This window comes from Bufo bufo, chromosome 3 (assembly GCF_905171765.1).
Source record: "Bufo bufo chromosome 3, aBufBuf1.1, whole genome shotgun sequence".
NCBI lineage: Eukaryota > Metazoa > Chordata > Amphibia > Anura > Bufonidae > Bufo > Bufo bufo.
The window spans coordinates 56,423,539-56,495,627 of record NC_053391.1 but is presented as its reverse complement, the minus strand read 5'-3'; positions in this window follow the sequence as shown (position 1 = coordinate 56,495,627).

Genomic DNA, 72,089 nt, shown 5'->3' with positions numbered 1-72,089 from the left:
AAATTCGCCTGCCTATTGAAGTCTATGGCGGTTTGCCCGTATGCGAACATTTGCGGAAATTCGTGTTCGCCGCTTGCGAACAAAAATTTTTATGTTCGCAACATCTCTAATGTTACTATGTTACTAAATACAGTTGCAAGAAAAAGTATGTGAACCTTTTGAATGATATGGATTTCTGCACAAATTGGTCATAAAATGTGATCTGATCTTCATCTAAGTCACAACAATAGACAATCACAGTCTCCTTAAACTAATAACACACAAAGAATTAAATGTTACCATGTTTTTATTGAACACACCATGTAAACATACACAGTGCAGGTGGAAAAAGTATGTGAACCCCTAGACTAATGACATCTCCAAGAGCTAATTGGAGTGAGGTGTCAGCCAACTCGAGTCCAATCAATGAGATGAGATTGGAGGTGTTGGTTACAGCTTCCCTGCCCTTTAAAAAACACACACCAGTTCTGGGTTTATACAAGCATTGCCTGATGTGAATGATGCCTTGCACAAAAGAGCTCTCAGAAGACCTACGATTAAGAATTGTTGACTTGCATAAAGCTGGAAAGGGTTATAAAAGTATCTCCAAAAGCCTTGATGTTCATCAGTCCACGGTAAGACAAATTGTCTATAAATGGAGAAAGTTAAGCACTGCTGCTACTCTCCCTAGGAGTGGCCGTCCTGTAAAGATGACTGCAAGAGAACAGTGCAGACTGCTCAATGAGGTGAAGAAGAATCCTAGAGTGTCAGCTAAAGACTTACAATAGTCTCTGGCATATGCTAACAACCCTGTAAGCAAATCTACGAGATGTAAAACACTAAACAAGAATGGATTTTGTGGGAGGACACCACAGAGGAAGCCACTGCTGTCCAAAAAAAACATTGCTGCACGTTTACAGCTTGCATAAGAGCACCTGGATGTTCCACAGCAGTACTGGCAAAATATTCTGTGGACAGATGAAACCAAAGTTGAGTTGTTTGGAAGAAACACACAACACTATGTGTGGAGAAAAAGAGGCACAGCACACCAACATCAAAACCTCATCCCAACTGTGAAGTATGGTGGTTGGGGCATCATGGTTTGGGGCTGCTTTGCTGCATCAGGGCCTGGACGGATTGCTATCATCGAAGGAAAAATGAATTCCCAAGTTTATCAAGACATTTTGCAGGAGAACTTAAGGCCATCTGTCCACCAGCTGTAGCTCAACAGAAGATGGGTGTTGCAACAGGACAACGACCCAAAGCATAGAAGTAAATCAACAGAATGGCTTAAACAGAAGAAAATACGCCTTTTGGAGTGTCCCAGTCAGAGTCCTGACCTCAACCCGATTGAGATGCTGTAGCATGACCAGAAGAAAGCGATTCACACCAGACATCCCAAGAATATTGCTGAACTGAAACAGTTCTGTAAAGAGGAATGGTCAAGAATTACTCCTGACCGTTGTGCACGTCTGATCTGCAACTACAGGAAACGTTTGGTGGAAGTTATTGCTGCCAAAGGAGGTTCAACCAGTTATTAAATCCAAGGGTTCACATACTTTTTCCACCTGTACTGTGAATGTTCACATGGTGTGTTCAATAAAAACATGGTAACATTTAATTATTTGTGTGTTATTAGTTTAAGCAGACTGTGATTGTCTATTGTTGAGACTTAGATGAAGATCAGATCACATTTTATGACCAATTTGTGCAGAAATCCATATCATTCCAAAGGGTTCACATACTTTTTCTTGCAACTGTATGTATTCAATAACATATTGATGGTATTTTTAGCATAAAATGCTTTTGTTATATTGTAACATGTTTACTTACACTAATATAATACACTAAAGTAGCTTTTAGAAGAAAAAAAATGTGCAAATGCTCGGCAGAATGCTGTTGGGGTGCTATGAACTACAAAAACTTGAATTTTTTGGTTTCTGTTTTTTAAGCTGTCTTTCTTTTCATATACAGAAAAAAATAGTTTATTTTCTTGCAGGAAGTTTTGAAATGCAGAACTAGCTGACAGCAAGTAGTTGTATTAAACATGCAACTGGGTGACCTGCCTCTCACTCCCTCAAAGCTTTCCCTGAAAAAATTCCCTTAAATATACCCAATTATATTCCCCTATTCTCTCCTTATAGTGTCCCTATCACTATATTAGTGGCTTGTGTCTGTATTAGGTTTTTGTCAGACACAACCACAAAATAACCTTCCAGGTGAAAAGCTGAAGTCAAAATGGTGATTCTTCTGTCTCATTATAGTGCACTGCCTGCGCACTACCCCCTGACTGGCTGATACAGAATGTATGTCAACCTGTGAGCCAATCAGGGTAAGTCAGCCCCCCACTTCCATCCAGTGTCATTTGATTCTCCATCTTCTTCCCTCGTGGTTTTCCCTGCCAATATTCATAGCAAAATGGAGCTGGGTGCCTTTGTTATGCAATTAGTCCACAACGTACTGCAAAAGTTTTGGATTCATTTGACTGACAATTTTTTGTGAAATTTTAAAGAATCTAATTAGTTTAGAAACAATTTGCTCATCTCCTAAAGTCAACTATTTCAGGTAGGAATTTATGTTGTTTCTTCTCCACCATATTTACTTAGACTTGGATGGTTATGAATTTGTTAGTCCAGAATTTAAAAATAGCAGTATTTTAATAGGTAGTTAAAGGTGTTTAGATGCAACAGAGACTTACATTGACCTTTGTAATCCCATAAAGTAGAACTTGATTGGTACTGAACCTGTGGTTATATTACAGATTTGTTATAGAGTACATACATAACAATCTCTGGCATATACTTTTCACATGGACTTAAAAGTGTTAAAGTACAGCCAGTGCTAAAAAATCTTTCCATAAGATAATTACATTAAAAAAAAAAAAATCTGTGTCAAATTTTAGGCTACGGAAGTATTATTATACTAAAGTATCCTTTCACTCCTATAGGAAATAAGTCTTCTTTATTGTGTGATAAATTGTGCTATTTTTTTGGGTTTATTTAGTTTGATATGCTTTCAAGGCCTCATTATGCTTAAAGATGACATAGCCTCTGCTAACAGCAGCTGCAGTACATTAGTCTAATGGATTGAAATTATGGCTTGCCTTAGGAAGAGTCTATTACATGTCAAAACCCAACGTAAACCCTACTGTGAAATGTCTTGACACCATTATAAGTGATAAAATGCAATGTGTTAAAGGTAATTTGAAGTCCAGCTCCCTGCTTTACAATAGCCCTCCTTTTTAAGGTTTTTTGACTGAATATTATAAAATTAAAGTAAGTTAAACATGGCACCTCTAATTACCTTTAAATAAACCATTTTTTAGACACCATCCTAATAGTTGAGATAACTTTAAACTTTAATTATATGACAAAATTGAGCAATATTAATAGGTTTCACATGAAGATGCTGTCATCAGCATTTCATTTTTTTAACCCTTCCCTTAGCTTCCTGGCATGCTTACATTTAATAAAAACGTTACCTCTGGCATCAATCCTGAACCTATAGAACCATCAAAAACGATCTTTATAACTTATGCAAATGAAGGCTCGCAAGTGCCCAGGGGCGGCGTTACACTCGTAGGTGCCTTGCTTGCTCAGCCTTTTCATTGCGTCCCCCCGCCCCTTCCTACCCTCCACCCGCCCATCGTTTCCCTCTGACCGCCTTTCTACTAACTTGTTATTCCGCCGAGATCCCGCGCCTGCGCAGTCAGTCCGTCGGCCGGCGCATGCGCACTGCGATGCCCATTCCTTGTACGGCATCACAGTAACTATTGCGCATGCGCCAGCTAACGGTGCGAAGACGGTGCATGCGCATTAATTACTGTGATGCCATACAATGAATGTGCATCGCAGTGCGCATGCGCCGGCCGACGGACTGACTGCGCAGGCGCGAGATCTCGGCGGGCACTTGCGAGCCCTAATTTGCATAAGTTATAAAGATCGTTTTTGATGGTTCTATAAGTCCAGGATTGATGCCAGAGGTAACGTTTTTATTAAATGTAAGCATGCTAGGGAGCTATGGGAAGGGTTAACAAAGTGAAATGCTGATGACAGACTACCTTTAAGTTCTAGACTTATTACAATTTATCTTCCACAACTCTCTACACAACTTTTTTTTTTTCCAAATAGTTTTTATTGAAATTTAAACATAATACAAACATGCATTACATAGGTCAAAATACAAGTTGTAAGTTATCTTCCATCATCATTTTACAGCATGGTAATCCTATTGGAGTACAGTGTGTTGGATAACTTTTTTAAATAGGTACATGTTATCTTTCAGTAAGAAAAATGTGACCATATTAGTTATTTTAATTGAAATATGTAAGCCTAACAACTAGGGTTGAGCGAACCCGAACTGTAAAGTTCGGGTTCGTACCGAACTTTAGGATTTTTGGACCCCGGACCCGAACATTTCAGTAAAAGTTCGGGTTCAGTGTTCCGCGCTTTCTTGACGCTTTTTGAAAGGCTGCAGAGCAGCCAGTCAACAAGCGGCTAACTGTCTGACCTTAGAAGCCATCACAGCCATGCCTACTTATGGCATGGCTGTGATTGGCCAGTGTAGCATGTTACCCAGCCTCTAAATAAGCTGGAGATCCCCGAAACGCGTTTGGTGCTTTTCAAAGACATCCCCAACAAGTGACCCCCACTGGAAGTTCGGCTACTAATATCGGGAGATACACAAAGAAATTGGAGCGCTCCAAAGATAAAGACCCGGATTTTCAGCCATTCAAACTGGTCAGTACAAGTTTAAGTTCACCTCTTGCAATATTACACCCTGATCGTATAACCGGATCTGAGATTTGTGGATAACGATCGAGAGAGACCAGAGACAAACGAACCAGGTGGGACGCTAAACACTGAGAACCACGTGAATAAATACCGTGAGTAAAAATCAAAAGGATTGAATATTGGGACTGCAGGATAATCGACACTCACCTGTGAGTAACAACTTGGTGTCCGATTGGATACTTTATTGAATATTTATATCGGACAATTCAGAATATTTGAAAAGGTGCCTTGCATGGATTTTGCATGTTATATTGCATACAAGAAAGGAATGCCAATACTATTATAAGGAATAGACTGACACTTTTGGCTTGCGATATTTTTGCACATTCAGGACTTATGGTCCCCTTCTTTTTGGACCTTTTTTGAGTTTTTATTGAAGTTTTAGATTTTAAGTATTTTTAGGGACTGATATTGTCTCCGCTGCAGCGATTGTTATTTTACTATTGTATTGTGATGTTGTATTTTAATATATTTTGCCAATTAAATATTGTGTAACAACACTATTACTATTGCTCTATTTCCATGCGAGGGAGTGCCAGTCTCATACTACATAATAAAAGTGTGACAACTTTTCAAAATTTAAGCATTGAATGAAAGGATGTGGCGCGCATTAATTACTGAATAATTTATAAAATTTTATTCCCTGTCTCATATGCATAGCAGGTGTTTATTCACGTCTAAAATTGTATAATGTCAACCCAAGAATGTAACAGAAAAATTATTGAAATTTATTAAGCTGTCAACTAGGTAGAGGAGGGGTATATTACACCCAAAAATTGGTGAATTTCACCAAAAAATGTAACTGACAATTATTATTTTTTTTAAACCTGTCTACTAGGTTTAGCAGTGGTACATCACACCCAAAAATTAGTGAATTTCACTGGAAAATGTAACTGACTATTTATTTATTTTTTTAACCTGTCTAGGTATAGCAGTGGTACATCACACCCAAAAATGGGTGAATTTCACCAGAAAATGTAACTGACAGATTTTTTTTGTTTTTTCGGTCTACTAGGTATAGGAGTGGTACATCACACCAAAAAATTGGTGAATTTCACCAGAATATATAACTGACAATTTGTTTGTTTTTTTGTTTAACCTAGGTATAGCAGTGGTACTATACGCCCAAAAATTTGTTAATTTCACCAGAAAATGTAACTGACAATTTTTTTGATTTATTTTTTACCAGTCTACTGGGTATAGCGGTGGTACTATACACACCAAAATTTGCGAATTTCATCCGAAAATGTAAATAAAAATTTTTCTTTTTTTTTTTTAATCGGCCTACTAGGTATAGCAGTGGTACTATACCTCCAAAAATTGGTTAATTTTACCCGAAAATTTAACTGACAATTCTATTTTATTTTTTTACTGGTCTACTAGGTATAGCATTGGTACTATACACACCAAAATTGGTGAATTTCACCTGAAAATTTAAATGACAATATATATTTTTTTGTTTAACCTGTCTATTGGGTATAGCAGTGGTATTATATACCCAAAAATTTGTTTATTTCACCAGAAAATGTAACTGACTATTTTTTTTTTTTTTTTTTACTGGTATACTAGGTACAGCACTGGTACTATACACACCTAAATTGGTTAATTTCACTCGAAAATGTTAATGACAATTTATTTTTATTTTTAACCGGCGTACTAGGTATAGCAGTGGTACTATACACACAAAAAATGGTGAATTTTACCCTGAAAATTTAAATGACTTTGTTTTATTTTTTAAACCTGTCTACTTGGTACTATACACCTAAAAATTGGCTGAATTTCATTAGAAAATGTAACTGACAAAGTAGTAAAATTATATAAAATAAAATACGTACAAATAAAAAATAAAAAAATTGATTTATGAGGTGGAGTTCCATATGGAGTAGGAGTTTGAGGAGGCGGTGGACGTAGAGGTGTAGGTGGAAGCGGCGGTGGAGGAGGACGAGGTAGCCAACACAGGTTTTTGGTTTTAATTTTATTTTTTAAAATTAGGGTACACTCTAAAAGAGTGTGAAATATCCAAAATACAAGAATGAGCAATTGCGCTGCAGTATAACAATGACTGGTTAGTGCCGGTATACATGTCTATTCTGCACAAAGTACGGACGAGTCCTGAGGGATCCATGCCTGGTTCATTTTAATGAACGTGAGCTTGTCCACATTGTTTGCGGACAGGCGGCTGTGCTGATCTGTGATGACGCCCCCTGCTGTGCTAAACACATGTTCAGATATTACACTGGCCGCAGGGCAGGCCAGCACCTCCAAGCCGTAAAGGGCAAGCTCAGGCCATGTGCCCAATTTGGAGACCCAGAAGTGGAAGGGGGCAGACCCGTCATTCAGTACGTGTAGGCGTGTGCACACATACTGCTCCACCATGTTGGTGAAATGCTGCCTCCTGCTAAGACGTTCCATATCAGCTGGTGGTGCTGGCTGTTATTGTGTGCTGACAAAGCTTTTCCACTTTTCGGCCATGCTAACCCTGCCTTCTGAGGTGCTGGCGGTGCCCCAGCTGCGTTGGCGACCTCTTCCTTATCCTCTGCCTTCGCCTTGTGCTTCCACTGTGCGCCCGCTGTCAGGTGGGAATGCCACCAGCAGCGTGTCTACCAGCGTGCGCTTGTACTCGTGCATCTTACGATCGCGCTCCACTAATGAAATTAACGACGGTACGTTGTCCTTGTAACGGGGATCCAGCAGCATGGCCACCCAGTAATCAGCACAAGTTAGAATGTGGGCAACTTGGCGGTCGCTGCGGAGACACTGCAGCATGTAATCGTTCATGTGTGCCAGGCTGCCCAGAGGCAACGAAAAGCTGTCCTCTGTGGGAGGTGTATCGTCTGTGTCTTCTGTATCCCCCCAGCCACACACCAGTGATGGCCATGAGCTGGTTTCTGTGCCACCCTGCTGTGAACATGGTTCCTCCTCCTCCTCCATCTCCTCCTCCTCATCCTCCACCTCGTCATCCTCCAGAATTGTGCCCTGGCTGGACAATTGTGTACCTAGCTTTTGTGGGTGCAGGAACCCACCCTCGGAGCCACTTGGGAATGACTGGCCGGAAACCCTACGAAATGATCCCTCTTCCTCCTCCTCCTGTGCCACATCCTCTTCCATCATCGCCAGCAGCGTTTTTTCAAGGAGGCATAGAAGTGGGATAGTTACGCTGAGAACGGCGTTATCGGCACTGGCCATGTTGGTGGAGTACTCGAAACAGCGCAACAAGGAACGCAGGTCTCGAATGGAGGCCCAGTCATTGGTGGTGAAGTGGTGCTGTCCCGCAGAGCGACTCACCCGTGCATGCTGCAGCTGAAACTTCACCATCGCCTGCTGCTGCTCGGACAGTCTGGCCAGCATGTGCAAGATGGAGTTCCACCTTGTGGGCACGTCGCATATGAGGCGGTGAGCGGGAAGGCCGAAGTTGCGCTGCAGCACTGACAGGCGAGCAGCAGCAGGGGGAGAACGCCGAAAGCGCGCACAGACGGCCCGCACTTTATGCAGCAGCTCTGACATATCGGGGTAATTTTTAAGGAATTTCTGCACCACCAAATTCAGGCAAAAGATGTGCGTCAAACCGGCTAGTCCCAGAGCTGCTACGACATTTCGCCCATTATCGCACACTACCAGACCGGGCTTGAGGCTCACTGGTGCCAACCACTCATCGGTCTGTTGTTCAAGGCCCGTCCACAGCTCCTGCGCGGTGTGGGGTTTGTCCCCCAAACAGATAAGTTTTAAAACTGCCTGCTGTCGTTTACCCCTGGCTGTGCTGAAGTTGGTGGTGGAAGATGAGGAAGCAACAGGAGGCAAACTGAAGCACCCTGCAATCCTCGGTGGTGGAAGGACATGCGCCAAACTGTTATCCACCTCAGGCCCAGCCGCCACTGCATTTACCCAGTGTGCTGTTATGGAGATACAATGACCCTGACCGTGCTTACTGGTCCACGTATCCGTAGTCAGGTGCACCTTGCCACAGATGGCGTTGCGCAGTGCACACCTGATTTTTTACCCTACTTGGTTGTGCAGGGAAGGGATGGCTCGCCTTGAAAAGTAGTGGCGGCTGGGCATGATGTACTGTGGGACAGCCACTGCCATAAGGCCTTTAAAACTATCCGTCTCCACCAGACAGAATGACAGCATTTCAAAGGCCAGTAATTTAGAAATGCTGGCATTCAGGGCTAGGGATCGCTGGGAGGTAGGGGGGTACTTCCTCTACCTCTCCAGCGTTTGGGAGATGGAGAGCTGAACACTTCTGCGGGACATTGTGGAGATGCTTGGTGACCCAGATGTTGGTGTTGCTGGCAGATCCTCTGTTTGCGGGGTGGCAGGTGGAACTGTCCGTCCAGAGGTGGATGAAGAGGCCGAGACTGCAGCACAAGAGGAAGCAGGAGGAGCCAGAGATTTTCTTGGTTTTTGAGGTGTCTACTCCACTGCAGCTCGTGCTTTGCACTTAAATGCCTGGTCATGCAGGTTGTGCTCAGGTTGAGAACGTTTATGCCTCGCTTCAGGCTCTGATTGCACAGCGTGCAAACCGCTCGTGTCTTGTCGTCAGCACATTGTCTGAAGAACTGCCACGCCAGGGAACTCCTTGGAGCTGGCTTTGGTGTGCTTGGTCCCTTGCTGCGGTGGGCAGTAGCAGGCGTACTGTCTAGAGGACGGCCGCTCCGCTTTTGCACCCTGTTCCCTCTTCTGCTGTGCTGGTGGCTCTGTGCGACCACCGCCTCTTGCTCCGAACTACAGATATAGCATCGCTAACGCTCCCTTCAGACTCGCGTGAGCGAATAGCTATATCCAATTTCATTAACAAACCCGAAGCGCGTAAATAGAGTGAGAAAATTCAGGGTGCAATTTAGGTTTGTGAACACCAGATGGCGCATGGAACTACATGGCTAACCCTTCTCCCGCACCCTGCTGCTGGCATATAGATGAGATTATAAAAATATGTGTACCATTTATTAATATATAAACACAGACATAAAAATGTGTTATATAAAAAAAGACCATTACTAAAACAAAGATTTAAAAAGTTGTATACAATAATCCTTATTCAGTATAAGATCTACGGAGGATTGGTGCAGATACTAATATATTTTTGCTACACATTTGAGTTCCCTTCAAATATATATATAGTTATTTGATATATGTAATCACAGCCATATATCTTTATGTTCCGATTTATATCATCAATCCCTGTATATCTTAATGTTCCATATATAGTTGTGAATTTCTCCACTGAGCCAGAGTATGAGTCTCTCCGATCCTTAGTCCGGTAATATAGTCTCCCCAGCTTTAGTGTAGATACAGGGATGGACTGGGACAATAAAGTGGCCCTGGACTTCAGCCAGACCGGCCCACTTTATTTTTCCCAAACACACTCAAAAAAAAACATGTGAATGGCGCTGTTATGGAGGGGATCTGTGAATGGCACTGTTATGGAGGGGATCTGTGAATGGCACTGTTATGGAGGGGATCTGTGAATGGCACTTTTATGGAGGGGATCTGTGGATGGCACTGTTATGGAGGGGATCTGTGGATGGCACTGTTATGGAGGGGATCTGTGGATGGCACTGTTATGGAGGGGATCTGTGGATGGCACTGTTATGGAGAGGATCTGTGGATGGCACTGTTATGGAGGGGATCTGTGGATGGCACTGTTATGGGGGGATCTGTGGATGGCACTGTTATAGAGGGGGATCTGTGGATGACACATACCGTATATAGCATCTTATGCTATGTGTCATCCACAGATCCCCCTCCATAAGTGTCATCCACAGATCCCCCTCCATAACAGTGTCATCCACAGATCCCCCTCCATAACAGTGCCATCCACAGATCCCCCCCATAAGTGTCATCCACAGACCCCCCCCCCATAAGTGTCACCTACATGACAGACCCCCCCCCATAACAGTGCCATCCACGGATCCCCCTCCCTATAACAGTGCCGTCATCCATAGATCCCCCTCCCCGCCACTCACATCTCACAGTAGTATACATTAATAAATCGGTATCCGATCCGGCTGCAGTGCAGGCTGCAGACAGTAACTTTAATTTTAACACAGGCAGCGCTCATCTCATCTCTTTAGTCTTTACTACAGTACCTTACAGGCTTACATTCATTCAGCTCCCGCCTCCAGCCTGAGCCTCCAGTAACAAGTGCGGGCGGCAGCGCTCACTCACTGACGTCACGCGCCTGCGCCGCCTAGTGGGAGGAGCAGGCGTGTGACGTCAGTGAGTGAGCGCCGCGCCGCCGCCCCCACACTGCCCTGCTGTTACTGGAGCTTTACCCCCCTGCCCCTGATGGCGGCCCTGGCCGGCCCATAATTCGATCGGCCCACCGGGATTCTCCCGGTACTCCCGATGGCCAGTCCATCGCTGTGTAGATATCCCCGATATCTTAGTTATGTGATAGAGAGAAGATCTATATCTTAATTGCAGGGATATCTACACTAAATCTGCGGAGAGAAGGTGTACTATATATACATAGGCATGTATAGGTAACGAAAATATTTAACTTGTCTTTATTTCAATTATAGAAGAGCTGTATGCTGGCGGTATGCGTCGGTGACAAGCGCGATGTGGCAGCAGGAGGAGCGCGGTCCCGCTGTGTGCCTATAATAATATTAATAAACTGTTAAAGGAGTTAACATTGGGACTCTGGATCTTGGGAGATGGTGCTATGGTGGGTTCAGGCGGGGAGAGATTTAGATGGGGACTCCAGATGGTAATGCTGCCAGAGAGTTCAATCCTAACTACATAGCAGGATCGCACTGAGCGCCCCCTGTTGTATGTGTGCTGCGACAATGGTTAACAGAGGAAGGTGCGCTCATGCCATGAAAGAAAATGCTACATGTGGTAAGAAAGTGTCTAGTGTATGGGGGAAAAAGTTAATTAGTACATATTTTTGTACATATATATCCACTCTAATATTTTTATTAATTAATGATTAAATTTATACATCGATTTTTGTAATCAATAAAATATTGCTATAACAAGCAGGTGTGAACATGCCATGCTGGGGGCTCCAATGCTGCAGTGGAAGAGGGAGGGGACAACCCTATACAACCACATACACATTTCGGGATCGCGGACTCACTGAAAGTAAAGTATCCATCTTTTATTGTACAGTATGTTGGCACTATTACTAGGGACAAAACACATTAAACAAGAAAGTACCGTGTCTACCCTTTTGTATATATGTAAATATATGTAGTATAAATATTGTATATATAAAATAATATACAGTGCATAAAAACACAAAAATCCATGTTATTACTACCATAATATAGTACTGTAGCGAGCAGATAACCACTATACAAGATACACGATTGTTCACCACAAAAACGGCTATCTATGAAATTATATGAATGGCCGAACTTGAGACATTCTTACATATATATGCTGTAGATATGCGCATTATATTATATTGATAACTGCACAGAATTGTCCACTACAAAAAAGGCTACCTGCCAAATTAAATGAATGGCATATAACCCTTACAGTACTATTATATGGTAGTAATAAAATGTGCAATTGTATTTTTCTATTTTTTTGTTATCTTTTTCTATGTTTTTAAAAAAAAGGGATACAGGGATTTTTGTGATTTTATGCACAGAATATTATTTTAAAAAATAAATAGATTAATATTTTATATACAGAGCCAGCCATCGATCCTATATTTAAATATATGCAAAAGGGTAGGCACAGTACTTTCTTATTTAATCTGTTTTGGCCATAGTGATAGTGCCAACATTACAATAAAAGATGGACACTTTACTTTCAGTGAGTCCGCGATCCCGAGATAACACCTGGTGTTATCAAAATCCAATCCACTTGTACAGTCACAGATCTAAAGACATACTGTACATTAATTGAGCGGTATATTAAGTATTAAGGACCGCTTACAGTGTCTCCAAGAAGTCCTGAGAAAGTGTTAATAAGGAGACAAGACAAAGGCCAATCGTACTGTAAGCTCTGTACGTTTGTCAGAGCTCCAGAACACCCAGGGTTAATAAAATAAAATAAAAAAGGAGCGGCATCCCTTCTTCCCATCCAAAAAGAAGTGCCATTTTCTTTTGTGGCTGATCCTTTTATACCTGGAGGTTTGATTTCATTGGTTCCAGAAGTCACATGCCCTACCTTGCCCAATCAGATTAAAAACTATGTTTCATTCTGTGAATGAAACCTAATTTTTAATTTTTAATGTGAGTGGGCAAGGGTGGGCATGTGACTTGTGGAACCAATGAAATCAAACCTCCAGGTATTAAAGTATCAGCTTAAGAAGAAAAATGGCAGTCCATTTTTTTTTGTGGAGCAGAAACGCAGCTCCTTTTATATATATATATAAGATAGAGAATATAGCGCTATATTTTCTATCTTCGTTAATAAGAAGATATAATGTATATTATTATTTGTTTTTCTCTATATACATAAACGGAGAGCTCAGTGACATAATCTGTACCCAGTATGAATGACTATTTATTTAAATACTGTAGTAAGGTAGAAGGTAAAAAAAAAAAAAAAACTACAGTAATAAGGAGTACTAGAACTCCCCCTCATGTCCTTGCCACCAGAGCATGACCCTTTTTAGTACAATAAGTTCAACCTGTATCACTGTTCATCCTGCACCTCCTGGTTCATGAATAGAATGCCAGGTCTCTTGAGCTCTGCTAATCCTGATCTGCCTGTTTCATTAACCAGTATGATAACCACTGCAGGATGTTCTCTGAGTGAAGACTGGTATTCATTTGCATAATAAATCTGTATAATATATCTGTATACACCGCTCTATTATATACAGTACTGTATCCACCATTCTATTGTAGATCTGTATACACCGCTCAATTAGTGTACAGTATGTCTTTAGATCTGTGACTGTACAATTGGATTTTGATAACACCAGGTGTTATCTCGGGATCGCGGACTCACTGAAAGTAAAGTGTCCATCTTTTATTGTAATGTTGGCACTATCACTATGGCCAAAACAGATTAAAAGAGAAAGTACTGTGCCTTCCCTTTTGCATATATTTAAATATAGGATCGATGGTTGGCTCTGTATATAAAATATTAATCTATTTATTTTTAAAAAATAATTTACTGTGCATAAAATCGCAAAAATCACTATATCCTTATTTAAAAATAAACATAGAAAAAGATTAAAAAAAATAGAAAATACAATTGCACATTTTATTACTACCATATAATAGTACTGTAGTGAGCTGATAACCACTACACAAGATCCATGATTGCCAGCAATATACAGTATATATATATATATATATATATATATATATATTTATACATAAATACAGTAGATACACTGTACAGTATATACACTCTGAACCTATATAAAAATAATTTAACTCACCTTTATCCACTTGATTGCGCAGCCCAGCTTCTCTTCTGTCTTCTTCTTTGCTGTGTGCAGGAAAAGGACCTGTGGTGATGTCACTACGCTCATCACATGATCCATCACCATGGTAAAAGATCATGTGACGGACCATGTGATGAGCGTAGTGACGTCACCACAGGTCCTTTTCCTGTGCACAGCACAGAAAAAGACAGAAGAGAAGACGGGCTGCGCGAACAAGTGGATTAAGGTGAGCTAAATTATTTTTTATTTATTTTTAACCCCTCCAGCCCTATTTTTAACCCCTCCAGCCCCATTGTTAACCCCGCTAGGTGTTCACCAGAGTCAGGCGCAGGCAGTGTAGTCAGCGATACTGAGGTTAATACTGCAATGTACACCATCAGTCGATCCTTTTGTATGTACTTGCAACCTTAATGAAGGGCGGCATTAGCATATGAATCGCGATTTGCATCTAAATACTTTCAGAGTTTAGGGCATAAGAAAGTTATTAGAGAATGTCACAATTTCAAGTAATAGGATAGTTTGCTTCAAGTATGTCAGATACACAATCAATATTATTGCATTCATCTGTTTTTTTTATCCTTTAAGTGTATATTGTTTTGTATCTTGATGCAGTTTTCCATATTTATTTTTATTTATTATTTGTTTTTCTCTGAAGTAGTGGATACAGAGGGTATTTATTAGCTATGTTCCTATAGTGGGTGAATGTAAATACAGTATTTATATTATATATACATTTACATATAGTATAATTAGTGTAATATTGTATAATTATTTATTCCATGATCCATATGAAGTATGGTGATTTAGACATAGTGTATTGTACAGTATAATGGACATATATAGATATACAAACCGGATTCCAAAAAAGTTGGGACACTATACAAATCGTGAATAAAAACTGAATGCAATGATGTGGAGGTGCCAACTTCTAATATTTTATTCAGAATAGAACATAAATCACAGAACAAAAGTTTAAACTGAGAAAATGTACCATTTTAAAGGAAAAAATATGTTGAATAAGAATTTCATGGTGTCAACAAATCCCCAAAAAGTTGGGACAAGGCCATTTTCACCACTGTGTGGCATCTCCCCTTCTTCTTACAACACTCAACAGATGTCTGGGGACCGAGGAGACCAGTTTCTCAAGTTTAGAAATAGGAATGCTCTCCCATTCTTGTCTAATACAGGCCTCTAACTGTTCAATCATCTTGGGACTTCTTTGTTGCACCTTCCTCTTTATGATGCGCCAAATGTTCTCTATAGGTGAAAGATCTGGACTGCAGACTGGACATTTCAGTACCCGGATCCTTCTCCTACGCAGCCATGATGTTGTGACTGATGCAGAATGTGGTCTGGCATTATCTTGTTGAAAAATGCAGGGTCTTCCCTGAAAGAGATGACGTCTGGATGGGAGCATATGTTGTTCTAGAACCTGAATATATTTTTCTGCATTGATGGTGCCTTTCCAGACATGCAAGCTGCCCATGCCACACGCACTCATGCAACCCCATACCATCAGAGATGCAGGCTTCTGAACTGAGCGTTGATAACAACTTGGGTTGTCCTTGTCCTCTTTGGTCCGGGTGACATGGCGTCCCAGATTTCCAAAAAGAACTTTGAATCGTGACTCGTCTGACCACAGAACAGTCTTCCATTTTGCCACATTCCATTTTTATTTTTTTTAACAAATATCTGTTTATTGGTATTTCAGTATTGACATATGCAACAAATTACATCATGTATGTAAAGATAAGAGTCAATTTTACAGAGTTCATAGAACATAGCATGGGTTATATTACTGCCTGTGGCACCTAAGGGGTTAATTGTGCGGATCTCAGCCCCCTGATCGGGTGCTGCCAGGCAGCAGGGGGCAGTTATGTACACAGTTCTTAGTATATTCTAACTTGAAGCGTCCCCATCACTATGGGAACGCCTCTGTGTTAGAATATACTGTCGGATCTGAGTTTTCACGATCTAACTCAAATCCGATGGTATATTCTAACATTGAGGCGTTCCCATGGTGATGGGGACGCTTCAAGTTAAAATATACCATCGGATTGGAGAAAACTGCGATCAGATGGTATATTAATAGGGACTCCAGACTTTACATTTAAAGTCAATAGGGGACGGATCCGTTTACAATTGCACCAATATTGTGTCAATGTAAACGGATCCGTCCCCATTGACTTAACATCATATACAGTAATATATATTTGTACTGTATGTATTTTTTTTATTTAATTAGGCGATTAGGCTATCTTTCTATGCTTATTTTTTTATTTTATTTAAAAATTTTTAATCATTAGGAGTATGTTATCTCACAGTGCTATTTGTTAAATAAACTTAGATGCAAGATCAGCAGGTGTGCACACCAAAAAGTTTTACTTTTAGATCAATAAATTGATAGATAGCTTATTAATATCATACTTGGTTTGGATTGCACCAGTATGATATTAATAAGCGCTATAGCTGGGTTATATTACTGCCTGTTTAATTTTAACATATTCTATGTACTGAACATATTTTTACAAGACAGGGATACAGGACAGTACAGTCGGGTGCAGTGGGGCACAGGACAGTACAGTCGGGTGCAGTGGGGCACAGGATCATTTTTTTTTTTTTATGATTTAATGTTGAGGTGCCATCGCCCGGCTCCTGTATAGTGTCGGGATGACTACGGGCTGTATCAGTAGCCAGATAGCGATAATAACTTTAACTCAACACCGCCATCTACTGGCATTGGTGTGTATTGATAGACTGAAGGAGATAAAATCGCGTTTAGTTAGTAACGAATTGCGAAATAAGGGAGCGGTAGCGATGACACATCTGTACATAGGTCACTCGCATGACCTTGATTCCATGTGGGATCGAGGACCTCATCGTCCTCCACATCATCTTCTACCCAGTCTTCACCCCTGCCTTCCTTGTCGGGCTGCAAACTTTCGAAAGCCCCAGCAGTTGGCACCTGTGTTTCGTCATCATCCGAAACGAGCTCCGATGCTCCTTCCATGTACTCATCTTAAAAGATAAGTGGTTGGGCATCGGTGCACTCAATCTCATCCTCTTCTGGGGCAGGGCTAGGTGGATGGCCCTGGGAAACCCTGCTAACAGAGTCATCAAAAATCAGAAGAGACTGCTGCATGACTTGGGGCTCAGACTGCTAGGCTGATTTGCAATAGGGTGAGGGGAAAGACTGATGGACATCGGCTGCAGGTGCCAACTGTGGTCTTTCAGCAGGAGACTGGGTGGGAGACAATGTGAAGGAACTGGATCCACTGTCAGCAACCCAATCTACTATCGCCTTACCCACAGTAGGCCTGAATTAAAGATTTGTGCACCAAATGGCGGTATTTCAAATACCTCAAGATAACCCCTGTATTTAAAGGGTGTATCTCACACGGCCTGACCCACAGTAGGCCTCAATTAAAGATTTGTTTGCACAAAATGGCTGTATTTCAAATACCTGAATCAAACCATTGTATTTAAAGGGTGTATCTCACACGGCCTAAACCAGACTAGGCCTCAATTAAAGATTTGTTTGCCCAAAATGGCTGTATTTCAAATACCTGAATCAAACCCCTATATTTAAAGAGTGTATCTGACACGGCCTGACCCACAGTAGGCCTCAATTAAAGATTTGTTTGCCCAAAATGGCTGTATTTTAAATACCTGAATCAAACCCCTGTATTTAAATGGTGTATCTCACACGGCCTGACCCACAGTAGGCCTGAATTAAAGATTTGTACACCAAATGGCAGTATTTCAAATATCTGAATATAACCCCTGTATTTAAAGGGTGTATCTCACACGACCTGACCCACAGAAGACCTGAATTAAAGATTTGTGCACAAAATGGCGGTATTTCAAATATCTGAATATAACCCAAATGTATAAAGGGTGTATCTCACAATGACATATGCAGCAAAGGCTGCCAAATAAACTTTTTTTGCCCAAACGGGTGTTTGTTTAATAACTGAATATGGCAGCAGTATATAACCCAGGAACTTCAAACGTCAAGATGCTGCAAGGCCTGAAATATTGTGTATTTTGCCCCAAAAAGGGTGTTTTATTAATAGAAGAATATAAGCCCTGTATATACAGGGTGTATCTCACACAGCCTGAACCACAGTAGGCCTGAATTAAAGATTTGTGCACGAAATGGCGGTATTTCAAATATCTGATTAAATTTATAACCCAGATGTATAAAGGGTGTATCTCACAATGACATATGCAGCAAAGGCTGCCAATTTTTTTTTTTTTGCCCAAACAGGTGTTTGTTTAATAACTAAATATGGCAGCAGTATATAACCCTGGAATTTCAAACCTCAAGATGCTGCAATGCCTAAAATAATGTGTATTTTGCACCAAAAAGGGTGTTTTATTAATGAAAGAATATAAGCCCTGTATATTCAGGCCTGACCCACAGTAGGTCTCAATTAAAGATTTGTGCACCAAATGGCGGTATTTCAAATATCTGAATATAACCCCTGTATATATAGGGTGTATCTCACACGCCCTGATCCACACTAGGCCGCAATTAAATTTGTTGGCCCAAAATGGCTGTATTTCAAATACCTGAATAGAACCACTGTATTTAAAGGGTGTATCTCACATGCCCTGATCCACACTAGGACGCTATCAAAGAATTGTGCCCAAAATGGCTTTATTTCAAATAACTGAATAGAAAGACAGTATGTAAAGGCTGTATTTCACAATGACATCTGTAGCAAAGGCTGCCAACAAATTTATTTTTGCCCAAACGGGTGTTTGATTAATAACTGAATTTGACAGCAGTATATAAACCCTGTAATTTCACACGTGCTGATGCTGCAAGGCCTGAAAATAGTGTTTTTTGGGGGGAAAAAGTGTTTTTTTTAAAACCCCAGAAAATTATGGCTGTATTTCTAGCTTAAATTGCACACTGACTAATCCAGATGTATATTGGTGTTTTTTTCGTAACAGAATATGAATAGGGTTGAGCGAACCCGAACTGTAAAGTACCGAACTTTATGATTTTTGGACCCCGGACTCAAACCCTTCAGTAAAAGTTCGGGTTCGGTGTTCGGCGCTTTCTTAGCGCTTTTTGAAAGGCTGCAGAGCAGCCAATCAACAAGAGTTTAACTGTCTGACCTTAGAAGCCATCACAGCCATGCCTACTAATGGCATGGCTGTGATTTGCAAGAGCAGCATGTGACCCAGGGTCTATATAAGCTTGAGTCACGTAGCGCTGCACGTCACTCTGCTGTTACAAGTTTAGGGAGAGGATGCTGCTGGACTGGTGATTTCAGGGAGAAAATAGGGGAGAATCTAACTCAGCGATCTACATAGAAATAGTTGTGTGGGAGCAGGGCACAATCTTTTTACCCTGCCCTGAGCCCATTGACCAAAAAACAACAACTTTTATCCGTCTGTTAGTTAGGTGGGCGGCGGCGGCCATTTTATGAAGCTCAGTGCACCAGCACTGCATCTGAGCTTTTGGGACATTGAAAATCACCATTTTTTGGCAATATACAACATCTGAATTAGTCAGTGTGCAATTTAAGCTAGAAATACAGCCATCGTTTTCTGGGGTTTTAAAAACACCCTTTTTTTTGCCAAAAAACACTATTTTCCTGATCTGCAAGTGTTAAATTCAAGTTTTATATATACAGCTTTCATATTCTGTTACCAAAAAAACACTTTTTCGGCAATATACAACATCTGGATTAGTCAGTGTGCAATTTAAGCTAGAAATACAGCCATCATTTTCTGGGGTTTTAAAAACACACTTTTTTTGCCAAAAAACAGTATTTTCCTGATCTGCAAGTGTTACATTCAAGTTTAATATATACAGCTTTCATATTCTGTTACCAAAAAAACACTTTTTTGGCAATATACAACATCTGGATTAGTCCGTGTGCAATTTAAAGAGGACCTTTCACCTGGAAAAACATTGTTAACGAAGTATGCTGACATGGAGAGCGGTGCCCGGGGATCTCACTGCACTTACTATTATCCCCGGGCGCCGCTCCGTTCTCCCGTTATCCCCTCCGGTATCTTTACTCACTAAGTTATAGTAGGCGGTGTCTGCCCTTGTCCTGTGGGCGTCTCCTTCTCCTAGGCTGTAGCGCTGGCCAATCGCAGCGCACAGCTCACAGCCTGGAAGTTTTTTTTTCTCCCAGGCTGTGAGCTGTGCGCTGCGATTGGCCAGCGCTACAGCCTAGGAGAAGGAGACGCCCACAGGACAAGGGCAGACACCGCCTACTATAACTTAGTGAGAGAAGATACCGGAGGGCATAACGGGAGAACGGAGCGGCGCCCAGGGATAATAGTAAGTGCAGTGAGATCCCCGGGCGCCGCTCTCCATGTCAGCATACTTCGTTCCCAATGTTTTTCCAGGTGAAAGGTCCTCTTTAAGCTAAAAATACACCCATCATTTTCTGGGGTTTTAAAAACACACTTTTTTGCCAAAAAACACAATTTTCAGGCCTTGCAGCATCAGCACGTGTGAAATTACAGGCTTATATACTGCTGTCAAATTCAGTTGTTAAACAAACACTCGTTTGGGATTTATTTTTTTTGTTGGCAGCCTTTGATGCAGATGTCATTGTGAGATACACCCTTAATACATTTGGGTTAGATTCAGAGATTTGAAATACCGCCATTTGGTGCACCAGTATTAAATTCAGGCCTACAGTGGTTCAGGCCGTGTGAGATATACCCTTTACATACAGGGGTTTGATTCAGGCATTTGAAATACAGCCATTTTGGGCAAAAAAATCTTTAATTCAGGCCTACAGTGGGTCAGGCCATGTGAGATACACCCTGTATATACAGGGCTTATATTCTTTCATTAATAAAACACCCTTTTTGGGGCAAAATACATAATATTTCAGGCCTTGCAGAATATGAACGTTTGAAATTCCTGGGTTATATACCGCTGTCATATTGAGTTATTAAACAAACACCCGTATGGGCAAAAAAAGTTTATTTGGCAGCCTTTGCTGCATATGTAATTGTGAGATACACCCTTAATGCATTTGGGCTAGATTCAGAGATTTGAAATACCGCCATTTGGTGCACCAATATTGAATTCAGGCCTACAGTGGGTCAGGCCATGTGAGATACACCCTGTATATACAGGGCTTATATTATTTTATTAATAAAACACCCTGTTTGGGGCAAAATACACAATATTTCAGGCCTTGCAGCAAAAGCACGTTTGAAATAACTGGGTTATATACCGCTGCCATATTGAGTTATTAAGCAAACAACCATTTGGGCAAAAAAAGTTTATTTGGCAGCCTTTGCTGCATATGTCATTGTGAGATACACCCTTAATACATTTGGGTTAGATTCAGAGATTTGAAATACCGCCATTTGGTGCTCCAATATTGAATTCAGGCCTACAGTGGGTCAAACCGTGTGAGATACACCCTCTACATACAGGGGTTTGATTCAGGCATTTGAAATACAGCCATTTTGGGCAAAGAAATCTTTAATTCAGGCCTACACTGGTTTAGGCTGTGTGAGATACACCCTCTACATACAGGGGCTTGATTCAGAGATTTGAAATACAGCCATTTTGGGCAAAAAATTTTTTAATTTAAGCCTACACTGGTTCAGGCCGTGTGAGATATACCCTCTACATACAGGGGTTTGATTCGGGCATTTGAAATACAGCCATTTTGGGCAAAGAAATCTTTAATTCAGGCCTACACTGGTTTAGGCCGTGTGAGATACACCCTCTACATACAGGGGCTTGATTCAGGCATTTGAAATACAGCCATTTTGGGCAATTAAATCTTTAATTCAGGCCTACACTGGTTCAGGCCGTGTAAGATACACCCTCTACTTACAGGGTTTTGATTTAGGCATTTGAAATACAGGGGTTTGATTCAGGCATTTAAAATACATCCATTTTGGGCAAAGAAATCCTTAATTTAGGCCTACACTGGTTTAGGCCATGTGAGATACACCCTCTACATACAGGGGTTTTATTCAGGCATTTGAAATACAGCCATTTTGGGCAAATACATTTTTAATTCAGGCCTACACTGGTTCCGGCCGTGTGAGATACACCCTCTACATACAGGGGTTTGAGTTAGGTATTTGAAATTCAGCCATTTTGGGCAAAGAAATCTTTAATTCAGGCCTACACTGGTTTAGGCCGTGTGAGATACACCCTCTACATACATGGGTTTGATTCAGGCATTAGAAATACAGCCATTTTGGGCAAAGAAATCTTTAATTCAGGCCTACACTGGTTCAGGCCGTGTGAGATACACCCTCTACATACAGGGGCTTGATTCAGGCATTTGAAATACAGCCATTTTGGGCAAATAAATCTTTAATTCAGGCCTACACTGGTTCAGGCCGTGTGAGATACACCCTCTACATACAGGGGTTTGATTCAGACATTTGAAATACAGCAATTTTGGGCAAAGAAATATTTAATTCAGGCCTATAGTGGGTCAGGCCGTGTGAGATACACCCTCTACATACAGGGGCTTGATTCAGGCATTTGAAATACAGCCATTTTGGGCAAAGAAATCTTTAATTCAGGCCTACAGTGGGTCAGGCCGTGTGATATACACCCTCTACATACAGGGGTTTGAATCAGGATTTTGAATCAGGATTTTGAAATACAGCCATTTTGGGCAAATAAATCTTAAATTCAGGCCTACACTGGTTCAGGCCGTGTGAGATACACCATTTACATACAGGGGTTTGATTCAGGTATTTGAAATACAGCCATTTTGGGCAAAGAAATCTTTAATTCAGGCCTACATTGGTTCAGCCGTGTGAGATACACCCTCTACATACAGGGATTTGATTCAGGCTTTTGAAATACAGCCATTTTGGGCAAATAAATCTTTATTTGAGGCCTAGTCTGGTTCAGGCCGTGTGAGATACACCCTATAAATACAGGGGTTTGATTCTGATTTTTGAAATACAGCTATTTTGGGCAAACAAATCTTTAATTGAGGCCTTGTCTGGTTCAGGCTGCGTGAAATACACCCTTTACATACTGTCGTTCTATTCTAATTAAACACCCATTTAGGGCAAGATCATAAATTCGAGACATTTGAGGAGAGCGTCAAATAAGGGACGTGGCCCAAGTTGTGGTGCTGCTGGTGGAGCTCCTGTTGCAGGCAGAGGATGTGGTCGATCTGTGCCAGCTACACGCACAATAAAACCCCTTCAGGTGCGAGTAGGCGACAGAACCTGCAGCGGTGAGTACATGGGAGAACCATCGCAGCACGTCTCGGATGATGACTAAACTCAGGTGCCAACTGCTGGGCTTTCGAAAGTATGCAGACTGACAAAGAAGGCAGGGGTGAAGACTGGGTAGAAGATGATGTGGAGGACGATGAGGTCCTCGACCCCACATGGAATCAAGGTCATGCGAGTGACCTATGTAGTTCGGAGGAAGAGGCGGTGGTCGCACAGAGCCACCAGCACAGCAGAAGAGGGAGCAGAGTGCAAAAGCGGAGCGGCCGTCCTCTAGACAATACGCCTGCTACTGCCCAACTCAGCAAGGGACCAAGCACACCAAAGCCAGCTCCAAGGAGTTCCCTGGCATGGCAGTTCTTCAGACAATGTTCTGACGACAAGATACGAGTGGTTTGCACGCTGTGCAATCAGAGCCTGAAGCGAGGCATAAACGTTCTCAACCTGAGCACAACCTGCATGACCAGGCATTTAAGTGCAAAGAACGAGCTGCAGTGGAGTAGGCACCTCAAAAATCAAGAAAGGAATGACAGTGCCACCTGCCACCCCGCAAATAGAGGATCTGCCAGCAACACCAACACCTGTGTCATCAAGCATCTCCACAATGTCCCACGGAAGCGTTCAGCTCTCCATCTCCCAAACGCTGGAGAGGAAGTACCCCCCTACCCACCCGCGATTCTTAGCCCTGAATGCCAGCATTTCTAAATTACTGGCCTTTGAAATGCTGTCATTCCGTCTGGTGGAGACGGATAGTTTTAAAGGCCTTATGGCGGTGGCTGTCCCACGGTACGTCATGCCCAGCCGCCACTACTTTTCCAGCAGAGCCATCCCTTCCCTGCACAACCAAGTAGGGGACAAAATTAGGTGTGCACTGCGCAACGCCATCTGTGGCAAGGTGCACCTCACTACGGATACGTGGACCAGTAAGCACAGTCAGGGACGTAATATCTCCCTAACAGCACACTGGGTAAATGCAGTGGCAGTTGAGCCTGAGGCGGATAGCAGTTTGGCCTTCCTTCCACCACCGAGGATTGCAGGGCTCTTCAGTTTGCCTCCTGTTGCTTCCTCCTCCTACTCCGCTTCCTCATCCTCTAACAACTCCTCAACCGGTCAGCTTAACACCTTCACCACAAACTTCAGCACAGCCAGGGTTAAATGACAGCAAGCTTATCTGTTTGGGGGACAAACCCCACACCGCGCAGGAGCTGTGGAGGGGCCTTGAACAACAGACTAAAGTGTGGTTGGTGCCAGTGAGCCTCAAGCCCGGCCTGGTGGTGTGCGATAATGGGCAAAATCTCATAGCAGCTTTCGGACTAGCCGGTTTGACGCACATCCTTTGCCCGGCGCATGTGCTGAATTTGGTGGTGCAGAGATGCCTTAAAAATTACCCCGATGTGTCAGAGCTGCTGCATAAAGTGTGGGCCGTCTGTGCGCGCTTTCGGCGTTCTCACCCTGCTGCTCCTCGCTTGTCAGCGCTGCAGTGTAACTTCGGCCTTCCGGCTCACCGCCTCATATGCAACGTGCCCACAAGGTGGAACTCCACCTTGCACATGCTGGCCAGACTGTGTGAGCAGCAGCAGGCGATAGCGGAGTTTCAGCTGCAGCACGTACGGGTGAGTCGCTCGGCGGTACAGCACCACTTCACCACCAATGACTGGGCCTCCATGCGAGACCTGTGTTCCTTGTTTCGAGTACTCCACCAACATGGCCAGTGCCGATAACGCTGTTCTCAGCATAACAATCCCACTTCTATGCCTCCTTGAAAAAACGCTGCTGGCGATGATGGAAGAGGATGTGGCAGAGGAGGAGGAGGAGGAAGAGGGATCATTTCATAGGGTTTCCGGCCAGTCATTCACAAGTTGCTCCGAGGGTGGGTTCCTGTACCCACCAACGCCAGGTCCACAATTGTCCAGCCAGGGCACAGTTCTGGAGGATGATGAGGTGGAGGATGAAGAGGAGGAGATGGAGGAGGAGGAACCATGTTCACAGCAAGGTGGCACCCAGACCAGCTCATGGCCATCACTGTTGCGTGGCTGGGGGGATTCAGAGGACACAGACGATACACCTCCCACAGAGGACAGCTTTTCGTTGCCTCTGGGCAGCCTGGCACACATGAGCGATTACATGCTGCAGTGTCTCCGCAACGACCGCCGAGTTGCCCACATTCTAACTTGTGCTGATTACTGGGTGGCCACGCTGCTGGATCCCCATTAAAAGGACAACATACCATCCTTAATTCCCTCACTGGAGCATGATCGTAAGATGCGCGAGTACAAGCGCACGCTGGTAGACGCGCTGCTGGTGGCACAGTGGAAGCATAAGGCCAATGCAGAGGAGGAGGAAGAGGTCACCAACGCAGCTGGGGCACCGCCAGCACCTCAGAAGGCAAGGTTAGCATGGCCAAAATGTGGAAAAGCTTTGTCAGCACGCAACAACAACCAGCACCACCAGCTGATATGGAACGTCTTAGCAGGAGGCAGCATTTCACCAACATGGTGGAGCAGTATGTGTGCACACGCCTACACGTACTGAATGACGGGTCTGCCCCCTTCAACTTCTGGGTTTCCAAATTGGGCACATGGCCTGAGCTTGCCCTTTACGCCTTGGAGGTGCTGGCCTGCCCTGCGGCCAGTGTATTATCTGAACGTGTGTTTAGCACGGCAGGGTGCGTCATCACAGACAAGCGCAGCCGCCTGTCCACAGCCAATGTGGACAAGCTCATGTTTATTAAAAAAACCAGGCATGGATCCCACAGGACTTGTCCGTACCTTGTGCAGAATAGACATGTATACTGGTCTTAACCAGCCATTGTTATACTGCAGCGCAATTGCTCATTCTTGTATTGTGGATATTTCACACTCTTTTGGAGTGTACCCTAATTTAAAAAATATATAACTAAAAACAAAAAACAGTGTTGGCTACCTCGTCCTTCTCCACCGCCGCTTCCACCTACACCGCTACGTCCACCGCCTCCTTAAACTCCTATTCCATATGGAATATGTCCACCTCATAAATCTAATTTTTTTATTTTTATTTGTACGTATTTTATTTTATGTCAATTCACTACTTTGTCAGTTACATTTTTGGTTGAAATTCACCAATTTTTGGGTGTGCAGTACCACTGCTATACCTAGTAGACAGGTTAAAAAAAAAAAATGTCAGTTACATTTTCTGGTGAAATTTACCAATTTTTGGGTGTGATGTACCTCTGCTATACCTATTTGACCGGTAAAAAAAGAAAAAAAAAATTCTCAGTTACATTTTCTGGTGAAATTCACAAATTTTTGGGTGTGATGTTCCACTGTTATAAATATTAGACCGCTAAAAAAAATAAAAAATTGTCAGTTACATCTTCTGGTGAAATTCAGCAATTTTTGGGTGTGATGTACCAATGCTATACCGATTAGACAGGTAAAAATAATAAAAATTGTCAGTTACATTTTTGGGTGACATTCACAAATGTTTGGGTGTAATATACCCCTCATCTACCTAGTTGACACCTTAATAAATTTCAATAATTTTTCTTTTACATTTTCGGGTGACAATAAACAATTTTTTTCAGTCATAGACCCCTACTCTACCAAGTAGACAGGTTAATACATTTCTGTAATTTTTCTGTTACATTCTTGGGTTGACATTTTACAATTTTAGACGTGAATAAACTCCTGCTCTGCATAGGTTACAGGGAATAAAATTTCAGAAATTCTTCTTTAATTGATGCGTGCCACCTCCTTTCATTCAATGCTTAAACTTTAACAAGTTGTACCACATTTGCGCTTCAATAATTTGTCCCACATTTCCGCTTTACTCATTTGTCCAACATTTGCGTTTCAATAATTTGTCCCACATTTCCGCTTTACTCATTTGGCCCACATTTGCGCTTCAATAATTTGTCCCACATTTCCGCTTTACTAATTTGTAAAACATTTGCGCTTCAATAACTTTTCCCACATTTGCGCTTCTGTAATTTGTCCCACATTTGCGCCTCAATAGCTTTTCCCATATTTCCGCTCCCTCTCCGGCGTGGAACCATGATTCGCTGATAACCGTGATCAACATGATAGGCTCAGAAAAGAACATCGAAAGTTGATAGAGAAGATATCCAAATGGATGGTGGATGTCACTGGGGCACCTCTACATAGGTGACAGGAACATATATTTAAAAAAATCGTCAATTACATTGTCAGGTGACATTTTTCTAATTTTGCCGGATAGAAACCCCTGCTCTGCATAGTTGACAGGGAATACAATTTAAGAAATTCTTCATTAATTGATGCGCGACACATCCTTTCATTCAATGCTTAACCCCTTCCCGACTGCAATCCGTTTATATACGTGATATTTGCACATTCCCCGTGCAGCTATCACGTCTATAAACGTCAAACCAGCTCTTTAATCCAAGCGCTGCAAAGCGCTTGGATTAAAGCTTCTGCCCCTGTCCTGCTGCTGTCACGGACAGCATACAGTGCAGTAATGCCGGCAAGGGACCAATCAGAGTGGCCCCTTGCCGACAATCGATCCGATTGGTTAGTCTGTCCAGACTAACCAATCGGATAAGCGGCAGTGGAAAAATGCCTGTTCCAGGCTCTGATCTGCTCTCTGCAGATCAGAGCCTGAAATCAGATAGTGTCCTCGTAATACCCCTTCCCCCCGATCTGTGCCCCCCATCTGTGCCCCTCCAAGCCCCACTTGTGTCCGCCTGCAGCTCATCTGCTCCTGCGCTCATCTCCTAGAGGCAGCTGCCCTGATGCGGTCCGCCCCCTCCCCGCCCCAAGCATTATCACCCGCCCCTCCTGCCCCAGCCTCCCTCAATGTTGGCGGCCGTACTTCCCCTGATACCCCCCCTCCCCCTTTCCAGCGCTGCCCCCGATCCCCCTGCTGTGTGTGATGGCGGCGGCTCCATTCCTGAGCCGCCGCCATCAGCAGTGAGTGTCAGCTCTATGCTGACACTCTCCTGTAACCCCATAGATGCCGCGGTTGCGGCATCCATGGGGTTAGTAGAGGGAGGGAGCTCCCTCTTTCAACCATCGGGGCTGCAGCACTGTGATTGCAGCACCTGATGGTTGCCATGGCAACCAGACGCTTTGCAAAAGCGTCCGCTGTTGCCACCTACAGGGCATTACAGGGCATCTAATAGTATTATACTTTGCAATGCAAGAGCATTGCAAAGTATAGTACAGCCATCAGCCCCACTGGATCTTCATGATCCAAGAGGGACCTGATAAAAAAAGAAAGTGAAAATAATAAAAATGAAAAATTAAAAAAAGAAATAAAAATGTAAATTAAAAAAAGAAATTGCCTTTTCCTATAAAAAAATGAAAAAATAAAATAAAATACACATATTGGGTGTCACCGCGTCCGTAACGACTGTCTCTATAAATATATCACATGATAGACCCCGTCCGATAAACACCATAAAATTTTTAAAAAAAACAGTGCCAAAAAAGCTATTTTTGTGACCTTACATCACAAAAAATGCAACAGCAAGCAATCAAAAAGGCTTATGACCCCCAAAATAGTACCAATCAAACCGTCACCTCATCCCGCAAAAAATTATACCCTATTTAAGACAATCGCCCAAAAAATCTAAAAGCTATGGCTCTCAGACTATAGAGACACTAAAACATCATTTTTTTGGTTTCAGAAATGCTATTATTGTGTAAAACTTAAATAAATAAGAAAAAGTATGCACATTAGGTATTGCCACGTCCGTAACGATCTGCTCTATAAAACTATCACTAACTCCTCAGATGAACGCGGTAAAAATAAATAAATGAAAACTGTTCCAAAACAGCCAATTTTTGGGTCACCTTGCCCCATAAAGTGTAATAATGAATGATCAAAAAATCCTATGTACCCAAAAACGGTACCAATAAAAACTTCAACACTTTCTGCAAAAAACGAGCCCCTGCACAAGACGATCGGCAGAAAAATTAAAAACATATGGCGTTCAGAAAACCAATCCAGCAAAATCTGCCTTCCAAAAACCGTATAGCATTCCTTTCCTTCTGCGCCCTGCCGTGTGCCCGTACAGCTGTTTACGACCACATGTGGGGTGTTTCTATAAACCGCGGAATCAGGGTAATAAATATTATGTTTTGTTTGGCTGTTAACCCTCAACGTGTTAAAGAATTTTTTTTTATAAAATGGAAAATCTGCCAAAAAAGTGAAATTTAGAAATTTCATCTCCATTTTCCTTTAATTCTTGTGGAACGCCTAAAGGGTTAACAAAGTTTGTAAAATCAGTTTTGAGTAACTTGAGGGGTGTAGTTTTTTACAATGGGGTAATTTATGGGGGTATCCACTATATAGGCCCCACAAAGTGACTTCAGACCTAAACTGGTCCTTAAAAAGTGGGTTTTGGAAATTTTCTTAAAAATTTTAAGAATTGCTTCTAAACTTCTAAGCCTTCTAACGTCCTAAAAAAATAAAATGACATTTCCAAAATGATGCCAACATAAAGTAGACATATGGGGAATGTTAAGTAATAAATATTTTATTTGGTATGACTTTCTGTTTTAGAAGCAGAGAAATAGAAATTTGGAAATTGTGAATTTTTCTAAATTTTTGGTAAATTTGGGATTTTTTCATAAATAAAGGTGAAATATTTTGACTCAAATAAATGACTATCATGAAGTACAATGTGTCACGAGAAAACAATCTCAGAATGGCTTGGATAAGTAAAAGTGTTCCAAAGCTATTACCACATAAACTGACGCATGTCAGATTTGTAAATTTTGACCTGGACACTAGGGCATCAATGACCCTTGGTCATGAAAGTGTTAAACTTTAAAATGTTGTCCCACTTTTACGCTTTAATACTTTGTCCCATATTTCCGCTCTATAATTTGAAATTTGAAAAAAATAAATCCTCCCTTGGATGTGGTCTCTATTTCTAACGCTCTCTCTCCGGCCTGGAACCCTGATTCCCCGCCACCCGTGATCACCATGGTAGGCGCATAAAAGAACATCGAAAGTTGATAGAGCAGATATCAAATTGGATCGTGAACATCACCGGGACATGCGACATGGTGGGGCAGTAAGTATGCACACGCCCCTTGGAGACCCAGCCCCTGCAACTTCTGGGTCTCCAAATTGGGCACATGGCCTGAGCTTGCCCTTTACCCCTTGGAGGTGCTGGCCTGCCCTGCAGCCAGTGTATTGTCTGAACGTGTGTTTAGCACGACTGGAGGGGGTTATCACAGGTTATATTTCCCAATGTTTTGGAGTGTACCCTAATTTAAAAAAATAAAAATAAATTTTAAACCAAAAAGCAGTGTAGGCTACCTCCTCCTCCTCCACCGCCGCTTCCACCTACACAGCCACATCCACCGCCTCCTCAACCTCATACTCCATATGGACCTCGTCCTCCTAGATCAAGATTCTTTTTTTTTTGTTTTACGTATTTTATGTTATTTAAAGTAATTTCCCTATCCACATTTGTTTGCAGAGCACTTGCCATGCTCTTAACCACATTTTGATGCCATTTGCAGCCATCTAGCCCTTTCCATGACATTTTTACAGCCATTTTAGTGCTCAAAAGTTCGGGTCCCCATTGACTTCAATAGGGTTCGGGTTCGGGGTCAAGTTCGGGTCTTTTTCTGAAGTTCGCCCGAACTCTACCCAGAATATAGACCGCAAATGTAGTGTCTTGCACAAAATGGGTGTACTTTTAAACCCAGAACATAACAGCAGTATTTAACACTTGTATTGGACTTTTAGAAATGCAGCAAAGGCTGCAAATGTAGTGTATTGCACAAAATGGGTGTTTTTTTTAACCCAGAATATAACTGCAGTATTTAAAGCTTGTATTGGACTCTCAGAAATGCAGCAAAGGCCGCAAATGTACAAACCGAATTCCAAAAAAGTTGAGACACTAAACAAATTGTGAATAAAAACTGAATGCAATGATGTGGAGATGGCAAATGTAAATATTTTATTTGTAATAGAACATAGATGACAGATCAAACGTTTAATCCGAGTAAATGTATAATTTTAAAGGAAAAATACGTTGATTCCAATTTTCACGGTGTCAACAAATCCCAAAAAAGTTGGGACAAGTAGCAATAAGAGGCTGGAAAAAGTAAATTTGAGCATAACGAAGAGCTGGAAGACCAATTAACACTAATTAGGTCAATTTGCAACATGATTGGGTATAAAAAGAGCTTCTCAGAGTGGCAGTGTCTCTCAGAAGCCAAGATGGGTAGAGGATCACCAATTCCCACAATGTTGCGCAGAAAAATAGTGGAGCAATATCAGAAAGGTGTTACCCAGCGAAAAATTGCAAAGACTTTGCATCTATCATCATCAACTGTGCATAACATCATCCGAAGATTCAGAAAATCTGGAACAATCTCTGTGCGTAAGGGTCAAGGCCGTAAAACCATACTGGATGCCCGTGATCTCCGGGCCCTTAAACGACACTGCACCACAAACAGGAATGCTACTGTAAAGGAAATCACAGAATGGGCTCAGGAATACTTCCAGAAACCATTGTCAGTGAACACAATCCACCAGCTGAAACTCTACAGTGCAAAGAAGAAGCCATTTCTAAGCAAGATCCACAAGCTCAGGCGTTTTCACTGGGCCAGGGATCATTTAAAATGGAGTGTGGCAAAATGGAAGACTGTTCTGTGGTCAGATGAGTCACGATTCGAAGTTCTTTTTGGAAATCTGGGACGCCATGTCATCCGGACCAAAGAGGACAAGGACAACCCAAGTTGTTATCAACGCTCAGTTCAGAAGCCTGCATCTCTGATGGTATGGGGTTGCATGAGTGCGTGTGGCATGGGCAGCATGCATGTTTGGAAAGGCACCATGCAGAAAAATATATTCAGGTTCTAGAACAACATATGCTCCCATCCAGACGTCATCTCTTTCAGGGAAGACCCTGCATTTTTCAACAAGATAATGCCAGACCACATTCTGCATCAATCACAACATCATGGCTGCGTAGGAGAAGGATCCGTGTACTGAAATGGCCAGTCTGCAGTCCAGATCTTACACCTATAGAGAACATTTGGCGCATCATAAAGAGGAAGGTGCAATAAAGAAGGCCCAAGACGATTGAATAGTTAGAGGCCTGTATTAGACAAGAATGGGAGAGCATTCCTATTTCTAAACTTGAGAAACTGGTCTCCTCGGTCCCCAGACGTCTGTTGAGTGTTGTAAGAAGAAGGGGAGATGCCACGTGAAATTCTTATTCAACATATTTTTCCCTTAAAATGGTCATTTATGTTCTATTCTGAATAAAATATTAGAAGTTGGCACCTCCACATCATTGCATTCAGTTTTTATTCACGATTTGTATAGTGTCCCAACTTTTTTGGAATCCGGTTTGTAGTATCTAGCACAAAATGGGTGTTTTTTTTTAAAACCAGAATATAACAGCAGTATCTAACGCTTGTATTGGACTGTCACAAATGCAGTGCAGGGCGCAAATGTACTTTTTAGCAAAAAAATAATAATTTGTCCACACAGAATCTAACAGATGGATTTACTTTGATTGTACTTTACAGAAAAAAATGTGAATATGTCACCCCCTGGGTCCCTGAACTCACAGAACGATTCCCTATATTATTTTGCCTCCCCTGGCACATATTCAGTGCAGGTGCACTTAAAAAATGGGTCTATGGGGGGGCGGAGCCAGCGCTGGTCAGAGATGGCTGCATGCTTCTGAGCTCCGTGACTTAGTCCGTCTTCAGCACCTGCTAACTGCAGCTATCAACTTCAAAATGGTCAAGATCGGGAGCCCCAAAGCAGGAGAACACCCGAGCGCCAACAAAAGTCACATTGCGGGGGGAGAAATGGACAAATTTATTAAAAAAGCGGCCTCCTCATTTGCAGCCCGCGAATCCAAGATGGCGCCGACTCAGCCGCACAAAGCCAGCGCGCCGGATAGATCTGAAGATGAAAGCGATGCAGAGGAGCCACAAGGTAGGGGGACCTTACCGATTATAAGGAATTACCTGAAACATACACTCTGCAAGGCCTTGGAGCCCCTACTTAGTGAAATTGCTGCCCTGCGCCAAGACATGAGGCAGGTGGGCGATCGTGTGGAGTCTCTTGAAAACCACCAGACCCTGATTCTGGACCATCAGAGGGCTACCACAAGTAAACTCCGAAAGTGTAGCACTTACCTCAATGAGCTTCACGATGCTCTTGAAGATCAAGAAAACAGGGGACGCCGGAACAATCTGCGCCTTAGAGGGATCCCTGAATCCATATCCCCCGGAGATATCCCTGCGGCAGTCATATCCCTTTGTACCTCACTGCTCGGTCCAGATTTTGCTCTTGAAATAATCATAGAAAGAGTTCACAGGGCACTACGACCGAAACCCAAGCCTGATGATCCCCCTAGGGATGTGATCTGTAAGTTCCTTAATTTTCAAGTAAAAACTGCAGTTCATGAAGCTGCTAGGAACCGATCAGACATCCTATTTGAGGGCGCTCCAGTGTCTATATACTAAGATCTGGCCCCCTCCACATTGAGAAAACGCAAAACCCGCAAACCACTAACAGAGTGGCTGCGGGCCAATAGAATCCAGTACAAATGGAACTTTCTATTTGGCCTTTCCTTTTCTCAAGGAGGGCGACGCTTTAATATCTCAGCACATTTCGATTTGGAGGCCATTTATGATCACCTGCAAATTCCCCCTTTACAGATCGACAACTGGGACATATTTCAAGACCTAACCACCCTACCGGAGGTCCCAACTGTCGCCCCCTTCGCCCTGCAACACACCCCTAAAGCACACAAAGTGGGTAAAAGGAGCTGACAGCTGACACCAAAGAGACTCACTCAAGACCCTTAGCTTCCAGCTAGCTGTCTCGTCTCATCATCGTTGCGACCAACCGTGTGGACGTCTTCGATACAATATCAACAGTCAGACGTACCTGTGGAAAAAGACTTTCTACTTACCTCCAGACAGCAGCCGTACAATATAACTAGAAGATTTCACAATGGCTGTTACGTGTTGTAGGATGTCTGTCACTTACTGTGTTTTCTACACCTCTCATTTACTCGTCTAGCAATCTCTTCTAAACGACCCTTAGGTTGCTCCTCTCTCCTGCCTTTTTCTGAACCCCTCTCAACCCTACTCTGCCAATAGCCCCGTTTTCCTTCCTACCCTTCCCCTTGTCTTGTGGTTCTCTTCAGGATTCCCACTGTCCTCTACTAATGTTAATAACCCATTTCACTATCTTACCATTTTGTTGTTACTTACAGTAGGTGTTTGTGATATTGTGCTTTTAGCACGACAGCGTCGCGCTGATACTCGGCGACATGGTGCCGAGATCTCGCACTCACTGGAATAGTGACAGCACATCCCAGCAAGCGCGTCATAGAAGCGACGCGAGATCCGACTTGGATTCCCGCCAATTCTACACGTGTGCGGCGTTTGTTATGAATCCTGAGGGGGAAGTCCCCGCCGGATTTTAAATAAAAATCCAGCATGGGTCCCCCCCTCAGGAGCATACCGGGCCCTTAGGTCTGTTATGGGTTGTAAGGAGAGCCCCCCCTACGCCGAAAAAAACGGCGTAGGGGGTCCCCCTACAATCCATACCAGACCCGTATCCAAAGCACGCTACCCCGGCCAGCCAGGAAGGGAGTGGGGACGAGCGAGCGCCCCCCCCCCCCCCCCCCTCCTGAGCCGTACCAGGCTGCATGCCCTCAACATGGGGGGGTTGGGTGCTCTGGGGCAGGGGGCGCACTGCGGCCCCCCCACCTCAGAGCACCCTGTCCCCATGTTGATGAGGACAGGGCCCCTTCCCGACAACCCTGGCCGTTGGTTGTCGGGGTATGCGGGCGGGAGGCTTATCGGAATCTGGGAGCCCCCTTTAATAAGGGGGCCCCCAGATACCGGCCCCCCACCCTAAGTGAATGAGTATGGGGTACATCGTACCCCTACCCATTCACCTGCAAGAAAAGTGGTAAAAACACAAATAAACCACACAGTGTATTAAAATATTTTATTTTTCTGCTCCGGAGGCCGCCCCCTGTCTTCTTTATTAGCTCTTTTACCAGGGGGGGCTCTTCTTCTTCCGCTATCCAGACGGGTCTTCTTCGCTATCCGGGGGGTCTTCTCAACTCTCCGGGGTTCTCCTTCTGTCTTCGCCGCTCTCCGTTGTTGACTCGGCGCACCCCGAGATCTCCGTTGTTGACTCGGCGCACCCCGAGATCTCCGTTGTTGACTCGGCGCACCCCGAGATCTCGCACTGGAGTGCGAGATCTCGGATTTTAAATAAAAATTTAGCGAGACGAAGAACCGGGGTGCGCCGAGTCAACAACGGAGAGCGGCGAAGACAGAAGGAGAACCCCGGAGAGTTGAGAAGACCCCCCGGATAGCGGAGAAGACCCGTCGGGATAGCGGAAGAAGAAGAGCCCCCCCTGGTAAAAGAGCTAATAAAGAAGACAGGGGGCGGCCTCCGGAGCAGAAAAATAAAATATTTTAATACACTGTGTGGTTTATTTGTGTTTTTACCACTTTTCTTGCAGGTGAATGGGTAGGGGTACGATGTACCCCATACTCATTCACTTAGGGTGGGGGGCCGGTATCTGGGGGCCCCCTTATTAAAGGGGGCTCCCAGATTCCGATAAGCCTCCCGCCCGCATACCCCGACAACCAACGGCCAGGGTTGTCGGGAAGGGGCCCTGTCCTCATCAACATGGGGACAGGGTGCTCTGAGGTGGGGGGGCCGCAGTGCGCCCCCTGCCCCAGAGCACCCAACCCCCCCATGTTGAGGGCATACAGCCTGGTACGGCTCAGGAGGGGGGGGGGGGGGGGGGCGCTCGCTCGTCCCCACTCGCTTCCTGGCTGGCCGGGTAGCGTGCTTTGGATACGGGTCTGGTATGGATTGTAGGGGGACCCCCTACGCCGTTTTTTTCGGCGTAGGGGGGGCTCTCCTTACAACCCATAACAGACCTAAGGGCCCGGTATGCTCCTGAGGGGGGGACCCATGCCGGATTTTTATTTAAAATCCGGCGGGGACTTCCCCCTCAGGATTCATAACAAACGCCGCACACGTGTAGAATTGGCGGGAATCCAAGTCGGATCTCGCGTCGCTTCTATGACGGCTCTGTCTCCATCGCGGCAAGCCAGCTCGGCGCTGGCTCCCGCGATGGGGCTCGTAGGTGCTCAATCTCGCCGAGAAAGAGAGCGAGATTGACACAAAATCGGGTTCACCTACTGTAATGTGCTGGACGGCATGTTTACTGGTCTAGTGACCAAAATCCCTCCATGCTCATTGATTGTGTGTCATTCCACACAAAATGTTATTTTTTGATTATGTTTTCTGTTCTCATAGTTTTCCCCTTTCCCGTGTTTGGTTCCAGGTACTCGATACTTTCACCCAAGTATTCTGGGATGGGACAACCTGACCTCTGGACCTTGGCTCCTCCTCCGGATCGGACGGACCCTATCCATCTTGTGAGTGTCCTCTCCTGGGAGAACAGCACACTGCTCCGCTATTTTTCCACCCTGACCCTTGAATATGGCTGATATACATATAAAGTCCTATAACGTAAAGGGTTTCAACTCCCCTTCCAAACGGAGTCAAATTTTCCCTATTCTACGTAAAGCTGGTTCTGATGTGCTGCTCCTTCAGGAGACACATTTCAAGTTTAACCGTTACCCCAATCTGGAATTTTCACATTATCCCCTGTGGTTCCACTGTGGGGGCAGTTCCGCCGCATCCGGAGGAGTAAGTATAGGGTTTAGGAGGAAAGTACCCTTCAAATATACTAACCATATACAAGATCCAGAGAGGAGATATCGCCTGGTGAAAGGGCATATAGGGCCTCAAATGTACACCTTTATAAATTTGTACGCTCCTAACACTAAACAGGCCCTGTGGCTCTCAGATATCTCGCAGATCGTTGCCTCTTTTAAGGAAGGCATAGTTATTGTGGGAGGAGATCTCAACATCGCTATCAACCCCCAAATCGACTCTTCTTCACATAAGTCGACCCAATCAGTACGTTCCTTGAAGTTCATTAGAGACTTCTTCTGGGACCTTCATCTGGTGGATGTTTGGCGTACTTTATACCCAGATACACCAGATTATACTTTCTTCTCACATGTTCATAATACTTATCACCGCATTGATTATATCTTCATCTCCAAAGAGCATCTCCAGCTCTGTCCTGAAGATAAAATAGGTTCCATCCACATCTCAGACCACGCCCCAGTATTTCTCACGGTACTCTCCCCTACACATAAACCTACCTGTTTTAATTGGCGTCTTAATGAATCCATTTTAGGTGACCCCGAAACCATTTAAAAAGTTGCTTTATTATTGGATGAATATTTTGTATTGAATGCCCTCCCATCTCTCTCACCCCAGACACTCTGGGACGCACACAAACCCTTCATAAGGGGTGAATTTATCAGTATCGGATCACACTTGAAAAAACTCAGAGAGAGAAACATTGAAATTCTCCTCTCCAAGATAAAAAAGTTGGAGTCACTCCACAAACGCTTCTTATCCGAACCCCAACTCCAAGAACTTTCTAAAGCGAGAGCTGAACTAAAAGCCCTTCTGCAAACTAAATCTGCCAAATACTACCTTAACTCGCAACATAAGTTATTTGCGCATGGGGACAAAGCAACAAAATTTCTGATGAACAGAATTAAAACCAGAAGGGCGGAAAATTACATACACCAACTTTCTTCTCCCAATGGTACCCCCATTTTTGCATCTTCTCAAATTGCCAAACAATTTAGGGACTTTTATGACTCGCTATATAATCTCCCCTCCCCCCTCCCCTGAATCTCATTCCTCCCTTGTCTCTGCGTTCCTTGAATCGACTAACCCGCCCAAAAAAAACGCTCGCTAGCGGTTCCTTTCACTATAGACGAGCTTTCCACAGCCTTATCCCAGATGCCCCAAGGAAAAAGCCCTGGACCTGACGGTCTTCCAGCCTCGTATTACAAAACCTTTAGAAAGCAACTATTACCCCATCTTCTTGATGTTTGTAATCTTTCCCTTCAAGGTAGCCCTCTCTCTAGTGATATGACGATAGCTCATATAGCTTTGATACCCAAAGAGGGAAAGGACCCTAAGTTATGCTCAAACTACAGGCCCATTTCACTTCTAAACATCGACCTCAAACTCTTAGCTAAATTACTAGCCAATCAGCTGGCAAATCTCCTCCCTCTCTTGGTACATGTGGACCAGGTGGCTTTTGTTCGGAATAGAGAGGGCAGAGACAACACGTCTAGAGTCATTAATGTGTTGTGTCATGCTAAACATACCTCCTCCCCACTATTACTTTTTAGGACAGATGCTGAGAAAGCTTTCGACCGTATCAACTGGGACTATTTAAAACATGTCTTGGCGAACTTCGGCCTACCTGGTCCATATGTCAAAGCTGTTTTTGCTATGTACACTCATGCTACAGCTCGTGTCATGGTGAACGGAGACCTATCCACTCCTTTCCAAATTCAAAATGGATCCCGTCAGGGCTGTCCTTTATCCCCCCTCCTTTTTATCTTAGCAATGGAACCCCTCCTGGCCATGCTACGGGCAGATTCTGACATTAGAGGCCTGAATCTAGGTGGCCATGATAATAAGATAGCGGCTTTCGCTGACGATGTTATGATAATGACAACCAACCCCAAAGAATCCCTTCCCAAGATACAGAAATAAACCACTACAGTATATTATCCAATTTTAACATTAATGCGAGTAAATCCCTTATACTTAGTACTGGCCTATCCCCCCGACTTAAACACTCTCTAATGGGAAACTCTCCATTTAATTGGTCTTCTCCAACTATTACATACCTAGGAGTCAATATTAGTCCCAATATCTCAGACCTTTTTTCACTCAACTATATCCCTCTAAAGGCTTCAATATTCAAAACAATTGACAAACTTACCAATTCTGCACCGACCCTCTCCTGGTTCGGCAGAAAAAACCTCCTCACTTCTCTTATCATCCCCCGCCTCACATATCTTCAGCAAGTCCTTCCAATTCCCATACCCAAGACCTATTATACCTCTCTTAAACAGAGATTTAGGGCCTTCATCTGGAATGGGAGGAAAGCAAGACTTTCCTACTCTCTTCTGTCTCAATCCCGCCTTTCAGGTGGTATTGTGCTCCCAGACCCAGAACTATATGGGAAAGCCGTACTACTGTCTAGAATTGTAGATTGGCTATGAAACACAAAGAATAAATCCTGGGTTGCGCTGGAACAAAGCATCTTAGGGATGCCTACCCGAGCTCTCTGTTTAGGTCACCGTACCCCACCTCAAACCAAGTTATCCGCCTACCCAATTATAAAAGCTACTTTGGAAGTAGGGAAATGGTTTGGCTCCTCCCATTGCTCAGTGCCCTTTCCCTCCCCACTTGTTACAGTTAGTGATGTTTTGTGCTCCTCTTCCACAGTCTTGTGCGAATCTTCCTCAAAAACAGTTAGATCATCTTCCCTCCCAATTTCCCATCTCCTTGAATCTCAGGGAACCCTAGTCTCCTCAGACAGCCTCCGAGACTTGCTCAACCCCCAACCTTGTGACTTCACCCTTTTATCACTCATCAAATCCTTTGTTATTAGAAATAACACAAAGGGAGAACTCCTTCGCCCCTAGTGTGGTATGAATCCTTAATCCTAAATCCTAACCCCCTTAAAAAAATTATCTCACAAATTTACAATACACTACGCTCTCCTCCCCTCAATATCAAACCTGCGTTCATACGCACCTGGGAAAAAGATACTGGGATAGATCTGCCCCTCTCAATATTGCCCACTCTATTTGAATTGCCCCATAAATCATCGCGCTGTGTACGCATTCAGGAAAATGGATACAAAATCCTAACACAGTGGTACATCACCCCAGTTAGATCCTCATACTTTGCTGGTTCCTCTTCGGACAGATGCTGGAGATGCTTAAGGGAGAGAGGAACATTCCTCCATATCTGGTGGCACTGCCCAATTATAAGTAAATGGTGGTCAGATATCCTACAGATAAGTAACCAAATTTGCTTAACCTCAGTTAAGTTATCCCCCTATGAAGCCCTTTTCTCATACTTCGAAAAGGGTTTAACCCCCTCTCCTCCTTTCCTCTTCAAACAACTATTGGTTGCGGCTCACCTTCTGATCACCAAATATTGGCTCCAGACTTCTCTTCCCTCTGTGGAGCAGTGGAAACTCAAGGTGGACCAACTCTACCGTTTTGAGGAACTTTCCTCTTGGGAATCTCGCACCCATCCTGCTTTTCTTAAGCGTTGGGCCTTATGGGCAAAATACAGGTTTCTCAGACTTCCATGATTACGGACCCAACCCTTTTTTAGGCTTTACCTTTGGTAGGCCACTGCAACATTGAGTGAAGATTTAATGACAGCCTTTTATCTAACCAATTGTCTTGAATGTAGGATTGCCCTAACCGACCCCTAGCATTACATACGCTTTCTTGTGCTAAAAATATCAACCCTACGAGAAATGCTTGGTTTTATTTTTCTTGCCAACCTAGGAAAAGTGTTGATTACTTATATTGTGATAGACTTCTCCTGGCCCCTCAAACTACAAACTGATTGCTTGTCTAATAACCATTTGATATCAGCTGTTTTGTGTCACCATCCTTTATACAAATTGATGACTCTTTTTGCCTTTTGTATCCGGTACCTTGTTACACCATTGTTGGTGTCTTGTTACTATGTCTTCACCTGAAAATGAAAATAAACTATTTTTAAAACTTAAGAAAAAAATAAAAAATAAAAAAAATGGGGTATATGTTGCCCACTGAACTAAAAAAAACAGGGTTAAATTATTGTCCCTGGCACATATGCTGTGCTGGTGCACTGAACTTGCACAAAATGGCCGCCGACGCCCACCTAACTAATAGAAGTATAAAAGTTATTTTTCTGTTTCACTGGGCTCAGGGCAGGGTAAAAACAATGTTTCACTGCACGCTGAAAACACAATCGCTGTAGATCGCAGTGTTAACAAGTTCTGATAACAGATAGATTCTTTCCTATTCTCTCCCTCACAGCAGCAGCATCCTATCCCTACAATAGTAAGAGCTGAGTGACGTGCACCGCTACGTGCCTCCAGCTTATATAGAGGCTGGGTCACATGCTGCATTGGCCAATCACAGCCATGCCATTAGTAGGCACAAGATTTAAACGCTTGTTGATTGGCTGCTCTGCAGCCTTTCAAAAAGCGACAATAAATCCCCAAACATCAAACTCGAACTTTTACTGAAAAGTTTGGGTTCGGGTCCGGGGTCCAAAAATCCTAAAGTTCAGTACGAACCCGAACTTTACCATTCAGGTTCACTCAACCCTAGTGTGTTGAGTTTTTTTATTTTATTTGTTCTGAACATAGGGTTCTTATCTGAGGTCTTGGGGTCATTTACATTGGGGGTCTGAACTGAGATCTGGGGGTCAATCACATTGTGGGTGTGATCTGAGGTCTGAATAGGGGGATTGTATTCATATTGGAGCTCTTATCTGAGGTCTGGGAGTCATTCAAATTGAGAGTCTGATCTGAGGTTTGAATGAGGGTGTGTTAATCATATTGGGGATCTGATCTGAGGTCTGGGGGAGTCATTCACATTGGGGTCTGATCTGAGGTCTGAATTGGGGGTCTTATTAATATTTGGGCCCTGATCTGACGTCTGATTGGGGGTCATTCACATAGAGTTATGAGCTGAGATCTGATTGGGGGTCTGATCTGAAGTCTTTTTGGGATCTTATTATAATTGGAGGTCTGATTGGAGGACTTCTTAATATTTGGGTCTCAGATAAGGTCTGATTGAGGGTCTTACTAACATTGGGGGTCTGATTGGGGATCTGAGCTGAGGTCTGATTAACATTGAGGGTCAGATTGGTAGTTTGATCTCAGGTCTAATGAAAAATATTTTTTTCTTATTCTCCTCCTCTAAAACCTCGATTCATCTTATGGGGTGGAAAATACGGTAGATTGACACTGACTTTAGTGTATCTTGTACATTAAAGCCATGTATTTGTATATGGCTATACATGATATGGACATCCAGTTTACTGGTATGATTCTGCACTGCAGTATAACAACTTTCCACATCCAATGCCCCGAACTCTGATGATCTGCAGTATGATTGAATGGCTTGGAAATACTGTCAATCAGCATGGACATTTCACTGGTAAACCACTTGTATTGCTGAAGTGCATAATGAAAGGATTTGCTGTCTAGTACTGCTCCTCTACAGTAGAGTCCAGTACTATGTATTCTATACTGCTCTCTACACATGCCAGGATTTTACTCTTTTGGACACCAGGTGAGGATCACTCCATGTTATTTTTCTGGCAGTGTATGTACTGTACAGAATTCTGAATACATTATTTACACCTTTCAGTAGCTGTTTCTGACTTTTATAACAAATGATTTGTTTTATATGTATTTGTTTAGGGATGATTGAACATTTTAAGATTATGTTCAATTCAGGTTAGCTGAGTTATTTTTTAAAATTAGATTTTACTTGATATCGGAGAAAAATGTATGCAGATTATAATTTCTAAAATCTGCTGGCATCAGATAGGTTCAGGAAAGCTAATTTGAATATTTTCTCAAGAAACCCAGAGAGGCATTGTCTGGCCTACAATACTGTGCAAACATACTCTGCATATTAGGCAGTCTCTATAATGAAAAAGAGTTACCCCCCTCCCCAGACATCTCTCTCTCTCTGCCTCTCGACTTTGTGTTACCGGTAATATGATATTTATTTTTTTATTCAAAAAACGGGTACAATTGATTTGCTCATTCTTATGTTAGTTATGTGCTGCTTTTTTCTTTACTCTTAATTGTTTCACATTTTTGATGATATTCTGGAGCTTCTGAACTAATTACTAGTTAGGCATACAATTTTGGTCTCGTTATAATAATTTTAACTTTCAATGGATGTCCCAAATTAATATCCTAATTTGAGAAACCAGCGTGCTTCACTTATAAGAGTCCTAATTATGTGAAATATGCTAAAAAATGTTCTAATTGGTTAGATTAGTTATTGAGGATTCATACACAGCATATCAGTTTGGTGTTTGATGTTTTAGGTCAAAAACACTGTGGTCAAATGTTTACTTACTTTAATGTCTGTTGGAAAACATTGAAAAATCTATACACACAGTGTTTTGGTTTTGGTGTTGTGTCATTTTTTGGCATTTGTGGTGTTTTTTTTTTAAGACATGTTATGTTCTAGGGGTGATATTTAGGTGCCATTTTTTTTTCCGTAGGCTTCTATGGGCTAAAATAGCTTTAGATGTTAGAAAATTTTAAAAACACCCAAACACATAAAAAAGTCAATTGAATTTCTTATTTTTTTTAACAAGCATTTAAAATGCTGAATGCTTTAGGTTTCTTCAGCCACACTATCCGTCAGCTATCCAGATTATATTTACAGATTACAATAAAACTTTCTGCCAAAGAGCAAATTTCCTATGATAGAATCATATTTTCCCCATAGATGATACTGAATGAGGGTATTTTATTAAAGATTTAGAGATTATTGCATATGTAGGAAACATGGCTCTGTTAAAGGAAATTAGCTTCTCAGCAAAATGACGCAAGCCAAATTTCCATGGGTCTGTACCAGGGACCTAATTAAAATACTTTGCACTGTTCAAGTCAATAGTCTGTTGATATTTTATTTAGCTCAGTGAATTTTCCTAATTAGCAAAGAAAATACAAAGGCACTATTGCTCCTGGATTATTTGCAAAGTACCAACTCCTGCCCCATCTGATGTTTACACAACGGTAAGATATAATAACAGCGTGCAAGCTGAGAACTCACCATATAGCAATTTATCATCTTTATTTCGCTTTTCTCTTGCAATGACACAATTGCCTTACTTAGTCACAAAATGATATTGGAAGAAAGATACAAAATTCTGATTAAATGTCAAAAAGCTAAGAGGTCTGCTGCAGATGGACTAGCAAACCGCAGGCACCAGAGAGCTCCTGAGGGCAAGATGGAGGAATATATTGTGTGATGATATGAACTGCACTTAATGAGCCATTCATACAACAACTTATAAAACTCTATGCTGCAAGACAGTTCATATAGCAAAGCTGCCCTTGTGGATGAACTGAATAAATCTTCAAAGACTTTGTAACCATTATCAATTTTTTTTTTCTAGATTTAGATTTCATTTCCCTGTGTACTGTGAACATAATAGTTATTTTCTATAGTTTACAAGTATTATGTCAATATGGTTCTGACAGATATATTTCACAATTGTGAGAACATTACAGTATTTTGGTAATATTCCCAAAAAGGATTTTCACTTAAGGAAAGTTGTCCAGTCACCACATAAATTAAAATAATAAAAAAAAAAACCGTTAGAATGTAATAAACAATAAAATGAATAGTCCACTATATCTCTCTTTATGAAGCTCTGTAGGTCTTCCATTATTCCCTCTTCTTTCCGCTCCAGCAATAATATAACTGCATGGACATGTGGCCAGTGATTGGCTGCAGTAGTGACATCTCAACACCACTGTGGCCAATCATTAACTGTACCAGTCACATGTCTGTGTCAATATTTATTGCTAAAGAAGAAAGAGAGTGACGGGGGACTCCGGAGGCATCGGTATGGGACAAATAAGAAATCAATAAGGTTAGTATCACTTCTATTATAGAATTTTTCAGTTTAGACCTTTAGAGGAATTTTATCATTAAATTGGTATATAATCCAATTTAAACTGCTTGTCCTCACCCCCAAAGCTCTCCACAGTGCTGGCCCCCCCTACATCTCTTCCTTTATCTCTGTCTACTGCCATACCCATGCTTTATGCTCTGAAAATGACTTACGTCTCACAACCACTATAATCTGAACCTCTCACTCCAATCTCCAAGACTTCTCCCGAGCTGCACCAGTTCTCCTGAACGCCCTACCCCAAGAAATGAGGTTAAATCACAATATACACAGCTTTAGGAGCTCCCTAAAAACACATCTTTTTAGGGTGGCCTATACCATTTCCTGATGTAAATCCTCTCCATATATAGCCCATTTATCATCAGTTCCTGAACCTGATCCTCAATCATACTCTCCACCACACCCATGCACCCAAAAGCACTAGAGATATCAGCTGATGACTGGCTCATGCAGCTTTATATCTGCTACCCTATCTACCCAAGATGGCAGAACCATTGTACAAAACAAGCACTTTTGCCTTTGTTTCACCCCATCTTCTCATACGGTAGATTGTAAGCTCTTGCAAGCAGGTCCCTCATTCCTCTTGTTCTAATTAAGGACTTCTCTGTTGCTATGTTATTTATGATTGTTTGTACATGAATCCCTGAACTGTAAAGCACTGCAGAATATTTTGGTGCTATAAAAATAAAGATTATTATTTATTATTATTATTATTATTATTATTATTATCATCTTATTATATTTATTTATTTATTTTTGGGCGGTGGGGAAGGATCTTGCCTCAGTTGCTGCCTCAGATATTTGCTTTCAGCAGGCACATATGGAAAAATCAGAAACGGGACAGTGTTGTCAGCATGCTCTGTGTTAAATCCATTAGTCAATGTAAGGGTCCATTCACACGTCCGCAATTTCGTTCCGTATTTAGCGGAACGGAATTGCGGACCCATTCATTTCCGTTCCCGAAAAAAATAGAACATGTCCTATTCTTGTCTGCAATTGCAGACAAGAATAGGCATATTCTATTAGTGCTGGCAATGTGCGGTCCGCAAAATGCGGAATGCACATTGCCGCTGTCCGTGTTTTGCAGATCCGCAGATCCGTGGATCCGCAAAACACGTTACGGACGTGTGAATGGAGCCTAAAAGAGAGCTGTCCAAGTAAACTATTGTCTGTGTGATTTCCTCTGCCTTAAAATTTGAGAACATTTTATCTTAAATATGATTCAAACAGTATCAAATTTTCTGACAATAGATTTTTTTTAAGAAGAAGTAGAATGAATAGTACTAGTGTTGATCGAGCACCAAAGTACTCGGGTGCTCGAGTAGAACACCTCGGGATGCTCGGGTGCTCTACCGAGCACCCGAGCACAATGGAAGTCAATGGAAGGACCTGAGCATTAAACCAGGCATCCCCTGCTCTGAAGAGGGGAGGGTGTCTTGTTCACATGAAAAGGTCAGAAATTGATAGAAACACCACTGAAATGGTTCGGGAACAGCATGGGCAGGATTTCAGGATGCATCTTGGACTGTCAGGTCGCTGCTGGGAGCTATGTTGTCCGAGTAGTACGCCACTTTTACAGACTGACAATAATACGCACAAAACCGAAAATAAAATTGATTTAGAGGAAACATGGTTAGGAAAAATTCTTTCCTGTATATTTACTTGTATATAAAGTGCAAGTGCTGCCAAACATTACAAGGAAGAGGCACTCCGATACAACCTGTATATCACATAAAGGAGGGCCTCATTCACATTGTGGTACAATTGTTCAGGTAGTGGGACTCCTACACTCATAAAGCCTATGCACTAAGTGAAAGGGTTGTCAATAATTACAAGGAACCGGCACTCCAATACACCCTTGAAAAATTATGATTGATGGCCTGCTGGTGACCCTCAAAAACATTAGGAGCAATAGCCTGCTGGTGACCCTCTAAAACATTAGGGGTGAGAGCCTGCTGCTGATCTGACCATCAAAAACATTAGGGGTGAGGGTCTGCTGCTGAGCTGACAATCTAAAACATTAGGGGTGAGGGTCTGCTGCTGATCTGACCATCTAAAATATTATGGGCGAGGGCCTGCTGCCTCTTCTGACCATCTAAAACATTATGGGTGAGGTCCTGCTGCTGAGCTGACCATCTAAAACAATATGGGCGAGGGCCTGCTGCTGATCTGACCATCTAAAACATTATGGGCGAGGGCCTGCTGCTGATCTGACCGTCTAAAACATTAGGGGTGAGGGCCTGTTGCTAAGCTGACAATCTAAAACATTATGGGCGAGGGCCTGCTGCTGATCTGACCGTAGAAAAAATTATGGGCGAGGGCCTGCTGCTGAGCTGACCATCTAAAACATTAGGGGCGAGGGCCTGCTGCCGAGCTGACCATCTAAAACATTATGGGCGAGGACCTGCTGCTGAGCTGACCATCAAAAACTTTATGGGCGAGGGCCTGCTGCTGATCTAACCATCTAAAACATTAGGGGTGAGGGTCTGCTGCTGAGCTGACTCTCTAAAACATTATGAGCGAGGGCCTGCTGCTGATCTGACCGTAGAAAAAATTATGGGCGAGTGCCTGCTGCTGATCTGACCATCGAAAAAGTTATAGGTGAGAGCCTGCTGCTGAGCTGACTCTCTAAAACATTAGGGGCGAGTGCGTGCTGCTGAGATGAACATGGAAAAAATTATGGGTGAGGGCCTGCTGCTGAGCTGACCATCTAAAACATTATTGGTGAGGGTCTGCTGCTGAGCTGACTCTCTAAAACATTATGAGCAAGGGCCTGCTGCTGATCTGACTATGGAAAAAATTATGGGCGAGGGCCTGCTGCTGAGCTGACCATCTAAAACATTAGGGGTGAGGGTCTGCTGCTGATCAGACCATGGAAAAAATTATATGCAAGGGCCTGCTGCTGAGCTGACCATCAAAAAAATTTATGGTTGAGGGCCTGCTGCTGAGCTGCTGACCTGCTGACCCCCTCAAAACATTAGGAGCGAGGGCAGCCTAATCAGCATGTTGATATGATGGAGGAGGAGGATGAGAAAAGGAAGATTGAAACATATACCATTTTTTGTGGTGGAAGGGGTGCATGGGAATACAGTGTATTTAACACACCATTTATGTTCAGACGCTTTCCTCTGAGAACTTTGCCAATATCTTCCAGTCAGAAACATATTGGAGCCCCTCGTGCATGAGGGGCTCCGATATGTTCCTGACTGGAAGATATTGGCAAAGTTCTCAGCTTTTAACATCGGCTTGAGGAATTATCTAGTATTGTCAGTTGCGTATCATTTTGGTGCATTTTCTGCAGTGATTTGTGTGTATATATATATATATATTTTCATCTGCACAATGTATAGGGGCTTGTGATGTGCCCCTTATTATCTGTGCCCCCTTATATATATATATATGAATGTGGCCCCTTATATAATCCCCCTTAAAATGTATGATTAATGTATACATGTGTATGGATGTGCCCCAAGCATCAATACACATGTATATTCATATAATGCCCCCTTGTCATATCCCCATACCATATAAACCCCCCCCCCCCCTTACATGGACACAGATGCATCAATGTAAATGTGCCCCAAGCATTTACATTGATGTAATCTGGGTGAAGGCGCCAGGATGCCTGGACAAGGTCCGGTCATTCTGGTGAACTCAAAAGGATTCAAATTCAATAGAATTTGAATCCTTTTGTTCTAATTATCTGCAGTCCTGCTGGAGATAATTAAGCATAATAGAGAGAGAGGAGATACCTCCGCTCACTCTATTATGTGCATTCTGGCATCGCAATTACCAGTGCGATGTCCGGAATGCTGGGAACTACAGGCGGGAGATCAAAGGATCTCCCGCCTGTCAGCAAGTGCACGCGGCCCTGCGGCGCGCGTGCAGGGGCGCGCGGGCAGGCGCGGTGACGTCATCTCACCGCACCGGCCTACGTGTCCTGCACTGTGGTGCGCGCGCGCGTGCGCGCCCCCTGGTGGCACAGGAGTGCGGGCCGCCGGGGGGATAAATATCCGGCGGCCCCGGCACTCAGTAAGTCTTCATCTGGGCCCCCACCTGGAAGAGGAGCGCGTCCTGCGCTCCGGGAGTCAGGGCCTCGCACGTGGCAGCTGACCGGACCCCCCCCTTCATCTAGGAGAGCGCGATCGGCGGTCAAGGCCGCAGTTAGGATCGGGGCCCCCACCTGGAGAGTGCATCGGCGCTCAGGATCGGGACCCCCCCACCACCTGAAAGGGCAGCGCATCCTGCGCTCCACCGGACCCGACCCCTGCAGCCTTTCCTGCGCTCAGAGCAGAGCGCCCGACCAGGCCCCCCCCCCCCCTGGACGAATGAGCAGACCCCTGGACGAACGAGCAACAAAACCTTAAGTATCACCCCCTTATAACCCCCCCCACTATCCCACCAACGTACCCAACCCCCCACTATCCCACCAACGAACCCCCACTCCTCCCCATAACCCCTGGTACCCTCACCCCTGGTTATCCTGCTCATCCCCTGGTTCCCTGTGTGCCTGCTCTCCCCTGATTAACCCTTTCCCTGCCAGGCATGACCCCTGGTATCTCTCCCCTGGTCCCCCCCCGGACACTTTGTACCCCTGATGTCCGTGCCCTGTTCCCCTGTCCGGCCTGCATTAACCCCTTTACCCTGGTGGCCCTGATTAACCCCTGGTGGTTACCCTGGTCCTGTAGAGCATGCTTATGCTCTGCAAACAAATCCTCTGTAGAGCATGCCTCTGCTCTGCAAACAAATCCTTTTAACCCTTCGTCATACCCCGTAGGGACAGTGAATAGTCAGGTGGGGTGGGTTCATATACTTGTATGTGTGAACTGTGTAGTTAGTTTATGGGTGGAATTGGGAATGTGTAGTGTAGTTTAGGATTGTATATTTAGTGCTGTATTGTAGTGTACAGCGTGCGTAGTGTATTGTTAGTGTATTGCGTGGTGTAATAAATACCGTTATATTTGTACCCTTTTGTGTAGCGTGTACTTGTTAGCGGTAGCGAGTTAGTAAGGCGCATGCAGCTAGCATAGCGATCAGTGTAGAGCATAGCGAAAGTATTGTTGGTATATAAAGGCATAAATAGGCGGAGTTATCACTAGATGGCTCCTCCCATTTATGAATATTAATTACTGATATTTGCATAAATATTGGTGATTAATATTCCCCCTTTACATTGGCGAGCCAGGCCCACTGCTTAGATTTTGAAATCTGTGTTTGGTTTTGAGACTAGAGGTCCGTTACACTGTCAATTATCAGGCAAGAGAGACGCGGTCAGTGGTCTGAGCGTCTAGGACCTGATAATTCGGACAGGTAGCGCGACTCTTCCTCACAGCACCAGGCGCAGATCAAAAATCTTTAGCAGAGAATCTATAATTGTTCTGTTATTAATATTTTTGTATTTGCTTTACACGGTCACCGTCGCTGGGGTAAGAGAAGAAGGCACGGAAAGAGATCCATCTTCGTTGGCGGTACATAGAAGTCCAGCTGGTCGGGAAGAAGCTATCCGGAAGAAAAGGACTTCTTTCAAGCAGCTGCAAGGGATGGGAAAGTACAGCACCAACAAGAAGATGGAGGCTCAGAAAAATGTCACTGCATCGCTCAAGTGATTGCAAGGGAGAAGAAGACACGTCACTGAAAGAGATCCATCTTCGTGGGAGCGGCGTACAAGTCAGGCTGGTCGGGAAGAGGCGATCCGGGAAAATGGACTTCTTCCAAGCAGCTGCGAGGTACGGCGCCAAGGAGAAGATGGACACTCATCAAACGGTGAGTATGGACTTCCCCACACTGCAACACTTGAGCAAACACAGCACATTTAACCCCATCCTCCCCACTACATACAAGTCAGCAGAAATGCTGTGGTTCGATTTGTTAGCACAGGCTTGTAGTTACGACAAGCTTTGTGTTAACAAACGGACAGTTTTGAACAAGGCCACCAAACGGCTTCGGATGCTGGCCAAACTCGTTCATACGTTTGAGGCTAGCATCTGTAAGCCAAAGGAAGTTGCGCTGGTGTCTCAGTCAACGGAGACAATTCCTCCGGCCATTCACTGCCAGTGCTGTGCCAGTAATTCGGACCAGGTTTCGGCATTGCGGGCACAGCTGGCAGAGAATGTGCAGTCTACTGTTGACCGAGATGCGCAGGTGGCTAGGATAGAGTCACAGTTAGTAGAGCTGCAGAGGCAGAAGGAGGAAATTGAGGCTAAGTTGACTCAGTCTTATACTGAGGTCAAGGCCTTCAAGGAGCGGACTGCCTCTACTGACGTGACGGTAGCCAAATTGAAGGCTGAGGTTGCTGTAAGGTCCCAGCTAATGTCTGGCATGCAACAGGTTATCACCAAGTTGGTGCCGGCCCTTTCTTTTTCCGTAAAGCCAGGGTCGGAATCTCCCAAAATGTTGCCCTGTGCAGGGCCACAAGGGGGGAGAGTAGTCTGTGACCGGTCTAATCATCAGGTCAAGCCGGTCCAGACTAACAGAGATTTTTCCCTGACTTTGGGAAAAAGAACTGTGGTGGAGAGTGCGTCCCTGAGGATGGAACAATTCAGGAGAAGGGAGCACGGCTGCAGTGTAGATGGACCTGGGTCATGCAGAGCAAACATCAGATGTTTTGCATGTGGTGGCCTAGGTCACATAGCGAGACACTGCAAAACACACAGGACAGGAAACCAAGTCACGTGTTTCAGGTGTGGGAACAAAGGACACATTGCAAGGAATTGCCCTTGTGCAAGTAATTGCAATGTGTCCAACAGTATCAGCCAGGTAACAAATTGTGCAGTGGGGTCTAGTCAGCCTGGCCATAACGGGGTTACCTCTCGGCAGCATCACCAGCTGCTGAGGGGTCAGAGTGGCCAAGCTAGTCTAGGCAACATTTGACACCCCTGTACTATTTGTTACACCGTTTGTTTCCTGTGTATGTCCATGTTGTGTGTTTTTGTTATCTGTTTGTAAGTTTTTCTTGATGTTGATGGTGGTAGTCCTTGTCTGCGGATGTGTTCCACCATGCTGATTTATGTAGTGTTGTAAGTCCCGTCTGCTGTCTTGTTTCATTCTGTGTCCCCTTGGAGTGGAACAGTGTTATACTGTGGATCGAGAACGTATAGGTTCGCGAGCAGATAATATCACACGGGAAATCCTGCTGGTCGGGAGAAGGCATAAGGACCTCCTCCATGCAGCACACAAAGGATGATGTGATATTATTCTGGGCAACCAGGGTCTCAGATCGATACAGATAACACTGTTGTGCTCCAGGTTTTCTTTAGGGCTGTGTTGCGCTGGGGACTGGGGCGGACAGACAACATTGGTGTAATGTTGTGCTGCGCACTTAATTCTAGTCCGAGCAGGCAGCACAGCTCTGATAGGGATTGGACGCAGAGTGTTTGGCAGCAGAGGGTGGACTGTGTTCTTGTGTTGTGGGGTCCTGGGGAGCCAGGCCATGACTATGCCATTGGTTCTGCGGGCCTCCACAAGATGGGATCACAGGGGGAAATCGGCCTGGGTGCACATGGCAGGGGGAAATCGGCCTGGGTGCACATGGGTGGACAGGGATGTGGTGCCATCAATAACAAGATGGTGCTTTGTCCACAGAACTCCAGTTATCCTAACCTAGTAGGGTGGCCATCCTTATCTGTTGGTGCAGAGGGATGTGCAACAGAGGACACGCTCCTCTGAAGGTAGGGTGTTCAGACACCAGTGTTAGGATAACGAGGGGTCCTGTGAGATAAAGGGCAGCCCAATACCTTTCTCTACCCATGGGTCAAAGGTATTGGTGCTGGGAATTTTCACATTTAATTGCACTGTTAGGGGAGAAATTCCCCTGGGAGCGCCTGGTGTTTTCTTCTGCCATAGGTGTGATTTTATATGGAGCGGAAGAAAAACCTAGGAGATGCCACAGAAGAGGCCAGCTATTCCCCCTGACACTGTTGTGAAGCTCCAGAGGATCCCACTGGATTTTGGCAACAAAGCGACCTCTACCTAGAGGTGTTATAGCAATGAAGACTGTGCCACAATCCAGCGGGAGCATTATTTAAGGCTCTGGAGGAAGACTTGGGAGACGTTCGGGTGGAAGAACTTATTCAATTGTTTCACCCAGTGAAACTTCTTCTGGTTCTGGTCATCGTAATCTGAGGGTCAAGGGACTTACTGACCAAATACACCAGAACCAGACAGAACTTTACAGAACTATCCGGAGGAGGAGGCTCAGGACATAACTCAAACATTGTTCCTGTAGCCAAATATTGTATGGACACACTTTGTTTCCTATGAGGGTTTGGGACGTATAACTTGTACTACCCCGAAACCCCATAGCACATTGTATTTATTGATTGATTGTGTTTGTTGTTCGATGGTGTACCCATAGACACTCTAGGTACAAATGTGTGACAGCCTATATTCGGCTGTACACATTTGCATCCTATAGTCGTTTCCCACTGACACAGGGGTCTGCGACCTACCTGTGTCTTTGGAGGTGTAGAGATATGCCAGGTTGCATGAGTCTCTATGGGTACACACATTTCATGATTTTGGTGGTGTTGGGAGGGATGTGACCTGTATTTTGTGTGAATGGGGATAAGGTTAGTTCACGATAGGGACAGGCATCATTCATTTGCCATCTTGAACCCTGGAACGGTGAGGTTCTTAAGGGAAGGACTGGAGGTGTAGTGTGGCGGAGGTGTTCTCCGCAGTAGAATTTAGGTACCATGACATCACCGCTTAAGAGTTTGACCTGCCTTGTAAAGACCTATTAATCTGTCCACGGGAGAACCGCACCCATCAAGATGGAAACAGACATTGGATAGAAGAAAGTTAGGACTGAGGTTGTGAGGGTGAACCCGCTCCAGATGCCTTGGAGGCGGACCATACCTGAAGATCGGCAGAACTACCGAGAGACTGTGGGGGTGTGGCCACTCCAAAGTGGGGGTGGCCGACACCAAGAGACTGTTATAGAAAGGCCAGTTAAAGACTGTAAGGGTGAACCCACTCCAGAATTGGGGGGGGCAAAGATACCTGAAGATCGGCAGAATAACCGAGAGACTGTGGGTGTGTGGTATCCTAAAGATGTCAAGAAGAAGACGGTGTATCCTGTGGACGGATGAGTAGGTTACGGTGAAGGGCAGGTCGGAGGAAGCTGGATTGGGGATGTCTAAGTACCTAAAGATCAGTGTGCACTACAGTTCTTCCTGAACTTCCACCAAAGATGGGGTTGAAGGGGGGCAAATATATCTCAACCCGTTCCCCCATTATATTGTCGTATTATATTCCGACAACAGGGGGATTGTTGAGGAACGGTTGAGACGTATGCATATATATCCATGCATGCCTACAAACACGTGCGGGCATGTATGGTATATATGTGAATACATTAGACATAGCATCATGGGATGATGTGCGCAGATGTGCCCAGCATCTGCGCACGTCTGCCCATGGTGATCCCCAGGGGCTCATGTTGGCCCCTGTGGGAAATATGTGTCCCCTGGGAGCCGTCCCCCTGATAATGTAGGGGCTTGTGCCCCCTGATAATGTAGGGGCTTGTGCCCCCTGATAATGTAGGGGCTTGTGATGTGCCCCTTATTATCTGTGCCCCCTTATATATATATATGAATGTGGCCCCTTATATAATCCCCCTTAAAATGTATGATTAATGTATGCATGTGTATGGATGTGGCCCAAGCATCAATACACATGTATATTCATATAATGCCCCCTTGTCATATCCCCATACCATATAAATCCCCCCCCCTTACATGGACACAGATGCATCAATGTAAATGTGCCCCAAGCATTTACATTGATGTAATCTGGGTGAAGGCGCCAGGATGACCGGACAAGGTCCGGTCATTCTGGTGAACTCAAAAGGATTCAAATTCAATAGAATTTGAATCCTTTTGTTCTAATTATCTGCAGTCCTGCTGGAGATAATTAAGCATAATAGAGAGAGAGGAGATACCTCCGCTCACTCTATTATGTGCATTCTGGCATCGCAATTACCATTGCGATGTCCGGAATGCTGGGAGCTACAGGCGGGAGATCAAAGGATCTTCCGCCTGTCAGCAAGTGCACGCGGCCCTGCGGCGCGCGTGCAGGGGCGCACGGGCAGGCGCGGTGACGTCATCTCACCGCGCCGGCCTACGTGTCCTGCACTGTGGTGCGCGCCCCCTGGTGGCACGGGAGTGCGGGCCGCCGGGGGGATAAATATCCGGCGGCCCCGGCACTCAGTAAGTCTTCATCTGGGCCCCCACCTGGAAGAGGAGCGCGTCCTGCGCTCCGGGAGTCAGGGCCTCGCACGTGGCAGCTGACCGGACCCCCCCTTCATCTAGGAGAGCGCGATCGGCGCTCAAGGCCGCAGTTAGGATCGGGGCCCCCACCTGGAGAGTGCATCGGCGCTCAGGATCGGGACCCCCCCCCCTACCACCTGAAAGGGCAGCGCATCCTGCGCTCCACCGGACCCGACCCCTGCAGCCTTTCCTGCGCTCAGAGCAGAGCGCCCGACCAGACCCCCCCCCCCCTGGACGAACGAGCAGACCCCTGGACGAACGAGCAACAAAACCTTAAGTATCACCCCCTTATAACCCCCCCCACTATCCCACCAACGTACCCAACCCCCCACTATTCCACCAACGAACCCCCACTCCTCCCCATAACCCCTGGTACCCTCACCCCTGGTTATCCTGCTCATCCCCTGGTTCCCTGTGTGTCTGCTCTCCCCTGATTAACCCTTTCCCTGCCAGGCATGACCCCTGGTATCTCTCCCCTGGTCCCCCCCCGGACACTTTGTACCCCTGATGTCCGTGCCCTGTTCCCCTGTCCGGCCTGCATTAACCCCTTTACCCTGGTGGCCCTGATTAACCCCTGGTGGTTACCCTGGTCCTGTAGAGCATGCTTATGCTCTGCAAACAAATCCTCTGTAGAGCATGCCTCTGCTCTGCAAACAAATCCTTTTAACCCTTCGTCATACCCGGTAGGGACAGTGAATAGTCAGGTGGGGTGGGTTCATATACTTGTATGTGTGAACTGTGTAGTTAGTTTATGGGTGGAATTGGGAATATGTAGTGTAGTTTAGGATTGTATATTTAGTGCTGTATTGTAGTGTACTGCGTGCGTAGTGTATTGCGTGGTGTAATCAATACCGTTATATTTGTACCCTTTTGTGTAGCGTGTACTTGTTAGCGGTAGCGAGTTAGTAAGGCGCATGCAGCTAGCATAGCGATCAGTGTAGAGCATAGCGAAAGTATTGTTGTTATATAAAGGCATAAATAGGCGGAGTTATCACTGGATGGCTCCTCCCATTTATGAATATTAATTACTGATATTTGCATAAATATTGGTGATTAATATTCCCCCTTTACAGACCGCATGCGGAGGAATTGCTCACCCGGTTATAGACGCGCTACAGTGTCTTGGTTTGAAGCATTTCCACCCGTTTAGGCCACTTTTTTCAGTGAGTTTATGTCTTTATGTATATGCAATGTGCCACTTCATTTTGTTGGTAACATTCTTTTGCACCTGGTAGCTTATGTGTCACATGGTCTGATGTGGGTGCGGCTCACAGCTTTATTTTACCTCACAATGCATTGGTGATATCACTATGGAGGCATGTGAGAGCCTGGCTGTGAGTTAATTTCTAGCATTGTTGAGACCCTGTTCACACACCACAGGCGTTTTAGTGGTAGGACCCCATGCATGCTGAGACACCGTGACGTGGTGCATGAGGGGCTCCGATATGTTCCTGACTGGAAGATATTTGCAAAGTTCTCCGCTTTTAACATCGGCTTGAGGAATTAGCTAGTATTGTCAGTTGCGTATCATTTTGGTGCATTTTCTGCAGTGATTTGTGTGTAAATATATTTTTTTCATCTGCACAATGTATCATTTTGTGTAAGATGTCCTTGTGGTGCATGTGGTCCGCACCGGCATCCTCCATTGTACGCATTTTTTGCTGGGGATTGCTGTTGTCTGCGGACCGCATGCGGAGGAATTGCTCGCCCGGTTATAGATGCGCTACAGTGTCTGGGTTTGAAGCATTTCCACCCGTTTAGGCCACTTTTTTCAGTGAGTTTTTGTCTTCACGAGATTACAGGCCCCAAAAATTTGGCATTCACCTGACAGAAAAGAACTTGTGATGATGTGGCTGGAGGTACATTAGGCGGTCACTGGATAAAAAAAATTTCTGTAGGCCAGTACAGGTCCCAAAAATTAAGCATTCACCTGACAGAAAAGATCGTGTGATTATGTGGCTGGAGACCAGACAGGGTTGCCCCCTGTCACCGATTCTTTTCATTCTAACGATTGAACCTCTTCTTCAATGCATTAGACAATCTAAAGAGATAAAGGGCTTGTTATGCGGCCAATTGGAGATCAAGCAAGCCGCTTACGCAGACGATCTACTCTTAATGATCTCAAATCCAACACAAGCTTTCCCTGCTATAATCGAGATTTTTAAAACCTTCGGCTTCATCTCTAATTTTAAAATAAATCTAGCCAAATCTGAAGCGATGAACATAAACCTTCCCCACAAACTCCTACAGTCACTTAAAGAAAATTCCCCATTTGAATGGACTAACTCACATATAAAATTCCTAGGAATAAACATCACACCGGACTTCAATAAATTATACGAAGCTAACTTCCCTCCTCTTTTAAAATCCATCCCAGCAATACTAAACTCTTGGTCGCCCTCCTTTATCTCATGGATAGGCAGGCGTAATATATTCAATTCCCTAATAGTCCCTAAATTCACTTACTTACTACAAGCCCTCCCAGTAAAACTGCCAAACAGCTTCTATGTATCTTTTAGGAAAATGTGCTCCTCGTATATCTGGGGGAATGTAAAACCCAGAATTTCCAACAAGATTCTGCTCCTTCCCTTTACAAAAGGTGGAATTGGATTACCATCTATTAAAAGAGACCACAGAGCTGTGCACCTTAATAGAGTCATTGATCTGATTAGGAAACCTATCCATAAATTATGGATCCCGCTGGAAAATGATCTGGTGGGATGTCCCATTAGACCTTTATTATTATCAGACTTTGAGAAGCCTCCTCGCGCGAACACAGGAGGGCCACTGGCGTCGGTAACGCTAGCACTTTGGAAGAACAAAATTATAAAAGATACCTGTCTTAAATACCCATCATCAATTATTAACATAGGGGACTGCATCAACATTTGTAAAGACAGTGCTAATATCTTCCCTCCTCATTTAAGAAACTCTGACCAGTCAATAAAGGAGCTACTAGATGAGGAAGGCACCTTACTTGATCTCCCCACCCTAAGGAGTAAATTTAATCTACCTAACCTCAACCAAATGCAATTTTTATGTTTGAAAACTATATTCGGCCCTATTCTTAAAAAGAACCAAGACAGTTCTTCACTAAATTGGTTTGAAAAATTAGCCTCACAAAGTCAATACCCATCAAAGATTACCTCCCTGGTGATGAGGAATCTATTACTCTTAGATGTTCCTCCTTCTTTATATTTCATTAGGGAATGGGAAAATGACTTAGGCAAGAAATTCTCTGACAGAGAGATACAGATTATTTTAAGTGTTCCGAAAAACATCTCAAGATGTTTAACCATACAAGAGAACGCATACAAAATTCTCACAAGGTGGTACCTAACCCCAGTCAGGTTAAGTCAGATGTATGGAGACGCATCTAACAGATGCTGGAGATGTTTGTCTGAAAAGGGTTCTTTCCTACATATATGGTGGATGTGCCCTAAAATAAAAGCCTTTTGGGATTTGGTCTTTAAGCTGGTTGGGGAAATCCTCGATATGAAGGGGGAAGTGCTTCCCTGCTGCCCGGAAGTAGCTCTGTTGTCGTTGGTACCTAGCCCTATTTCAGTCTCAAAAACATATCTCTTGAAGATAATGTTGGCAGCAGCTAGATTATTGATAGCATCTAACTGGAAATCAGAGCTTCCCACTTCAATGTCGCAATAGAGAGGTAAAATAGAAGCTATAGCCAGAATGGAGGAACTCTCACATTGGGAACTCCGATCCCGTCATAAATATATTAAAATATGGTCTCCATGGACTTCTAAGAAAAACATCATTTCTCCTCACCAGCTTGGGGAGTTAATCCTCTCATCTCCTTGAGCACCAGTTCACATTACATTTCTTCCCTACAATTATTAGTGGGTAATGAGCCACCTATATCTCAATACTCCTGCAATACCGATGACCTTAGAGGAAAACCTTTTCGTCATAATAGCATACCCTATATATTAATACTTGGTATTCATCCCTTGGATTTGCTGGCCCAAAATCGTCGCACAGTCTAGTTCACATTCCTTCCCTCACCTTCCTTCCTACTCTTCCCCACCTACTGCTCTTCACATATTTCCACCTTCCCTCCCCCTTCCTTGTTATTTTCCTACCGTACCTTTACTTTTGTTGTTATTGTTTCTATGTTTTAATTCCGGAATGCAGTCACTAGCAATTTGTCTGTCCAACTATTTACAGCATTTTTCTCTTCTAATCTAAGCAAGAGTCCATCTGCTCTCATATTGTGTTTGAGCAGTTTTGCAGAATTGCGGTAAAGATGATCTGGATATCTATTGTAGGTGAATCCATTGATATGGATCTCAACATATTGCTATAACAGCAACCCTTATAAAGGTGCCTATCAGATTGCGATTTATTTGTACCGCTCGTTAGCCAGATCTCACATACTCTGCTGTATTAGCCCTGTCATAAGGTGTCAATATATGTGCTTTGTACAAAGTACGGTCTTGTATTCCTTGTTTGTACACTTATTTTTCATGTTTATAAAATCAATAAAAAGATTTTTAAAAGATTATGTGGCTGGAGGTACATTAGGCGGTCCCTGGCCAAAAATTTTACTGTAGGCCAGTACAGGCTCCAAAAATTAGGCATTCACCTGACAGAAAAGAACTTGTGATGATGTGGCTGGAGATACATTAGGCGGTCACTGGCCAAAAATTTTACTGTAGGCCAGTACAGGCTCCAAAAATTAGGCATTCACCTGACAGAAAAGAACTTGTGATGATGTGGCTGGAGATACATTAGGCGGTCACTGGCCAAAAATTTTACTGTAGGCCAGTACAGGCCCCAAAAATTAGGCATTTACCTGGCAAAAAAGAACTTGTGATGATGTGGCTGGAGGTACATTAGGCGGTAACTGGATAAAATTTTTACTGTAGGCCACTTGAGTAGAAGCCCCCAAAATTAGGCATTCACATTAAAGAAAAGGCCTTTTATTCAGCTGTATATACATAAGACAAGGACCATTCTTTGTTCTGGGTGGTGGTGGATATGTGTGGGCAGGCATGAGGAAATTCAATTACACGTGGTTGTCACAGGTTTTGAATTCCTCCGAGATCCATGCCTCATTCATTTTTAGAAATGTGAGGTAGTCCACACTGTCGTAAGCTAGGTGAGTGCGCTTATCGGTCAAAGTCCCCCCTGCTGCGCTGAACGTCTTTTCGGACAGGACAATTGATGAGGGGCAAGCCAAGAGTTCCATGGAAAATTTTGCCAGCTCTGGCCACATGTCAAGCCTGCACATCCAGTAGTCCAGGGGTTCCTCGCTTCTCAGAGCGTCCGCATCGGCCTTTAACCCGATTTAGTCGGACACCTGTCGTTCTAGGCATTCCCTGAGGCTAGATCCAGAGGGCACTGTCGATGGGTTGGCAGCAAGAATGATCTCATATCCGATGTGACCAACACATCTTCAAACCGCCCTCTTCTTGCAGGCGCTGTAGGATTGGTGTTTCGCTGTGGGTGGAAATTCGTCTGCCTGCGCCCACAACAGCAGATGCAGCATCTCTCGCAGCAAGGCCTGGAAATGCTGCATTCTGACAGCCCTCTGTGATGTTGGTAATATGTCCGCCATTTTGTGTTTGTACTTGGGGTCTAAGTACGTTGCCACCCAGTACTGGTCCTTGCCCTTTATGCTTTTTATAGGGGGGTCCCTCTACAAACACTGGAGCATGAAGGCCCCCATTTGCACTAAATTGAAAGCGGTGGAGCACCCTGGCTACTACTCATCGCCCAGGAGAATGTCGTCCTCGGGCTCCTCCCCCCAGCCACGGACAACACCAGGAATCCCTGAAAATATTAATGTCCCCCTAAAAGCCTGCTCTTCTTGCTCCTCCATCTCCCCTCAGTCAACATCCTCCTCTGACTCCTTTTCAGACTCCTGCTGACTTGTCTCAGATGGAGTAGCCCCCACTGGGAATTCATTCAGCATTGCGACTTCCTCATCTTCAAGCTGCTACGCCTAGACGGATTGATCAATGACACAACGCAGCGCAATGCAAACTTCAGAAAGAAGGCGTAAGGTACGATGTCACTGACTGGCCCTGGCTGCGACTGACCAGTTTGGTGATTTCATCAAATGGCCGCAGAAGTCTGCATGCGTCGAGCATAAGCAGCCACTGGCGCGGTGAAAAGAAAACCAAGCTCCCCAGACCCTGTCCAGCTGCAAATTTCATACAGGTAGTCGTTAACGGCATGTTGCTGCTGGAGCAGCCTATCAAGCATATACAAGGTGGAGTTCCAGCGCGTCGGGCTGTCACAAATCAGATGTCTGACGTGCAAGTGGTGTCGCTGCTGAACATCAGCACGGCGAGCCCATGGCCATGTAAGATCTTCTAAAATGGCCAGAGATTTTCCTGGCCTGCCGCAAGACATCCTGGACCCCAGGCTATTTGGCAACGAATCGCTGCACGACTAAGTTCAGGACGTGTGCCATGCACGGTACATGTGTCATTTTGCCTTATTTAGCGGGCTCAGCATAATTGGCACCGTTGTCGCACACCACTTTACCAAATGTCAAATTGAGCGGGGTTAGCCACTGATCGGCCTGTGACCGCAGGGCTGAAAGTACTGTATGACCGGTGTGGCTCTTGGCTTCCAGGAACAACACCTGCAGCACAGCATGCAACATCTCACCTGGGACGTCAAATAGGTTCTGGGGAGCTTGGCGGACGCAGCGGAAGAGGCGGTAGCAGTGGAAAAGGAGGAGTCATCTGAGCAGGAGACGGAGTATTGAGTAGGAGGAGGAGAAGAAGAGGCAGGCCTGCATGCAATCCTTGGCGATAACACCAAATCCACATCGGAGCCACAGGTTACATGCTTGACGGCCGTCAGAAGGTTCACACAGTGGGCAGTAAAAGTTATGTACCTTCCCTGCCCGTGTTTGCTAGACCACGTGTCTGTGGTCAGATGTATCTTGGCACCGACACTGTGTGCCAGAGATATATTCACTTGCTGCTGAACGTGGCCATATAGCTCTGGGATGCCCTTCTGGGAGAAATATTTCCTTCCGGGGACCTTTCATTGTGGTGTGCCAATGGCCACAAATTTTCAAAAGGCCTTCAAGCCCACCAGTTTATATGGCAGTAGTTGGTGGGCTAGCAGTTCCGACAAGCCAGCGGTCAGCCGTTGGACAAGAGGGTTATCTGGCATCACCAACTTTTTACGCTCGAACATTTGGGCCACAGAAGCCTGCCTTCTGCCAGATGAATGCGACGACTGCATGGTGGAAGGTGAATTGGAGGACAAATGGGAGGAGAAGGAGAAGATGCAGCACGTGCAGCGCCGGCTATGTGGCTTTGAGTGTTCTTACGGCGTTACTCCCACTGGGCTTGGTGATGGGAGGCCAGGTGCCTTCTTAAGGCGGATGTCCCTAGGTGAGTGTTGGGCTTACCGCGACTTATGCGCAGCACAGGCTGCAGATGGCTACACTATTGTCAGCAGCTGACACGTTAAAAAAAAGCCCACACTGCGGAGCCATGTACCGGTGTCCTGGGAGCGCCAGAAGTGACCTTGCATGGTGGATGACTCGCTCCAGATATATTTGCAGTCTGTTTTTTGCCTCCTGTGCCCTGCGAGGTCTGCCTCTTCTCCTTCTCCTCCTTCTCTGCTGCTCCGTCTCTCACTCTGAACTCCCCTCCTCTTCCTTTCTTGTGGGCACGTAAGTGACGTCCATCTCCTCTTTCTCATCCGATGTCAAGAATGGCTGTGCATCAGTAAGGTCTGGGAATGGATGGGAAAATAATTCCTCTGACTCGAGTGGAGGGGCTATGGTGGTGGTGGTGTATTTGGGGGTGCAAATAGCAGAGAGTGAGGAGGGTGCAGATACAGAGGATGAGGAGGGTGCAGAAGCAGAAGGGTGAGTGAGCCACTCTTCTTTTGCCTGTCATTTTTAAAATGACCCTGTGTCTAAGACCCTAGAGAAGAGCAGTATTTTGTGGAAGCAGGTATATTGCAGGCCTCAATCAATGTTTGGTGGAAAAAGGTATATCAAACTCCTTAATCAGTATTTTGTGGAAGCAGGAATATCGCAGGCCTCAATCAAGATTTGGTGGAAACAGGTATATTGAACCCTTTAATAAGTATTTTGTGGAAGCAGGAATCTTGCAGACCTCAATCAATATTTGGTGTAAACAGGTGTATGAAACCCCTTAATCAGTATTTGTGAAAGCAGGTATATCGCAGGCCTCAATAAATATTTGGTGGAAACAGGTATATCGAGACCCTTAATCAGTATTTGGTGTAAACAGGTATTGACTAAGAGGATTGATATACCTGCTTCCACAAAATATTGATTGAGGCCTGCAATATACCTGCTTCCACAAAATACTGATTAAGGGGTTCGATATACCTGTTTCCACCAAATATTGATTGAGGCCTGCGATATACCTGCTTCTACAAAATACTGATTAAGGGGTTCGATATACCTGTTTCCATCACATATTGATTGAGGGCTGCAATATACTTAAAGAACTAGATTTATGTCCCTATAGGGCACTCCCAACCAATACTACAAGGTAATTTACAATTATTAGGTTGCAGTTATGGACTAAGTCAGTTAATTTATGTCTTTTTTTGGCCGCTGTCGCTCGCTCTACATTCTATTTAAGAGGTGGTTTACCTCATGGATACTGTGTGGCCATGTATCACCACAGGTTAGCAGGTGTGTTTTCAATGGTGAATTGTTTGGTGCCATATAGGTCCTAGTAATAGGAGCTTCTATTGTAAATAGATGAGATGTATTCCTATATCCCTACAGACATCCATCATTCATTCACACATCTCACACGCTGGGAGATCAGGCAGTTTGCCTCCGAACATTTGCACAATATGTATTGAGCTGGACAATGATTGAGACCCTGCTGGTTGTGGATCTTGCCCTATACTGCAACCTGTCTAAAAATTGTAGATTGTCACTACCCCACCCGACATGTTTTGCCACGATGCGGCTTCGTCAGGGAAGTTGACATGACACGCTCTGTTTTGCCTGCCTAAATAAACTATCTATCCCCTCCCAAACTCTGGGTCCCACCAATCGAGTTGTGTTGCTGCGATTAACATGTGTATTCGCCCGTCCTGTGGGCTTCACCAGGATTGGCAGGTGGGTGGGGTGAGTGACATCAGCCAAGTGCTGCTCCTCTCCACCAATGAATTGAATCGCACACCCCATTACATATTACCGCAATAGGCGGTAAGAAAGCATCATTAGTGATGCGATACAATGGAAGGGGGTGTGCCTTTGGTGCGATTCATCTCATTGGTAGAGGGGAGTGACACTCGGTTGATGCCACTCCCCCCGCCTACTTGTTATTCCCGGCGAGGCTCACAGGATGGGTTGATATACATGCCAATCGCGCAGTACCCAGAAGGACGCGGGTGATAGGCGGCAAGAAAGCATCATCAGTGATGTGATACTATGTAAGGGGGTGTGCGATTCAATTCATTGGTGGAGAGGAGCAGTACCCAGCTGATGTCACCCCCCCCCCCGCCCACCTGTCAATCTTGGTGAAGCCCACAGGATGGGGTAATACACATGTCAATCGCAGCAATACAACTCGTGATAGTCGGTAAGAAAGCATCATCAGTGATGCGATAATATGTAAGGGGGTGTGCGATTCAATTCATTGGTGGACAGGAGCAGCACCCGGCTGATGTCACTCCCACCTGTCAATCCTGGTGAAGCCCACAGGATGGCACATGTCAATCGTAGCAATACAACTCGTGATAGGCGGCAAGAAAGCATCATCAGTGATGCGATACTATGTGAGAGGGTGTGTGCGATTCAATTCATTGGTGGAGAGGAGCAGCCCCCGGCTGAAGTAACCCCCCCACCCACCTGTAAATCCTGGTGAAGCCCACAGGATGGGCTTATACACATGTCAATCGCAGCAATACAACTCGTGATAGGTGGTAAGAAAACAATATCAGTGATGCAATAAAATGTAAGGGGGTGTGCGATTCAATTCATTGGTGGAGAGGAGTAGCACCCGGCTGATGTTACTCCCCCCACCCACCTGGCAATCCTGGTAAAGCCCACAGGACGGGTGAATACACATGTCAATCGCAGCAACACAACTCGATTGGTGGAACCCAGAGTTTGGGAGGGGATAGATAGTTTATTTAGGCAGGCAAAACAGAGCGTGTCACGCTATTACCCCAACCCCCCTGACGAAGCCGCATCGCGGCGAAACATGTCGGGTGGGGTAGTGAGAATCTACAATTTTTAGACAGGTAGCAGTATAGGGCAAGATCCACAACCAGCAGGGTCTCAATTATTGTCCTGCTCAATTCATATTGTGCTAATGTTCGGAGGCAAACTGCCTGATCTCCCAGCGTGTGAGATGTGTGAATGAATGATGGATGTCTGTCGCATAGGGATATAGGAATACATCTCATCTATTTACAATAGAAACTCCTATACCTAAGACCTATAGGGACACCAAACAATTCACCATTGAAAACACACCTGCTAACCTGTGGTGATACATGGCCACACAGTATCCATGAGGTAAACCACCTCTTAAATAGAATGTAGAGCGAACGACAGCGGCCCAAAAAAGGCATAAATTAACTGACTTAGCCCATAACTGCAACCTGATATTTTTAAATTACCTTGTAGTATTGGTTTCTCTGAGTATTTTCGTTTTAAAAGTAAATAATAAAGGTTAAAGTTTTAACATATAGATAGGACGCCTAAAAGGAGTTTTTGGTCAAGTGACCGTGGTTTGATTTTTGTAACAATCTCCTAAGGGCCCTATAGGGACATAAATCTCAATCAATATTTGGTGGAAACAAGTATATCAAACCCCTTAATCAGTATTTTGTGGAAGCAGGTATCTCGCAAGCCTCAATCAATTTTTGGTGGAAGCAGGTATATCACACCCCTTAATCAGTATTTTGTGGAAGCAGGTATATCGAAACCCTTAATCAGTAATTAGTGGAAGCAGATGTATCACACGCCTCAATTATATTTTTTGCCACAATAGTTATATCACACCACCCGGTTTATTAGGGGCAACAGGTATATCACACCCATTGCAAATAGTTGTTCCAAAAGCACTTGTCCCTCCATGTAGCTGCGGTATCATAGCAGAACCGCACACAACGGATGCACAATACAAATGCATTATATACTTTCTATGTTAGAAAGTATATTATAGGTATATCACACCCCTCAATCAGTTTTTTTGGGGAGCAACAGGTATATCACACCCGTTGCAATTAGATGTTCCAATAGCGTTTGTCCCTCTATATAGCTGCAGTATCGCAGCAGAACTGCACACAACTGCTGGACAATACAAATACACTATAATATACTTTCAATGTTAGTGTCCTTAACAGCCTGTCCCTGCTCCACAAAGCAACCTCTCCCTACATTGTCAAAATACAGGATGTAGAATGGCTCCCAGATCGGGTTCTTTGGTAGGGTAGGGGTGTGTACATGTGCTGAAACGTTTCAATCGGCTGTCCTGTCCCACCTGATGGATGTGTCATGGGTCAAAATTCGGCACAATGCAAAATAATATGGCACCGGCAGACATCGCCATGTGTTCTCATGTTCGCCGTACCACGAACGCGCAAAGTTCACCGCGAAACGACCGCCGTACAAACTCTAAGGCCATCTCTAGCCAGCACCTCCAAGGCGAAAAGCGCCACTTCGTGCCACATGTTCAGCTTGGGCACCCAATAGTTGTAATGCACAGAGGGATCATTGAGGACGCAGACACAGTCTGCTAAGTACTCCTTCACCATCTTCCAAAATTTTTACCTCCTTCTGACAGTAGGCCGTGCATCAGGGTGAGGGTCCTGGCGGGGTGTCATTAAACTGTCCCAGGCCTTGGAGAGTGTTGCCCTGCCTCTGTTCGAACTGCGGTGTGTTCCCCTAGTCTCCCCTCTCTCGGTTGCCCAAGGAACTATGTACTCTGCCGCCAGCGTTGTCAGCAGGAAATTTTTGGAGCAATTTTTCCACAAAGACCTTTTGGCATTGCACCATTTTGCTAGTCCTCTCCACCACAGAAATTAGAAATGAGAAGTTCTCTTTGTAGCAGGGGTCGAGAAGGGTAAACAACCAGTAATCGGTGTTGGCCAAAATGCGTACAACGCAGGGGTCACGGGTAAGGCAGCATGACATAGACAGCCTTGTGTCCCAGAGTCACAACAGACAAGACTTCGCTGCCCTCATCAGGAGGATGACTCTCAATCTCCTCATCCTCTTTCTCCTCTTCTGCCCATTCACGCTGAACAGATGGAATAAACCTGCTATGGGTACTACCCTCTATAGCTGAGGCAACTGTCTACTGCTCCTACTCCTCATCATCATCATCCAATTCCCGCTGAGAAGACTAAATGAGGGCGGTCTGGATATCACCCTGTGTACTGTTGTGAACCGAGAGCAAGGCAGGTGGTTTGACTCCGCAACCAGAAAAGAGTGTGTACGCAGAAGTCAAGATTAATAAAATTGCATTTACTATAAATTAATAAAAGCAGGTTAACAATGCAGTTACAAAGGTAAAGACAAGCAAAATATTCAAAACAGTATAAACAATACAAGTTAAACACTGCAACAATTTTCACCTTTGCTGTGTCCGTATTCGCAGTTCGGACACTAAGATATAATAGTCCCAGAAACTATCCCTAACTGACCCTAACGTTCAAGCGGGTGCGCACCCCTCTTATCCCATTGGTCCAGGTGGACCTCTTACAGTTTGTGGAAGTGCACAGTGGGGCCCGATGTCGTCCTTTTCCTTTAACCAGCGCAGGATCCGCAACAAAGAAGTCCTCCTCAGCAGGCCGGAAAGTTGAATATAATCCAGAATTTTACAGTTACGGTACCTCGACAGCACTGTGAGTCTCTTTACTGTTTGGGGCAATCCACTCAGCCCAATGTCGGCTCCACAGGTTAGTTGCTGCACACAGTCCTTTTAACTTGGCTTCACTAAATGCACGGTTTCTTTGTACTCCATCCGTCTCTAGACCGAAGTTCACACAGCTTGGCTGTACAGGAATGTCCTTTAGTATCTCCACACACGTCTTACACAACACAGAACTTGTTTTCTATCTTGCCAATATGGCGGCAGCTGCAGTTCCAGTCTCTCTTCCTCCTTCTTCCTGCTCACACTGAGGCAGGCTGAGATCACAAGGGGTGTGTCACTTCAACACTTAGCTGCTGCCTTAAAGAACCAGTGTCACTAATACACTTTCTCTATGGTAAACTCCAATGCAAATTGGTCCTATGCTGCCATCTACTGACCAAACAAATACTGCAGGCATTTTACATTAAATTTTTACTTCAAAATATTTTTATTGTTTCATAGATATAAATATAAATACTCGCCGATAGGCGTGAAAAGATTAACATTGACAATCATATATAAATCGGCATGCTTGAATCACAGCCGTTACAATAGTTGTACAGATATTGATATAATCGGTATATCACATTTCTTGGTAAAACATAAATTTGGAGAAACAATTCCAAATGTGGAAAAGGGGGGGGGGTGACGGGAGGAGAGGGAAGTCAGAGGGAAGGAGGGTATAGGATAATATGAGTTTAGATGTCTCATGTTTCTTCACACCATGCACTAGTCAAATAATTCCCAAATAAATTTCTAGCTTAATCAGTGAATCCTCTAAACTTCCTCCATGGGCCCCAAATAACCGAGAAACGTTGAGGTGTTCTGGTATCCCAATGTGCTATTTGTTCCAATCTATAGATCTGGTCACATTTTATAAACCAATGCTGCAATGATGGGGGGTCTATTTTTCTCCAGTATACTGCCACTAGAAGGCGTGCTGCTGCTAATAGTATCTTACACAAAGTGTGAACCTTTCTCGATTTAGTCGATTTAGTACTGGATAACTCTCTCGTTAGGCCAAAAAGGCATAGTTTAGGTGACGTTCGGACTGTTATTCTACAAACCTGGGATAAGACCTTACATACCTCCTGCCAATAGTTTTGGATTTTAGGACATGACCACCAGACATGACTTTGAGACCCAATATTAATCTCACACCTCCAGCAAATGGGGCTGACCTCTGGGAACATAGTGTGTAATTTTTGTGGTGTATAATACCAGTGTGTGAGGACTTTATAACTATTCTCCTGCAATTTCACACATCTAGAGACTTTCCCTGGAGCCATTAACACCTTCGGCAACTCCCATTGATCAAATTTTATGGCTAGTTCCTTTTCCTATTTATCAATAAACTTACATCTATTTGTATCATTTGAGGAAATGAGCGAGGAATATAAATGGGAGATCTTCTTTTTAGGTTCTAGTTTTTGCAAGGCCATTTTTTCGAATATTAAATTTTAACACAGTTTACCAGGATAATGAAACTTAGAGACATTATGTGACTGTTTCTTACACTGTCTTCCCCCATTTCCACCTCTTCCACATGCAAAGCGTCCACCTTCATTGTGAGAAGGGAGCGTTTTAGTAGCCACCAAGTTACGGCCATTATCAGACACAACCATGCCTGGTTGTAGGTTGAGTGGCAAGTCTGGTCCCTTATACCCTGCCACAGCTCTGCGGCGGTGTGCTGTTTGTCACCTAAGCAAATAAGTTTCAGCTCTGCCTGTTGCCGCTTCTCCACTGCAGTGCTACACTGCTTCCAGCTACTGACTAATGGGTGACTAGTGCTGCAAGATGAGAATTCAGAGGTGGAAGTGGAGGAGGAGATGGAGGAGGAGAAGGGGGAGTTTCAGCCACTAATGTAGGTGATGGTGGAAATCCTGATGGAAGTAGGGCCCACAATCCTTGGCGTTGGTAGCACCTGTGCCATCTCAGGTTACGACTCGCTCCCGGCCTCCACAACGTTCACCCAGTGTGCCGTCAGGGAAATGTAGCATCCCTGGCCACAAGCACTTGTCCATGTGTCAGTCGTTAAGTGGACCTTCCCAATAACTGTGTTGGTCAGGGCATGGGTGATGTTACGGGACACATGCTGGTGTAAGGCGGGGACAGCACCCCGGGCAAAATAGTGGCAGCTGAGTAACGAGGGATGGCCGCCGCCATCAGGCTGCGGTGGAATTCCTCAGTGTCCACAAGCCTAAATGGCAACATTTCCAGGGCCAGCAATTTGTAAAGATGCGCATTTAGTGCTATGTGTGGGTGGCTGGGTATTTGTGCTTTCGTTCAAAGGCCTGGGGTATGGACAGCTCTACACTGCGCTGGGAAACAGAAGTGGATGTGCTAGCTGATGGTGCTTGCGAAAGTCCAAGAGCAGGGTGGGAGGCATCCGGGCCTGCGTTTTGGGGAGGGGATTGGCCAGCACATATCACAGGGGAAGTGGAGGCAGTGGTGTGACCTGCAGACACTGATTGCGGACTCAGGGGTTCGGCCCACCTATTAGGGTGCTTTGATGCCATGTGGCGGATCATGCTGGTGGTGGTGAGGTTGCTAGTGTTCACACCCCCAGTTAATTTTGGTATGGCACAGGTTGAAAATGACAATTCTTTTATCGTCCGCACTTTCCTCAAAAAAGCACCAGACTGCGGAACACCTACCCCTTGGCAAGGGAGATTTCAGCAAGGGGCTGCTCCGGGGAACAGTTGCGGGCTTGTTTGGTGTGGCCCGCCTTCTCCCTTTTGCCACCCCACTGCTTCTTCCAGCCTGTTGTGATGCTGCAGATCCCTGCCCCTCTGTACTGCTGTCCTTGCTTGGCTTGCCGCCTTCCCAGGTTGGGTCAGTGATTTCATCGTCCACCACCTCCTCTTCCACTTCCTCATCCTCCTGACTTGTTGACCAAAAAACAACCTCACTTATTGACAACTGTGTATCATCATCATTCACCTCCTGAAACACTAATTGCCATTCCCCACCGCCATCTTCTTCTGACTAGTGTTGATCACGAATATTCAAATTGCAAATTTTAATCGCGAATATCAGCACTTCGAGAATTTGCGAATATTTAGAATATCGCAAAATATATTCGTAATCGCGAATATAAATTTTTTTTTTAAATACCACTTCATGTGAATTTTTATGCGAATTCTTTAGGCAAATTTTATGTGAATTTTCGCAATCAAGAAAATAATGCTTAGAGATCATGAATTCGCGAATTCTCGAATATATGGCGAATATTCGCCCAAATATTCGCGAAATATCGCGAATTAGAATATTGCCCCTGCCGCTTATTACTACTTCTGACTGTGAATGCTAAAGAGTTTGGGAATCAGGGCACAAGATCTCCTCATGTCCCTCTTCAAGCGGGCTTGGCGAGAGGCACAAAGTAAGGAATGGCGATGAAAAGAGCTCCTCGGAATATCCGAGTGTGGGATCACTTGTTTGCAAAGACTCTCTATGGTGGGAGGAAGAAGGATCAGCGCGAGGATTCTGTTGACCAGACTCTTGGCTATTGAGACTGGACTTTGTGGAATACAGGGTGGTGCTTAACCGACTGTAAGCATTATCTGCTGCAATCCAACTGACCACCTGCTTGCACTGGCCTGACTTAGACAGTGATGTCCTGCGCTACCCTGCAAACTGGGACATAAAGCTATCTATTGTAAATGAGTGTGTTTCTTGTGCTCTGCCCAGGGCCTCGGCCTCTGCATGCTCCATCAGCAGCATGGCCACTTCCCCGTCCCTTACTGCTCGCCTTCATTATATTAAATGGTATATATGCTTGCAAGTATTTCACACGTACAGTAGCGCAGTTTTTTTAAGTGAATGCGCAAAAACATTACAGTCAATGTCACAGATATTTGGGATGCGGAAACGTTATACAGAAGAGGTACCACAGGTAATGGCGCTGCTGTCAGTAGCGGCTAAAAAAAATTACAGTCAATGTTACTGATATTTGGGATGCAGAAACGTTATACAGGAGAGGTACCACAGGTAC